General features: G+C 33.2%; 9 protein-coding genes across 13 annotated transcripts in view; 5 read left to right on the top strand and 4 right to left on the bottom strand.

Moving 5' to 3' along the window:
* Positions 1–12,663, bottom strand: part of LOC136269919 (uncharacterized) — a 13,139-nt gene extending 476 nt beyond the window's left edge. The window contains exons 1-9 of one of the 3 annotated variants that reach the window (XM_066065812.1): positions 7,153–7,685; positions 6,469–6,648; positions 6,078–6,178; positions 5,531–5,621; positions 3,978–4,082; positions 3,616–3,786; positions 3,106–3,516; positions 2,899–2,992; positions 1–2,806 (exon numbers count right to left, since the gene is read on the bottom strand). The exon at positions 1–2,806 is cut by the window's left edge and continues 474 nt beyond it. In XM_066065812.1, coding sequence (XP_065921884.1) covers positions 2,383–2,806; positions 2,899–2,992; positions 3,106–3,516; positions 3,616–3,786; positions 3,978–4,082; positions 5,531–5,621; positions 6,078–6,178; positions 6,469–6,648; positions 7,153–7,198 — 1,623 coding nt within the window. In that variant the 5' untranslated portion in view covers positions 7,199–7,685 and the 3' untranslated portion in view covers positions 1–2,382. Of the gene's footprint in view, positions 2,807–2,898; positions 2,993–3,105; positions 3,517–3,615; positions 3,790–3,977; positions 4,083–5,530; positions 5,622–6,077; positions 6,179–6,468; positions 6,649–7,152 lie in introns of all 3 variants that reach the window. The other 2 variants (XM_066065811.1, XM_066065813.1) reach the window with 2 other exon arrangements.
* A 231-nt stretch (positions 12,664–12,894) lies between these two features.
* Positions 12,895–17,323, bottom strand: LOC136270120 (uncharacterized). Of its 2 annotated transcripts, none has more exons than XM_066066676.1 (7): positions 17,039–17,323; positions 16,362–16,541; positions 15,970–16,070; positions 15,423–15,513; positions 13,870–13,974; positions 13,508–13,678; positions 12,895–13,408 (listed from the first exon to the last, which is right to left on the bottom strand). In XM_066066676.1, the coding sequence occupies exons 1-7, from the start codon at positions 17,082–17,084 to the stop codon at positions 12,990–12,992; spliced, it is 1,113 nt and encodes a 370-aa protein (XP_065922748.1). In that variant the 5' UTR covers positions 17,085–17,323; the 3' UTR covers positions 12,895–12,989. The 2 variants fall into 2 exon arrangements, with proteins under 2 accessions (XP_065922748.1, XP_065922747.1); XM_066066675.1 differs by having other exon boundaries at positions 13,508–13,681; positions 17,039–17,319.
* Positions 17,324–23,710: 6,387 nt separating this feature from the next.
* LOC105318806 (uncharacterized) lies at positions 23,711–31,111 on the top strand. The gene is made up of 9 exons (XM_066067288.1): positions 23,711–24,004; positions 24,163–24,284; positions 24,576–24,714; positions 26,516–26,653; positions 27,414–27,602; positions 27,715–27,860; positions 28,000–28,111; positions 28,945–29,026; positions 29,939–31,111. The coding sequence occupies exons 1-9, from the start codon at positions 23,869–23,871 to the stop codon at positions 30,111–30,113; spliced, it is 1,239 nt and encodes a 412-aa protein (XP_065923360.1). The 5' UTR covers positions 23,711–23,868; the 3' UTR covers positions 30,114–31,111.
* Positions 31,112–34,029: 2,918 nt separating this feature from the next.
* LOC109617436 (uncharacterized) lies at positions 34,030–40,530 on the top strand. Its single transcript, XM_066067027.1, has 10 exons — positions 34,030–34,097; positions 34,171–34,356; positions 34,553–34,674; positions 35,221–35,359; positions 35,499–35,636; positions 37,361–37,549; positions 37,664–37,761; positions 37,928–38,051; positions 38,556–38,637; positions 39,394–40,530. Exons 1-10 carry the CDS (start codon positions 34,034–34,036, stop codon positions 39,566–39,568), a joined length of 1,317 nt encoding a protein of 438 aa, XP_065923099.1. The 5' UTR covers positions 34,030–34,033; the 3' UTR covers positions 39,569–40,530.
* Positions 40,531–42,999: 2,469 nt separating this feature from the next.
* LOC136269949 (uncharacterized) lies at positions 43,000–44,972 on the top strand. Its single transcript, XM_066065879.1, has 6 exons — positions 43,000–43,085; positions 43,166–43,351; positions 43,573–43,694; positions 44,248–44,386; positions 44,527–44,658; positions 44,947–44,972. The coding sequence occupies exons 1-6, from the start codon at positions 43,028–43,030 to the stop codon at positions 44,970–44,972; spliced, it is 663 nt and encodes a 220-aa protein (XP_065921951.1). The 5' UTR covers positions 43,000–43,027.
* Positions 44,973–46,146: 1,174 nt separating this feature from the next.
* Positions 46,147–48,317, top strand: LOC105330176 (uncharacterized). Its single transcript, XM_066066455.1, has 5 exons — positions 46,147–46,310; positions 46,533–46,630; positions 46,765–47,071; positions 47,290–47,374; positions 47,628–48,317. Exons 1-5 carry the CDS (start codon positions 46,217–46,219, stop codon positions 48,253–48,255), a joined length of 1,212 nt encoding a protein of 403 aa, XP_065922527.1. The 5' UTR covers positions 46,147–46,216; the 3' UTR covers positions 48,256–48,317.
* Positions 48,318–48,702: 385 nt separating this feature from the next.
* Positions 48,703–49,719, bottom strand: LOC105330175 (melanocyte-stimulating hormone receptor). The gene has a single exon (XM_011431770.2). It carries the CDS (start codon positions 49,717–49,719, stop codon positions 48,703–48,705), a length of 1,017 nt encoding a protein of 338 aa, XP_011430072.2.
* A 1,602-nt stretch (positions 49,720–51,321) lies between these two features.
* Positions 51,322–60,057, bottom strand: LOC105330171 (uracil nucleotide/cysteinyl leukotriene receptor). 2 transcript variants are annotated; one of them, XM_011431767.4, is made up of 2 exons: positions 59,883–60,056; positions 51,322–55,947 (listed from the first exon to the last, which is right to left on the bottom strand). In XM_011431767.4, the coding sequence occupies exon 2, from the start codon at positions 52,473–52,475 to the stop codon at positions 51,456–51,458; it is 1,020 nt and encodes a 339-aa protein (XP_011430069.4). In that variant the 5' UTR covers positions 52,476–55,947; positions 59,883–60,056; the 3' UTR covers positions 51,322–51,455. The 2 variants fall into 2 exon arrangements, with proteins under 2 accessions (XP_011430069.4, XP_065922525.1); XM_066066453.1 differs by having other exon boundaries at positions 54,067–55,947; positions 59,883–60,057.
* Positions 60,058–63,616: 3,559 nt separating this feature from the next.
* LOC117684517 (dynein heavy chain-like) lies at positions 63,617–65,186 on the top strand. The gene is made up of 2 exons (XM_066065877.1): positions 63,617–63,649; positions 64,617–65,186. The coding sequence occupies exons 1-2, from the start codon at positions 63,617–63,619 to the stop codon at positions 65,184–65,186; spliced, it is 603 nt and encodes a 200-aa protein (XP_065921949.1).
* Positions 65,187–66,427: the final 1,241 nt, after the last annotated feature.

The raw sequence follows: 66,427 nt of genomic DNA, 5'->3' as shown, positions 1-66,427 counted from the left end.
AAATAATGTTTCAGAAATGATACTATAACGCTCCATAAAAATGGAATTTTGTTGTAGCGTTAATTCCACCTTCAATATGCAAATTTTCATTTTCCAAATGCATAATTTTGACACTAAACAGTCATGTAAATATATAAAATAATATATACTACAGTCCATATTACATCCTTTCCAGGATCGTGAAACTGTCTAACATTTAAGTTAGAAATTTTTCTTAAATATAAGATTTAGACTTAGTTAAGATTGCTTAATTAAGTGGATCCCAAAACGATCTAAAGAAAAAACTGAGATTTGTCTTAGCTATCATAGTAACCCATGCGATTTTTCGAGTAGTTCTTGCAGTTATAGTTAAATAGGTATCAACACCATAAATCACTTTAAGAAATATGTATTGACTAAGTATCGTTGTTTTTTAAACATTGTGCATTCTGGTTCTTCTCTGTTTACATCAAGGGAACCCGCACTATACCTTTGCGCATGTCCACCTAAATACAAGGAACCCCAATATCAAAAACGTAAGTATTTCGTAAGTATGAAATGATTCAATATAAATCTACCATTTTAATCATAAATGGAGAAATCAAGCTCTATTGTATGATCTAGGGGGCGTGGTCATAAATTTTCATTTAGGTTTTCACACCAAACAATAGTTGGTTTCTGATATGAGTAGAATCCAGCATCTTGAATCTAAAAAGTGTTGTTTGAAAATGCGTTATAGTTCTGTAACTAACGTAAAATTACAGCAGGTAAGAAAACTCCCGTGCTCTTGTGTTAAACGATTAAATGACACCAGGCAATACCCGCTGTGAACAGTACGCTCATAAATGTTAAACGTATTTTGTATCAATTTTTGTCGCTGGATATGGGATGCGGTAAATTCACCTCACTTCTTATTTAAGCGCCCTCAATAGGTAAAATTCTTTTTACCAAATATCTCAAGATCAATTAACTAAACTATGACTAATAATATTTCGAATTCATAATAGCATACAATGCCAAGTTTTTCTTAACTAAGAAAGAATACGAATAAAGATGCTTTTTTTTATAATTTATTCCATGACCAGTTCTTGTGCTATCAGAAAATATCTCAACTATTTAACAGCAAGATTTAACAAATATCGAATTTAATTTGATGGAGATGATTTTTATAACTCAAGTTTGTTCCCAAACTAAAGTCATAGACCCGTTTTATGTCACTGAAACTAAAAACGTCATAAGAGCAATGTAAAACACATAGAATACATTTCTGAAGAAAAAAAACCCGCCTATTGAAGGAAACGTTTCGTAAAACAACTGTTTGGATTATTACGCCATTTAGGAAATTGTACAATAAGGATCAAACCAAGGAATAGATAAAATGCATTGTTCTTGATTTGTTTTTATATTTATTAAAAATTGCATGTTACCAAAGGTATTATTAAGGAGGTGTGGGACACATACCGATATAAATAAGGAATAAGGAATCATTCTTTGAAATCATGAGGTGATAATTTCGGCCGGGGCGTGTTCAAATCCAATAAAGACCGAAGGGCTTTATGATAGATTTGATCACGCCCTGACCGAAATTATCACCTCATAATATTCAAAGAATGATTCCTTATTACTTATATTTATATAATTTATGCCATCATACGATTAAATTTTAAGATATAAATAGGCAAACACCGCTGGGGCCTCAATTTGGCGTCTTTTGTATTATGGGTTATATAGTACAAAATCGATACGTAGTGTTATCACAGGCGAAGACGCTGGAAAATGTAAATATATGTGGATAAAAGTACGGATTGTAATCAAAATACTTTCACCGGTTAAGAATGTTTTCATTTCTGTTTATTTTTTTTTAATATATGATATATGATACAATATAAGTCAAAATAAAGAATTGCAAAGTGTTTTTTTGTCAGAAAAAACATAAACAATGGCATTTGGGTGTAAATAGAATGACTGTAATAACCTAGTATTTGCTTAGAGAATTTTCTTCAAGTCAGCCAAAACGGAAGTAAACAAGGAAACATTTTTTTCCTTTCAAAACGAAAACTATTTTTAATCTTATTGCTGAAAAATATAGAATTAAAACTGTAAAATATTTCAGTTTAGTCGGTCACTTAGTTGTATTTTCTAAAATATAATTTTCAAAGCTATAAAGTCCAGTAATTTTTTGTCCTATACTTAAACAAAAACAACTCTCTCTCTCTCTCTCTTCTCTCTCTCTCTCTCTCTCTCTCTCTCTCTCTCGTCAAAAATACTAGATTGCAAACATTTTGATTATCATTTAAATAAAAAAAAAGTAAATTGTCATGACGGTTATGGTGTCTTCTAACTCCTATAGTTGTTTTCAACACTTTCAATAAATTGATTATCACCGTTACATACGGGATGGCACTATCTGGACGTATTTACGTTTGCACTGACCAGTGTCACGCGATCGTAATTTGTATTCACCGTCGCAGAACTAGCATGTGGACCGCTAGTTACGCCATACTTGTAAATGTCTTCTCCTCCCAAGTTACACTGATTGTACATATTCTCTTTTTGGGGACAGGAATCAGCCGCTTTCTCCCAGAGGTGGTTATAGACGTCTTCGTTGGTCTGTCTTCCTGTATGTTTAGTTAATTCATCAATGGACCCATTAATATTGCCAGGTTCTTTAAAAGTATTTTCCTCAGTGTGGTTTTGATCCCCTATATCTAGCTTTGAGTTATCTGCTAATTCATAAATCACTGTCGTCAATGCCAAGTTTTCAGCTGGAGGGTTGTTAGAAATGCCTGACTTATTCTCCAATATCTGCTTCTTTTGATTGCGACATCTATTAATAAATATTTAATATAATTCAAAATTTTGAATTATTTGGTGTTAATCAACTTTCATGAAGGTTGAACTACATTAAGAAGATCATACCTCTGACACAGACAGTAAACGACAAGCAAACTTAAAATTAGCACCAAAATGGAAAGACAATAAACTGCGACCATTTCGTAAGGTTCTTTTAGTTCTGGAATGTATACATTAATTTTTATTTTTTTTTTTTTTGTTTAATGTACAAAAATCATTTCTTAAGTATGAATACAAAACCTGTGTTCTATAGTTATGTAACCTTTAACACACCTGTTGTGGTGTCGGACGCTACTTTTGTTGATTGTTCTAAGGTTTTGTTCTCACCATCTTTTGTTAACTCCATTGTAGTTTGTTTAGGCATTTCTTTTGTAGTTTTGACCTGCCCATCTTTTGTTGCATCACGTTCTGTTTGTGTAGGTTTTTCTTTCGTAGTTTTTTCCAGTTTAATTTTTGTATATTTTGTTGTTTGGTCATGCATAAGATTTGTTGTCCGGAACAGCGTGTCATTGGTTGGTTGATGTGGCCACTCTTTTGTTGTCCCGCTCTCCCTATCTATTGTTATCGCTACACTTACAGACTCCACATGGCTCTCACAAGCCGCTATTCTCATCGTATTGCAATCCTCATATTTACAGTCTTCCTTGCAGCTTTGGCAAAGTGTTTGGTTGACATCTGATTCACCTAAATAATGCACATTACAAGTGATATCAGTTTGACTAATCTTGCTTTATTAAAACAATTCTTGAATAGAGTTGGTTTTTATGCATACATTTTTCTTACCATTGTTTTCTAGAAACTCCTCGGTATATTCCAACGTGCCAAAACCAAACCAATATCTCATTTTGTCAGTGGTATTGTCTTTAGAACAAATTTGGTTTGGCTCAAGTTTAAGGCTCGCTCTCGTTTCCATACATTTTTCTGCCGCACTCTTCCATGTAAAATTTCCAGAAACTGCTGTTTAACCAACAGAAAAAAATTTAAGATTAAGGAAAAGTTAAAGAACAAAGAAATGCAGAACATGTCTGGTTACTGATATCCTATAGTATTATCTTATTGTGTCAAGCTTATCAATTTACATTTTCGACTTTATTGTTACGATAAAATTGCACTTGTTACAAAAAGTAAAGGACCGTTCTGTATACCTTTATCTCCACAGAAAACATTTGCATCTTCGTCACATTTCACAAGATGGACAGTTTTATTATGACAATCAATTAGTACGCAGCTTCCTTGGTTTTTGAAGGTTTCTGCGTATAGAGTTTCAAAAACAAACTCACAATATATCATAATAAAAACAAACGTTTTTTAAAAGAATTATACTTCCAAAAAACCTTTAGCTATTAGTTGGATCCTCAAGACAAAAAAGCTATTACTCTTGCTACTCTACTACACACGTTGTGTCAATAGAGAATAATACGCACCTTTACCTTACAACATTCTGTATCAGAGAATCCGATGTCAGCCATAGGACCGAGGGCCCAATGGCTGATATTAGATGATGGCCGATTGATTATTTATATGTTTAGTAATTAAATACTGATAATTTATTTCAGAAAAAAACCTGTTACTTTGTTTGCTAGTTTTGAAAAACAAAACATGGTTGAATTAAATTATCATAATTTATCAACTGTGATATGTTTTCATGTAGCATGAAATACTGAAGTTGAACGATTTTACAATTATTAGTTTTATTACCATTGAGAATTTGAACACAATTATGGTGTTATTATGAATACAGTATTAATTTATAAAAACGTTTACTATACTGGGACTTAAATAATTAATGCAGCGGAAAAAATCAGACGAGTTTTGAAAGGGGTGTTGTACGGATCCGTATCAGCCCTACACAATCCGAATCAGCTCTGGATACTGGTTCAGAAACCGTAGTATAAGCTATATCGCATATTATTTACATAGTATGTAATGAATTATTTTAAAAAAGGTTTGTTTTTAACTTTTTAAGTGCGGATAGATTGTATTTAGATTGTAAATTACAAAGGCTATAAATACTGTATTTCTATTACTGTACCTAACTTTGAATACATGTTATACTTTTAGTGAATATCAGTTACACTACCATACAATACAAATTATTTTTAAAAAGATGTTTTTGTTTATAATTAAAAGTTGATATTCAACAGTTTCAATAAATGTAAGTTATTCCGAATTGTTGTTAAAACAAAACAAATTTTATATTAACGAGCAAAATGACAAATCGGAAACCCTATGAAATTTAATAAATCAGCATTATATACAGTAGAATTGATGAATTAAGTCATATTGAGCTTAGAAACAGTAAATTGGTATGGTAGTAGAATTGCTGAGCTACACTATACATAAACGTCTACATTATTTACTCCCATGCCTCTTCATAGCTCTACAACATGCAATTTCATTTAGGTTTCAATCATGCCATTTATTTTCACAATGTACTGAAAGCAACAATATCACATTTTCCTTCATATTTTTTTCTATTATGCCAAATGCGAGAAGATACTATTTGAGGGACTGCACTACACTCCCTAACATTGTCAAAATGGGGGCCATGTACATGTAGTATTACTCTGTATTACATGTAATGCTACACAGATTTATTCTTTAAAGACAGTGAACATTAATGGTTTATCAAGACACAATTTCAAATGCACCTTCAGGATTTTAATCCGTACCTTAATTCTATTATTTTATTACATACCGATCATCCCAAACACAAATGAACTGGTGCTGAGGTTACATTGTTGTTGAAGTTTTGGTTGAGGGTCAGAGAGACAGAAACGGCTACTATTCTATAAAATAAACAAAACAACGGAGATAAATCTATAAAATAAACAAAACAATGTGGAAAATTCTACAAAAAAGTAGATAATTCTTTAAAACAAAAAAAGCATTTGGATAGTTCTATAAAATAAACAAAACAATTAAGGTAGTTCTATAAAAAAAACACACTTTGGGTATTACTTTAAAATAAACAAAAAAAATGGGATAATTCTATTAAATAAACAAAGCAATTGCAAGATATCTATCAAGTAAACAAAACAATTGGGATCATTCTTTATAGATAAACAAAAGAATCTGGATTCTTCTATATAAATAAACAGAACAATATGGATTCTTCTATAAAATAACAAAATAATTTGGTATATATTTTATCAAAGAACGTTGTGTTTTTATAATTCGATAGTATTTCTTTTAAATTTGTAACAAAGAACCCACTGCATCACCGGTGTTTATCCTAAACTTACTTGCATTATAAACAAAAGATGCCTTTTATTTAAACATTCCTGTATAGACTGGTCCATCTTGATGTGCTCAGATTTATTGACATAATGGTCGTTCATACATCCTGAAATAAAAACTTATATCAATGGAAAATGAAAAAATGACAATAACAAACCGTCAACCAGATCTGATAGTTTGATTTCGAATGTTTTGAGATTGCTGACCAAAAAGCTAAATAATGTATTCATAAAAGGGTTTTGATAAAAAATAATGAACAGAGTTCTCTTTTGCACCATTAGTCGGGTGATAAACTGTAAAATTGCATGAGACTTACTTCATCAATTACGGCATTAGTCTCCAAAGCCGTGAAAAAAGCCATTTGCTAACATGTTTAGAAAATATTAAGATACGAACCATATAGATAAAGAAAGTTAGTTTCTTTTTTGTACATTCTTGTCCAAAATTTCTCAATCTGTTGATCCGCAAGACCAAGCTTTGACTTTTTTAAAACCCGCCCTTGTTTGCTGCAAAATTGTACAGCTTCGCTCCAGTGCATTGTGCGGTCAGAGTACAGATGTGTCGCCTCTATAAAAACTATTTTGAAATTTTTTTTACATCAGAATACTAGTGCATAGACATTTTTAGTAATGTGTTTAGTAGAAAGATATATGGGGCTCAGACTAGAAATATTGTACGGTCATATTATGCAGGTTTTACCCACCGTAATCTATACTAAAAAAGTTACTGTATACTGCGAAATATTCGTTTTATTTTCGCCCCTTTCGCCCTTGTTGTCAAAGGGCGAATTTAAGACTGGGCATATTCTATATTGCAAATAATATATATATCTTAACACAATTGCATCTGGGCGAATTCAAGACGGGGCGAAACTGTTAAAGGGCGAAAATAACACGGGGCGAAAATAACTCTGTTTACAGTAATAATACATTTAAAAAGTAACAGAATATTATCAAAACGCAATCAGCTGATAAAACAACCTATCAATAAGACGATGACATTAGCGAAATTAATTTTGTTTCAACACATTTGAATGAGAATTAAGTTATTATAAAAGAGCTAATATGATAAATGGTTTACCTGATAATACAAAGATTAAGAACGACTGTCCTAAAACCATATCCATCCTCTCCTGTTAGATTTCAGTGATGAAAATTCCTAAAAACAATTATATAAAGGAAAAAAACAACGTTCACTTTCTTAAAAAATGGTTGTAGAATTTTGTATCTATATACATTGCATGTCAACAAAATCCCTGCTGGATACAACAAGGGACTATGTTGTGATTTAAATCCTAACACGGAAGCAGATAAAAACTTGAGAGTGATGCAATGAACACAAATTGGTTCTTTCCTCATCATATGACCTAAAAGTGTTAGAAATGGATATGTTATTGTTTATGTAATAATTTCCTTCAGAATAGCAGTGAAATTCAAAATTTTATCTGAACTAAAGGCTAAGTTTAACTTAAACATGAGGCCCTATTCCACTCTCTATATAAAGATACTAACTTAAGCATTGGTACAGCTATTGAATAAAAAGGGGGAAAATGGTGTTCTTATATCTGTAAATGTTTCGTAAGCCACATGTTGCCGACCAATATGTTAAAAATCCTCTTCTTGACTTCCTTGACAATAGCAGTGAAATTCAAAATTTTATCTGAACTAAAGGCTACGTTTAACTTAAACATGAGGCCCTATTCCACTCTCTATATAAAGATACTAACTTAAGCATTGGTACAGCTATTGGATAAAAAGGGGGAAAATGGTGTTCTTATATCTGTAATTGTTTCGTAAGCCACATGTTGCCGACCAATATGTTAAAAATCCTCTTCTTGACTTCCTTGACAATTACTTTAACACAGGATGTAAAGGCTTTACAAATCTGAGTAGAAGAACCATGCATATGATAAATCTTCATTATTGTAACTTCAAAATGTATCTTGTGAAGGAATCTCTTTACTATTGTATATTTTATTCAATGACATGTGTGGAATTGGATGTTAAATTTAAATCAGGCAAACTGCGTGTCCCACACACTTACACAGACAGATCACGACAACAGATGACGCCTACAGACACAGTTTTACCTGACTATACAAAGATCAGGAACGGTTGTCCTAAAGCCTTATCCTTTGCTTTTAGGTTTTATATATAAAACTTCATAAAATCAATTATTCTGTAAAAAAAAATGTTTACATTTTCAATAGACGATTATACAATTTTATATCCGTGGGAAGTTAGTTGAATGTAAATATAGCATATATACTTTAACGGGATGCAAAGAAAAATTATATCGGTTTGTTCTCTGACCATATACGTTAAAGTGTTTGAATTGAATTAATATCCATTATTTAAGAATTGATTATGTTTGAACTTCTTTCAGAATGAAAATGAAATCATAGATATAATCTTAACTTAAAGCTTTGTGTTCCTTCAACATAAATGATCTTTTTCCATGATAAATTTCATCATCGATTGCAATAAATGTCGAAAGAGATTCTATTAAAAATAGTTGGCAGTGATAGTAGGTGTTAATTAGTAAACGAACATTTAGTTCTATTTCCTAAATATGAAATATGTGCAAAGCAAAAACAACATTGAATAGGTTTTTTTGTTAATGGAAAATTGATTGTAAAATCCTATTGTGTTTCCACCTCAACAATAGACTCCAATCGATTTTAGAAGTAAATTGCATGAAGAATTTTTAATGGTACTAATTATTTTCACAGAATTTGCGTATGAGGTTATTCAGTCCTTGACAATTTTTTTTCAATGGGTGGCACTTTAGCTCCCCGGTCGTCCAACTGATTTTATTAGACCGGGAGCTACAGGCCTGCAGCTAGTGTTCACGAACTTTTTATGCAATCTTTGTTCTTTGGGCCAATGGTTTTGGAGAAGATGTCCAAAATATGAAAATATGACAGAAAGACAGACGGGCGGACGAGTACGACAGGTTTAGGTTAGCTAAAATACAGACTTCCTATTTAATTAATTATTCAACAACACTTTAAAACTGTCTGCCTATTAATCAGAGAATTGAAAGGGAAAAATGGCGGTGTTTATTGTTGATTTCTAAAATTGTTTTTATGAACTGCATTTTATTCTATATACGATAAAATCAAATCAGTCGGGCTGTATGTTTGTTTGATATTCAAGTGCATAGACGTCTGACATTATGCATCCTTGTTCTTTTGTAAAGATTCGGATGAACACTTAAATTAGTTGTTTTCTGTAGATTGATTTTACTCTGATAGCACTGGTGTTGATTATCAGCTGACATCTTGAGCAACATCGAAAGTAATCTATTCGTAAGATTTATGGTCAATAAAACGACATTTTTAGCAAATACAATCTTCCACCGGGTCGCATGCTGACTGACAGTTTTCATACTTATTGTTATATCATAATTAATCACCCAATTTTCTACAGTTTTTTCCCGGTTTCCTAATTAAGACAAGGAACGCACGGCGGGTGTAAACGGTCAGCACGGGATGCTCATTCCTCCATTGCACGTGATCCTACCTTCATTTTTTGGAATTCTGTTTGCTCTGCTCCTGACTTATATTTTCCTTTGAAATTATGATTTTCAAAAACATTGTTTGTTGTCATTACATGTCGTAAAACACTTTTTGAGAAAGAAAGTGAGAGAGAGAGAAATAATATTTCTATGTAAAAAAAATCTTACAAAATACATAGTGTTACTTCCCCTTAAAATCGTTCTTTTGTTATGGAGAAAATTGCACATGACCGGTCTTTAAAATGTAATTTGTGTTTAATTTGATAAAATGTATAAACAATTTCGTCTGGTTTATAAATTGGGTTTTTCATTTGTTTATTTTTGTATGCTAAATGTAAACGTTGTATCCATTTTGAAATCGTTTTTTTAATCGCAAATAGCTCATAAAGACTATATTTAGTGATCAAAATAAACAACAATTATTGCGCATCAAAATGCATCTTTGTTGTATCATTGTAGATATCGTTTTTATACTGCTTTGTTCAGTAGTTATCTCTCTAGTGTGAGATTAAAAAAGCGACAACTTATCTATCATAACTAATGATTAAAATTTCAATCAAAATTAAAAATTCGAGTTGTATTGGAGACTATACATACAGAACAAAATGAGAAGTTATGTTGTTTAAAAAACGCAAAAATATTGGTAAAGTTAGGTTAATAACACGACAAAACAATGCTGTTTATTTCCCTGTTTGAATCATTAGGTATAAAAAGTTTCATGGGATAAATTTAATGACAATTAGACCTACTTAGATATACAATTGTAGAATGGAGAATTCTCACAAATACAATCGTACCATTCCACGTGAAGGAGACTGAATGTTTGACAGAATGTGGTGAAATAGCGAAATCATGCTTTTCAAACATGTGCACTGATGAGAACTTCATTTTATATTTGAGCGAAAAGAACACTTTCTTGACAGTTCGAAGCAAGCTCAAAAATGATAACCCCGCTAATAAAATATAATAACTTAAGCCATAACAGTGGTTTTCGTGTACTCAGAACAGAACACCTCTCTGTGTTTTTTTCTGAATACGTTAGCCCACATGAACATGCAGACCACTCTTTTGCCTCGACAACAAAAAAAGCTTCAGACATCACGTGACGATGAATACTTCAAAGATACTGGAAAGTAAAAAGTTAATTTTAATTTATCTCAATACTCAATGTATATCATAAACTGGTCATTTCTTTACCGTTAACATTGACAATATGACACAATCTCATAACTCCACCACCATCTTACTAGGATTTTATTATATACAATTGAAGCTAGGCGATTAATCTTTTTAGATTACCTGAGCTGAACGTTTAACAGAGCTTTTCTGATTAAAATTTGTCCGTTGTCTGTCGGCATTGGCGTTGGCGTTGTCGTTGTAAACTTTTGACATTTTCATCTTCTTCTCAAGAACCACTGGGCAAATTTTAACCAAACTTGTCACAAAGCATCACTAGGTGAAGAGAATTCAAGTTTGTCCAAATGAAGGTCCACACCCTTTTTTAATGGGAGATACTTAAGAATTATTGAAAATTTGTTGATATTTTTCAAAAACTTCTCAAAACTTCTCTTCTTCTAAAAAAACTATTCAGCCACAAAAGCAAGATACGTAAACAAATACAAAAAAGGTCATGGATGACGTCACAGTGTTGAACTAAAAACTCAACTTTAGTAATTTTACAACGATTGATAAGCAAGTTCTACAACCTTTATTAACATCTCTCGTTGGCAGGGATGTTAGCGCGAGGGAGTCATTGGTGTGGGAAGGAGCTGGAGTACCCGGAGAGAAACCACGTGTTTAAGCGGGCGACCGCCATACTCCATCACATACAACAACTGTCGTTCACAGGGATCAAACTCGGGTCGCAGCGGCGATAAGCGAGTGCATTGTCCACTACCCTTCTTTGACACCATGCTCTCGCGCTATATTTCCCGCGATAAATTTAGAAGCGGATCAAACAGAATGGATGTTCTAGCTATTTCATTGACATATGATTTGTTTTTATTTATATTAAAATATATACTAACAAGAGATATACTTTACTGTCATATCGATCCATTTTGAAGCTAATTGTGCATGTATGTAAAGTAGGCAGGTAAGTATATGAGTAGGGAGGAAATAAACAATAGGACAATTTGAACTCAATAAAAAGGAATAAAGAGAAAAAATAAACTGTTAAAAAATTTATGAAGACATTGCATAAAGTCAAAGCATTATATTTGAAAGTGGGAAATTACACATCTACAAACAGGGACCCCTCTCTCTGTCTCTGTCTCTCTTTCTCTCTCTCTCTCTCTCTGCGATATACGTATCATAACCATTAAAATTAGTACCTTTGGTATACTTATTGTAGAGAAATACTCTCTCAAAAATTCCCTTTCATAAATAGAAAAAATAAACTGTTAAAAAATTTATGAAGATATTGCATAAAGTCAAACCATTATATTTGAAAGTGGGAAATTACACATCTACAAACAGGGACCTCTCTCTCTCTCTCTCTCTCTCTCTCTCTCTCTCTCTCTCTCTCTCTCTCTCTCTCTCTCGGGAGGGTTGGGGGTTGGGGGTTGCGATATACGTATCATCACTATTAAAATTAGTACCTTTGGTATACTTATTGTAGAGAAATACTCTCTCAAAAATTCTTTGACGTTCGTTGATACCTAAGTAACACTAAGTTGACAATGATGCAAGGTATGTGTAATTCTGCGCTCGCCATAACGGTAGCACCGTCAGGCATATAATAATTTTTCAATACAAATAGTAAATAAGAATGACTGACAATTCTTACCTTTTAGCCTTAAATCGAATCTGCAAATATTCAACATCTTCTGCTTCCGTGACGTAAAAAAGGACGTATGATTGCAGACGACAAAAAATTTAAACCAATCAAGATTTAAATCCGAAATTGATTACAAATAAATTTTCTGTAAGTTAGTTGGCAGAAGTCTATTAAATAAATTTATTCATCAATGTATTTATTAATAAATGGATCATTACAGGTTAAAGTCATTGAAATGAATAATAAATGAAACATTTCTTATACGTGTATATGTTTAACATATGTTGTTTGAAACATGTATTAAACATATATATACCGGTAGAGTTTTGATTCGGCTTTCTGTTATTTTTTATTATTTAATACTTGTGTGGATTAACTTTACTCATTTTGGATTTATATATATATATATATATATATATATATATATATATATATATATATATATATATATATATATATATATATATATATATATATATATATATATATATATATATATATATATGTTAAACATATGTAAAATGCATATCTTACACACGTGCATGATATATGTGTTGAACATGTTAATTTTAAAACATGTGAAGTACACATGCATTACATGTGTAAAACATGTGTAAAGTCATACACAAATCTTATATGTACCCATGTGGACATTTTCCCTGTGTATAGTTTTGTTCTCACCATCTTTTGTTAAATCCATTGTTGCTTGTTTAAGCATTTCTTTTGTAGTTTTGACCTGCCCATCTTTTGTTGCATCACGTTCTGTTTGTGTAGGTTTTTCTTTCGTAGTTTTCTCCAGTTTAATTTTTGTATATTTTGTTGTTTGGTCATGCATAAGATTTGTTGTCCGGAACAGCGTGTCATTGGTTGGTTGATGTGGCCACTCTTTTGTTGTCCCGCTCTCCCTATCTATTGTTATCGCTACACTTACAGACTCCACATGGCTCTCACAAGCCGCTATTCTCATCGTATTGCAATCCTCATATTTACAGTCTTCCTTGCAGCTTTGGCAAAGTGTTTGGTTGACATCTGATTCACCTAAATAATGCACATTACAAGTGATATCAGTTTGACTAATCTTGCTTTATTAAAACAATTCTTGAATAGAGTTGGTTTTTATGCATACATTTTTCTTACCATTGTTTTCTAGAAACTCCTCGGTATATTCCAACGTGCCAAAACCAAACCAATATCTCATTTTGTCAGTGGTATTGTCTTTAGAACAAATTTGGTTTGGCTCAAGTTTAAGGCTCGCTCTCGTTTCCATACATTTTTCTGCCGCACTCTTCCATGTAAAATTTCCAGAAACTGCTGTTTAACCAACAGAAAAAAATTTAAGATTAAGGAAAAGTTAAAGAACAAAGAAATGCAGAACATGTCTGGTTACTGATATCCTATAGTATTATCTTATTGTGTCAAGCTTATCAATTTACATTTTCGACTTTATTGTTACGATAAAATTGCACTTGTTACAAAAAGTAAAGGACCGTTCTGTATACCTTTATCTCCACAGAAAACATTTGCATCTTCGTCACATTTCACAAGATGGACAGTTTTATTATGACAATCAATTAGTACGCAGCTTCCTTGGTTTTTGAAGGTTTCTGCGTATAGAGTTTCAAAAACAAACTCACAATATATCATAATAAAAACAAACGTTTTTTAAAAGAATTATACTTCCAAAAAACCTTTAGCTATTAGTTGGATCCTCAAGACAAAAAAGCTATTACTCTTGCTACTCTACTACACACGTTGTGTCAATAGAGAATAATACGCACCTTTACCTTACAACATTCTGTATCAGAGAATCCGATGTCAGCCATAGGACCGAGGGCCCAATGGCTGATATTAGATGATGGCCGATTGATTATTTATATGTTTAGTAATTAAATACTGATAATTTATTTCAGAAAAAAACCCGTTACTTTGTTTGCTAGTTTTGAAAAACAAAACATGGTTGAATTAAATTATCATAATTTATCAACTGTGATATGTTTTCATGTAGCATGAAATACTGAAGTTGAACGATTTTACAATTATTAGTTTTATTACCATTGAGAATTTGAACACAATTATGGTGTTATTATGAATACAGTATTAATTTATAAAAACGTTTACTATACTGGGACTTAAATAATTAATGCAGCGGAAAAAATCAGACGAGTTTTGAAAGGGGTGTTGTACGGATCCGTATCAGCCCTACACAATCCGAATCAGCTCTGGATACTGGTTCAGAAACCGTAGTATAAGCTATATCGCATATTATTTACATAGTATGTAATGAATTATTTTAAAAAAGGTTTGTTTTTAACTTTTTAAGTGCGGATAGATTGTATTTAGATTGTAAATTACAAAGGCTATAAATACTGTATTTCTATTACTGTACCTAACTTTGAATACATGTTATACTTTTAGTGAATATCAGTTACACTACCATACAATACAAATTATTTTTAAAAAGATGTTTTTGTTTATAATTAAAAGTTGATATTCAACAGTTTCAATAAATGTAAGTTATTCCGAATTGTTGTTAAAACAAAACAAATTTTATATTAACGAGCAAAATGACAAATCGGAAACCCTATGAAATTTAATAAATCAGCATTATATACAGTAGAATTGATGAATTAAGTCATATTGAGCTTAGAAACAGTAAATTGGTATGGTAGTAGAATTGCTGAGCTACACTATACATAAACGTCTACATTATTTACTCCCATGCCTCTTCATAGCTCTACAACATGCAATTTCATTTAGGTTTCAATCATGCCATTTATTTTCACAATGTACTGAAAGCAACAATATCACATTTTCCTTCATATTTTTTTCTATTATGCCAAATGCGAGAAGATACTATTTGAGGGACTGCACTACACTCCCTAACATTGTCAAAATGGGGGCCATGTACATGTAGTATTACTCTGTATTACATGTAATGCTACACAGATTTATTCTTTAAAGACAGTGAACATTAATGGTTTATCAAGACACAATTTCAAATGCACCTTCAGGATTTTAATCCGTACCTTAATTCTATTATTTTATTACATACCGATCATCCCAAACACAAATGAACTGGTGCTGAGGTTACATTGTTGTTGAAGTTTTGGTTGAGGGTCAGAGAGACAGAAACGGCTACTATTCTATAAAATAAACAAAACAACGGAGATAAATCTATAAAATAAACAAAACAATGTGGAAAATTCTATAAAAAAGTAGATAATTCTTTAAAACAAAAAAAGCATTTGGATAGTTCTATAAAATAAACAAAACAATTAAGGTAGTTCTATAAAAAAAACACACTTTGGGTATTACTTTAAAATAAACAAAAAAAATGGGATAATTCTATTAAATAAACAAAGCAATTGCAAGATATCTATCAAGTAAACAAAACAATTGGGATCATTCTTTATAGATAAACAAAAGAATCTGGATTCTTCTATATAAATAAACAAAACAATATGGATTCTTCTATAAAATAACAAAATAATTTGGTATATATTTTATCAAAGAACGTTGTGTTTTTATAATTCGATAGTATTTCTTTTAAATTTGTAACAAAGAACCCACTGCATCACCGGTGTTTATCCTAAACTTACTTGCATTATCAACAAAAGATGCCTTTTATTTAAACATTCCTGTATAGACTGGTCCATCTTGATGTGCTCAGATTTATTGACATAATGGTCGTTCATACATCCTGAAATAAAAACTTATATCAATGGAAAATGAAAAAATGACAATAACAAACCGTCAACCAGATCTGATAGTTTGATTTCGAATGTTTTGAGATTGCTGACCAAAAAGCTAAATAATGTATTCATAAAAGGGTTTTGATAAAAAAATAATGAACAGAGTTCTTTTTTGCACCATTAGTCGGGTGATAAACTGTAAAATTGCATGAGACTTACTTCATCAATTACGGCATTAGTCTCCAAAGCCGTGAAAAAAGCCACTTGCTAACATGTTTAGAAAATATTAAGATACGAACCATATAGATAAAGAAAGTTAGTTTCTTTTTTGTACATTCTTGTCCAAAATTGCTCAATCTGTTTATCCGCAAAACCAAGCTTTGACTTTCTCAAAACCAGTCCTTGTTTGCTGCAAAATTGTACGGCTTCGCTCCAGTGCATTGTGCGGTCAGAGTACAGATGTATCGCCTCTATAAAAACTATTTTGAAAATTTTTTTACATCAGAATACTAGTGCATAGACATTTTTAGTAATGTGTTCAGTAGAAAGATATACGGGGCTCAGACTAGAAATATTGTACGGTCATATTATGCAGGTTTTACCCACCGTAATCTATACTAAAAAGTTACTGTATACTGCGAAATATTCGTTTTATTTTCGCCCCTTTCGCCCTTGTTGTCAAAGGGCGAATTTAAGACTGGACATATTCTATATTGCACATAATATATATCTTAACACAATTGCATCTGGGCGAATCAAGACGGGGCGAAACTGTTAAAGGGCGAAAATAACACGGGGCGAAAATAACTCTGTTTACAGTAATAATACATTTAAAAAGTAACAGAATATTATCAAAACGCAATCAGTTGATAAAACAACCTATCAATCAGACTATGATATTAAAGATATTAATTTTCTTTCATCACAGAATGAGAATTGAGTTATTATAAAAGAGCTAATATGATAAATGGTTTACCTGATAATACAAAGATTAAGAACGACTGTCCTAAAACCATATCCATCCTTTCCTGTTAGATTTCATTGATGAAAATTCCTAAAAACAATTATATAAAGAAAAAAAAACAACGTTCACTTTCTCGAAAAATGGTTGTAGAATTTTGTATCTATCTACATTGCATGTCAACAAAATCCCTGCTGGATACAACAAGGGACTATGTTGTGATTTAAATCCCAACACGGAAGCAGATAAAAACTTGAGAGTGATGCAATGAACACAAATTGGTTCTTTCCTCATCATATGACCTAAAAGTGTTAGAAATGGATATGTTATTGTTTATGTTATATTTTCCTTCAGAATAGCAGTGAAATTCAAAATTTTATCTGAACTAAAGGCTACGTTTAACTTAAACATGAGGCCCTATTCCACTCTCTATATAAAGATACTAACTTAAGCATTGGTACAGCTATTGGATAAAAAGGGGGAAAATGGTGTTCTTATACCTGTAATTGTTTCGTAAGCCACATGTTGCCGACCAATATGTTAAAAATCCTCTTCTTGACCTCCTTGACAATTACTTTAACACAGGATGTAAAGGCTTTACAAATCTGAGTAGAAAAACCATGCATTTGATAAATCTTCTAAAGATTTTCAAAGATACTCGAGTTAATAATAATAAGGACATATTTCATCGTGATGATACTCTGTTTGTTTCAAGTTTTAATATGTTATTGTAACTTCAAAATGTATCTTGTGAAGGAATCTCTTTACTATTGTATATTTTATTCAATGACATGTGTGGAATTGGATGTTAAATTTAAATCAGGCAAACTGCGTGTCCCACACACTTACACAGACAGATCACGACAACAGATGACGCCTACAGACACAGTTTTACCTGACTATACAAAGATCAGGAACGGTTGTCCTAAAGCCTTATCCTTTGCTTTTAGGTTTTATATATAAAACTTCATAAAGTCAATTATTCTGTAAAAAAAATGTTTACATTTTCAATAGACGATTATACAATTTTATATCCGTGGGAAGTTAGTTGAATGTAAATATAGCATGTCAACAGTTTTCTGTTTGGAACTGTAAGAGACTGTTGTAATCTACAGTTCAACACGGATGATAAATTCTTTAACGCCATGCAAAGAAAAATTATATCGGTTTTGTTCTCTGACCATATACGTTAAAGTGTTTGAATTGAATTAATATCCATTATTCAAGAATTGATTATGTTTAAACTTCTTTCAGAATGAAAATGAAATCATAGATATAATCTTAACTTAAATGATCTTTTTCCATGATAAATTTCATCATCGATTGCACTAAATGTCGAAAGAGATTCTATTAAAAATAGTTGGCAGTGATAGTAGGTGTTAATTAGTAAACGAACATTTAGTTCTATTTCCTAAATATGAAATATGTGCAAAGCAAAAACACATTGAATAGGTTTTTTGGTTAATGGAAAATTGATTGTAAAATCCTATTGTGTTTCCACCTCAACAATAGACTCCAATCGATTTTAGAAGTAAATTGCATGAAGAATTTTTAATGGTACTAATTATTTTCACAGAATTTGCGTATGAGGTTATTCAGTCCTTGACAATTTTTTTTCAATGGGTGGCACTTTAGCTCCCCGGTCGTCCAACTGATTTTATTAGAGCGGGAGCTACAGGCCTGCAGCTAGTGTTCACGAACTTTTTATGCAATCTTTGTTCTTTGGGCCAGTGGTTTTGGAGATGTCCAAAATATGACAGAAAGACAGACGGGCGGACGAGTACGACAGGTTTAGGTTAGCTAAAATACAGACTTCCTATTTAATTAATTATTCAACAACACTTTAAAACTGTCTGCCTATTAATCAGAGAATTGAAAGGGAAAAATGGCGGTGTTTATTGTTGATTTCTAAAATTGTTTTTTATGAACTGCATTTTATTCTTTATACTATAAAATCAAATCAGTCAGGCTGTATGTTTGTTTGATATTCAAGTGCATAGACATTAAGCATCCTTGATCTTTTGCAAAGATTCGGATGAACACTCAAATTAGTTGTTTTCTGTAGATTGATTTTACTCTGATAACACTGGTGTTGCCCTGTCTGTTTTCTTCCTCTTTATCTCTGGTGTTAGATGTAATGGGTTTATTTTAAGAACATTTAAGATGTTTGATTTTCAATTTTTCCAAAATACACGGAAATGTTAAGTGTTGTTTTGTTTCACGGAAAAGAGGAGACTGATTTTAGATCAGAATGACTTTTAAGCACATGTGAAACTTCAATGTAATCAAATACGTTGCATTTTAACGGCGTGATATTGGTGTCCAACTGATAAGAAATCATTAGTGTTAAAAATGTTGAAAGAAATCATCCCAATTGTTTGTTTTAGAATAACTACCAGCATCCAAATTTGTCCAACCTCAATCTGCATGTTCTTTTATGTGAATCCAAGCATAATATCATGATTATCTTCAATAGTAAGTTGGTACAATGTAATAAATAATAGTATATTGTATATATAGAACATAGTTTGTCACTTTAAGCAATACACTTTCTTAGTTTAAGTAAACAATTGGCAACAATGCATAGTAGGAAATGCAAACTTCAAATTTTCCAAAAATATCACATCCATACATTAATTTCATAATATGTTTTAAGGTGCTACATTTTGGAGCGCAACAAGAATTACACATATCTTGTATCATTGTCACCTATGTGATAATTTGACTATTATTAACTGACATCATGAGCAACATCGAAAGTCATCTTTTCGTAAGTTCTATGGTCAGTACAACGACATTGTCAGAAAATACAATCTTCCACGGGGTCGCATGCGTAGTGATGACTTTCATACTTATATGTCATAATTAATCACCCAATTGTCTACATCTTTTTTTTTCGTTTTCATCGAGTCAGCACACCATGATCATTCTTCCATGGCACCTGATCCTACCTTCATTTTTTATAGTTCCATGCTTGATCTGCTTCTGATTTATATTTTTCTTAAGAATTATGATTTTCAACACTGTTTATTGTCACCACATTTCACCAAAAGAATTTTTGAGAGAGAGAGAGAGAGAGAGAGAGAGAGAGAGAGAGAGAGAGAGAGAGAGAGAGAGAGAGAGAGAGAGAGAGAACATTTCTAGGTGAAAAAATCTTACAAAATACATTGTCTTACTTCCCCCTTAAGATCGTTCTTTACCTTTGGAGAGAATTGATAAGTTTTTAAAATGTAATTTGTGTTTAATTTCATCAAATATATAAACGATATATATTATTTTTCTCTTGTACCTTGTTTTTTTTTTCTGGTTTATAAATTGGGCTTTTTTATTTGTTCATTTTTGTATGCTAAATGCAAATGTTGTATTCATTTTAAAATCGATTTCTTTTAAAATCACAAATGGCTCATAAAGACTATATTTAGTGATCAAAATAAACAAGAATTATTATGTATTGGAATGCATCTAAATCATGCTTTTCAAAAATGTGCACCGATTAGAACTATTTTATATTTGGGCGAAAAGAACAAGTTCTTGGGAGTTTGAACCAAGCTCACAAATGATAACCCCGCTAAAGAAATATAACTCAAGCCATAACTTTTGGAAAGTACTTGTTTTCCTATTCTGATCCTTTATACCATAGTCTTACTTAAGTATTAATTTTATTATATTTCCTTTTTTTACTCATATCTTTTTCCTGTTTGACAATGTACAAGTATGTATACCTCTGGCGATTTGTATTTTTGTATATTCTATTTATATGTTCCTCTTGTACCATATTTTTTGGTTTTAGCGAAACTGAACTTTAATTTGAGCATTTGATGCAACATTGACATTTCGAAAATGACTAAATCTTAGATCAAAACAAATTTTCAGTTCATAAGCAATTTTTGTGAATATTCCATTACAAGATATGACCTAGTTATAGACAGAACGTATGCATTTTTGACAGTGACCTTAACTTCCAAACATGAGCTTATGTCATGTCAATGACTACTCCAGTGCTCGTCTATCGCTCGGTCATGACGATCATCAACTAAAATATTAAAATATTCTAAGTGAATTACTGTATAAGCAATGTTTTGAAATTAAACTCAAAGTTGTATAAACAAGAGGCCAATTGGCCTTAACGGTCACCTGAGTAGCATATATCCCATACACAAACTTGGCATGGAGTCTCATATATGCATCTATTAGAATTAATTAGGTTTCATACTGGAGTAGAAAAATTATAAATTTGTAATGACGACCACATTTAATTAAAAAAGAACTGTGAAACCTATAATTTTGGTGAAAAACTAAAAGATCTGGTCTACAAAATCATGAATTCAGTTTTCCTTTCAGGTGTGTGGGAGTAAAGAAGATAATTTTTTAACGTTATATGCGTTAACATCTATACATCCATTTTGGCCCTGCCCTAGAGTCAAAACCCATACCCCAGGGGACATGAAAATTAAAATTTCAGTAGAGGACTTCCTATTAACATAATTATTAGTCGGGGTTTTTTTTATACAGATGTGTGAGAATAGAGAAGAAGATTTTTAAACATTATATGCATTAACACTTTATTGCCATATTGCCCCCCCCCCCTCATGTCCTGAACCCCTGACCCAGGGGCCATGAATTTCACAATTTAGGTAAAGGAGATTGTCGATATCATAACCATGTATTCAGTTTTTTGCCCACATGTGTGGGAGTAGAGAAGAAGATTTTTAAAGATTTAATACATTTTACTATATGGCCTTATTGGCCCCACTCTAGAGCCTGAACACCTACCAAAGGGGTCATGAATTTCACAATTTTAGTAAAGGGCCTCATGGACATCATAACCATGCATTTAGTTTTTAACAAATATATATGGGAGTAGAGAAGAAGATTTTCTAAGATTTAATACATTTTTACTATTTGGCCATATTGGCCCCAACCTTGAGCCTGAACCCCTGACCCAGGGGTCATGAATATCACAATTTACGTAGAGGGCTTCATGGACATCATAATCATGCATTTAGTTTTTAACAAATTTATATGAGAGTAGAGAAGAAGATTTTCTAAGATTTAATACATTTTTACTATATGGCCATATTGGCCCCACCCTAGAGCCTGAACCCCTGACCGAGGGGTCATGAATTTCACAATTTAGGTTGAGGGCTTCATGGACATCATTAGCATGCATTTAGTTTTTAACAAATATATATGATAGTAGAAAAGACGATTTTCTAAGATTTAATACATTTTTAGTATTCGGCCATATTGGCCCCACCCTAGAATCTGAACCCCTGACCCAGGGGTCATGAATTTCAAAATTTAGGTTGGGGGCTTCATGGACAACATAATTATGCATTAAGATTTAACAAGTGTATATGTTAGTAGAGAAGAAGATTTTCTAAGATTTAATACATTTTTACTATATGGCCATATTGGCCCCACCCTAGAGCCTGAACCCCTGACCCAGGGTCATAAATTTCACAATTTTGGAAGAGGGCCTCATGGACATCATAACCATGCAACCAGTTTTTTCTCACATGCGTAGAGTAGAGAAGAAGATTTTTGAAAATTTGGCTTTTTTTGCATATTTGGCCCCGCCCGTGGCACCCCAGGGGTGGTAGAGCCATAAATTTTACAATTGAGACTCTTCTTACCATAGAGATGCTTCACACCAAAAAATGGTAACGATTGGTAGTTTTCCAGAAGAAGTTAAAAATGTAAAATTGTTAACGCACGACGCACGACGACGGACGAAGACCAATTGCAATATGTCACCTGAGTGACTCAGGTGACCTAAAAAAATCCTTATGACAAACGTGATTGATTATTCATTTGTATTTATTGAGTACTGAGGTTATTCATTGAAGGAAGAAAGTAATACTTCTTATTCATATTGAGAAAACAGCATGAGGGAACAGTCAGTAAAGCAAGTTTGTTACAAATTAAATCATTAAAGAATCTTTTTATGGGTTGACAAAATTGTTGTTTCTAATAGAACTGAATGAATAGTAACACTTTCAAAAATCGTGTAGATCATTCTTTCGCACCTGGCAGATATTAGATAAAATATTGCGATATTACGTGACGATGAATACTTCAAACATACCGGACAGTAAAAAGTTAATTTGAAATTATCTTCAATACTCATTGTATATCATAGACTGGTCATTTCTTTACCGTAAACATTGACAATATGAGACAACATTATATAACTTCACAGCCATCATACTAGGATTTTAATATATACAGTTGAAGCTATGCTATTTATCTTTTTCTAATTTGATTTTCAAAACAACTTATTGGTTGTACAGAATTACTGAAACTGATTATGTAATAATAGTAACATGAAACATCTAAAAAGAGATTAAAAGGAAATCTTTTTTGATTTGCCAACAACCATCAGATTTCTAAAATCAATCTTCTTTACAGAATGTACGATTTTATTACGTTGAAAGACTTATAATATAAGGACATAAATTTGCCATGAACAACATTATAAGCTGTACATGTGGTCTTATCTTCCCAGAAAAAAGTTTGCATTGGTCATGGAATATGTAAACTGCTTTTCGCACTTGATGTATTCATGTCGATATTGTTTAAATTGGTCTGATTTACGATTTTGGTGAAACACAAATCCCTTTCTTCTGATAACAGGCGGAAGTTTAAAGGTAAATGTGTTTGTCAATATGGACCAGTATTTCAGAATGTTTATGTTTCTGTTCTTGTGTATATTTATTAATTACATCCAAAGTAAGTATTTATATACCGGGGTTTTTACTTAACTATCTTCAATCACAGTATTTTAAAATCTTATTTTCAAAGGTAACGAGTTGTATCTAAATGAATTTGTATCGAACAAAACCATGAATTGGACCGAGGCTGTTCAGTACTGTAGGACGAGGAACTCTATCCTCGTGTCATCTCCCACACAGACAGACCATGAATGGAACCACTGGACAAGAAAGCAATGGAGAATATCTCCTTGGATTCATGTCATAGGTATGGATTTCATTTGAGTAATACGTACAAAACAGGAAATATACACAAATAAGTACATTGACTAGAGTTTTAATGAATTTGTTTCGACATGAGATAACCTGTAAAAGATACAACCAATAATTTACAATTGTCTTATATTCTCATCCGTTATGATAAAGGATGCTTTAAAGAGACTCAGATAGACCCGTCACAGACAGTGAATAACACCTTGACCTCTCTGTCAGTGGTCACGTGTCAACAAGAGTGTTCAACTGCACATTATACTTTCTTTGGACTTAAGGTATATGTCATTTCTTACTAATATTATATACAAGCACTCCTAAGAATAGATACCTTTCTTTCGCAGGCGTTAAACAAAGTATTTTATGTGCATGGATATTAATTTAGCGTCTTAAACAGTCTGTGTAAGTGTTTTACCTTATACATTACCTCGAAAACTGTTAAAACAACAATCATCTTCTTTACGTGTCTAAACATTCACTGTTTGTTTTAATGTCGTTTTTAATGTTCTTACGGTTAAAACTATGTTGAATGCTACCTCAAAAAATTACTTTAATTTTCACTCCTTAAGAACACCAGCTGTGTCTGCCTTAGTGACCCCTTTTCCGTCACAGAAGCCATTGATCCACGTTTATGCAATACATCCTGCAGTACATCCGAGATCCTTAACGACTGTGGCGGCCCCGGGACATACAGTGTTTATGAAGCAGGTTGAATACTTATACACTTGTTTAAATCTGTTATCTGGGCTCGTAACATAAAAGGTACTGAAGTCTAAGACAATGCTTAAGTACGACTTATGTACATTCTTAGACTTAAGTCCGTAACTAGATGAGTGCTTAGCTAGAACAAATTACCCAAAACTTAGGCGGCTGGTAGAGGTGACTTAAGTATGTCTTAAGTTTACAAAAAGAAACTGAATATATAAACTCGCGAAACTTGAGAAATTGAAGAAGCTATGGACGTTTGAAGACAGAAAAACCCTCAGTGAATTTAAAGATGACGATTGCCTCTTTTCAATTATCGACTTAATGAAGAAATTATAACCAGAATATGTGAATTGCCTTATTGGTGGGGTAAAATGTAGAACAAAAGATGAAAAGAAATCCACTATATAACTAGAGCAGAGCTCGTTGCAAAGTGGGTCTTACGTTAATGTCGAGAGTAAAGCTAGATTTTCCTGTAAGAAGGAGAGTTCTTAAACCATTAAAAAGGGTAACTTAAACAAAAAAAAATTAAAAATCGAATTATTCTTGGTACGACTTAGCAAAATCCGAATGATTCTGAGTACGAATTAACAAAAACCTTTACAATTTCAAGAACGACTTAACAAAAAAATCCGAACGTGTCAAGTAAGACTTAACAAAAATCGAACTATTTTTGATACGAGATTGAACTTGACGCTATTTTTTAAACCTAGAACGCGGAGTCAAATTTCCGGAAAAATCGATTTTTAATTCCCACTATCTATGCAATGCATCGTCCGATTTTAAAACAGATTTCAGATTTGAATTTACCATGGCAAATTCTATAAAACTGTAATATTGTCTTTTTTGTTAAAAAAATGAAAATTTCCAAAAATTGGAACTTCCTCCGGTTTTAAGCTAAATTGATGAATAAAATTTTAAACCCCCCAGTACACCATAGAATTGATACATCTATCATCTGTAAAAATTTCAAAGCGATATCTTTAAAGTTTATGGAAATTTTTTAAAAATTAAAAATGGCTGTCAAATTTGAACGGAAGTGACGTAAATGCTGAAACTTTAACATCGTTGTGGCAAGGTAACTTTACAAAAGCTCGGAAAATTCCAGGGAAATCAGATGAAAACTTTTTGAAATATAAAGCCGAGAAGGAGTCAGAAAAAAATAAAAAAAATAAAATTAAAATAAAAAGAAACCGAAAAAAAAACAAGAGGGTCTTCCGCTTCCTAATTATATCAAGTTATAACAGCATCGAGATATTACGCCACAGGCAGTCTTCGAGAACGACCACAATAGTGAATATTCGTCAAAACAAAGAAGCAACAACAATAGACTGAATATATTGACCGAGATCCATCGCTCTGAGCTTTTAAACATTTTTAAGTACATGTGTATATATACTCATGCCACCTTGAATGTTGTGTCTGTACATTTACATCTGCCCCATCTAATACCAAAGATGTCATGCACGTGCATCTATGAAAATATGATTTTATTACCAATACATTCAAATTCGACAAAAGAAATGAAAAATATGTTTTTACTTTTTAACATAAACATGACTTAGCTAAGACATTGCTAAAGTTGCTTTATGTTACGGTATAAGGACTTATGTAGGTCCTAAAATTGCGCCTAAGTCCTACTTATGACCCTTCTTGAGTCAAAATCTTAGCATGCTTTATGTTACGAGCCCCAGACCTTCAGTTAAATTTTTTGACAGTTTATCGATGTCTTCGTTAGATCATATATATTAAAACAGATCACTATAAAATTATGCATTCATTTGTTGCGCTCATTTATTCAAAGGGGATTTGATATCTTTTGACGAATATGACCTAAATGCAACATGCATGGCTCTGAAATGTTCAAAAACAACATGGACATTTGTATATCTACAATCCTCCACATTGACTGTCAACTGCCAATGTAGACGCCCAGGCACAGGTACAAGTTGTAATTCAATGAGTTGATCATATGAGCGATGTGGCCTCTGGGCCTCTTGTTTTGCCGTGATAGGATTTTCTGGCGATGGCACAGTTATTCCAAATGTTTTGTTCCTTCTTAATAACAACAGTAAAAATCACATTGACTATATTGTTTTCAAATTTTGTTTAAAAGTCAAAAATGCATTCATTATTTTGGCAAAAGGAAACTTGTATCTTGTATTGTTTCCTCGGATGGGGTATAATAAACGAATATTTCCCTCTTTTAGATTAATTTTCCATCCAGTTTTTCTGTCAATGACAAGAACTCTGTTTACCTAAAAAATATTTATAGCGCATTTTTTAACATTTGATCTTGTACCAATAAAAGTATTATCAAATCAAGTACCAATATTGAAACGAATAAGAAATATCTAAAAAGTCATTCAGGCTGTTTTGTTGAAATGGTAACAACATACTTATTGGTAGCATTGTGTCATCGTAAGTCTTTATTTATATATTAATTAAATTGTCAGAGATAAACGTTAATGAATTCTTTTTCACTGAGGCAACTGCAAACTGCGTCAATGATTTAAGCTCTTCATTTACAAACTGAATATTTATATATGATTTCGGATGAGCGTTGAAATCATTTTCACTATTTAAATGAAAAATGGGATTTACTTGACAAACTAAATGAAATTACGGTCCCATGTTAAATGTAAATGTATATAAAAATTAGTAAATTGCAATGCTAAAGAATTACTTGATATAAATTATAGAACTTATTGACACTGTTTACTCAAACTGGAATTGGAAAGACTGTTACAAGAATTGTAAAATAGAGGGACAATATTTACATGGGGATTACGATATGTTGGATCCAGTTAGTGCCTGCCAAGGAATTCAGGCAGGAAATGTTTATACTTGGGTTGGAATAGCCAGACAAAATTTTATTTCATTTTCTTCAGGTGCGTATATATAAAATCAAATGTTAACATGTATGGTTTTGTCACTTAGATATATTTTTGATGTATACATAAATTTAAACAAATTTGATGCATATTTTTACCTCTGTTTCAGATTTATCATACTCTCTACAACGACAATGTGAAACCTGTCGTCAGAGCAACTGCTCATTAACTTCCTGTTCTGAATGTGATACCTGTCGTCAGAGCAACTGCTCATTAACTTCCTGTTCTGATCGTTACCATGCAGTTTGTAAACAGGTTAATTCAACACACTAAATGTATTTTCATCCAAATTCTTCTTTAACAAATTATTGAGAATAAATTCTTATTTGCAAAGAACTAGTTATTATGTGCAAAAAATGAAAACTGCACTTTTTTACGTTAATTTTTATTTCAGAGCTTGTTAAAAACAACAAAACCAAAATCAAGCAGCTCATTGGCGCCAACTAGTCACACGTCAAACGTAGCATCCTCGGTTTCCTCCAATCAATTTCATAATGATAACCAAAGTAACTATTTCGTCAATTCTACTAAATATTTTCTATCTAATAAAACCGTTTTCTGCATTGCTTGTAATGTAAAATAGTAATATGGTTTGATAATCATATCTTGTTATATTATCAACAGACAAAGGGAGCTTTATTAAAAACTATATAGTGTATCTTACAGCTAGGACACTTTTTATCTACTATTTATCAATCAGTTATCGAAATGCTGTTTTGATAGGGAAAAACAGTCTTAGAAAATATTAATAGTCTTAATTTTCTTTACCTAGCTGCTTTTATAATTTATATACGTCTCGGAAAAAACCTCTCATTTTTACACGATTTGAATGTGGTTTTGGTTTACTAAGAATCGTAAATTTCGAGAGATAGTTGAAAAGTCTATTCACCTCAACCAGCATTTAAGAAATCTGGGGGTTCTGATTAAAAAGTCCTTTTCTGAGAGTGTTTTTTTTTTGGGTGTCTTTGATTCTTATGCAGTCTTACATGGATACCTTTGAAATACTTTTCATTGTAACGAATTCTTAATCATTATCATTATGCTTTTGTAGGTTTTTACAAATTCATTAGGTATAAAACTGTAATACATGTAATCTGCAACTTCTCATTTATTTAAATATATTTGTAGTTAACTTTCATATCTTTTTTTACAAATTCATTTTTTGTACACAAAAATCTCTGCTAAATTGTATTATTCGTTTCTGTCGCCACAATATCAAAGTATTGCTGCTAACTTGTATTATTTTTGTCGACACAGTATCAAAGTAGTGTTGTGATACACAAAATAGTGTTGCCTTTCTGGAGAACTAAATAGTGTGGCAATATCTTTATTTCTGTAGAACTCGAAGAAATCTTGCTGACTCTTGGTGGTACTATTATCGCTTTAACAACTACAATTGTTCTTCTGGTATTTTTTGCAAGGTAAGATGAGTATGGTTGAAAATTGTAACCGATGTCCTTTTTTATGTATATACAAACACAGATAAAATTTATTACGTTTAATTTAGCTGTAGCTTTAATTTAAATAGTTGTTGATATGGATGTCATGCTACATTTGTAATACCATAAATGTAGCATAGACTAAGGTTATATTTTGATAAACATTATTTTTTAAACTTGAATATCAAATTCTTATGTTTGACTTTTATTCATAAAATCCACTGTAGAAATTTCGTTTAAATCAAATAAATTATATGTCTTCAAAAATTTATAGTGTAAACCGACGAATTATTTTGGAGACACTCGTCTTCGTGAATACTTCTCGCCGCGAACCACTCTTCAAAGGTCTCTTGTATACTATTTTTAGATTAATCCACATCTTAATTCCGTAAATTAATTGCTGTAGCCAGTGAATCTCTGGTAAACCGTGACATACAATAAAAACGAATTAAACAGTCATAACAATTTTCTCAAATTTTTCTTTCAAGCGAAAATGCTATATGTGTGTTTCGAGACAATTTAGGAACTACATAGCTTAACATTATATGGTCTCTTTCTTTTGACAATAGTTTCTTCTACCTAAGCAATTGTTTGTAGGAAAGTGGCGATTTGATATAAATCATAAGTGTTTGTTTGAGTTGTTCCTGGTAAAGGGGTGAAGAAGACTTTTTACTAGAAGTCAAGTTGAGGCAAATTGGTTCTTCGCTGAACCGAGCGAGTATATTTTTTGTTTGAAAAATTTAATAGGAAATCAAGGTCATTTTACGTGAACTTATATGACAGTGAGGGGATTTGTTCTAAACCGTTTGTATATCATACCAATGATGTTTTCAACATATGCCAATTATATTTTGTGAAAAAATGTGACTTTAGTTCTTTGTTATTATTTTACAGAAGACGAAAGCGGGAAAACACAAACGGTTCATCTACTTCTTGTTCTCAGGCAGTTCAATCTGTTACTCGAGAGAAGCTAAACAATGGATACGATTGCATAATGCTTAATACGGTAACAAAAAAGTTTGAAAATTACTCACGTGATGAACAACATTATGACTCTTTAGGAGAGTAAATCCAGAAAGTCGGGTAATCCTGCAAGTCGGTAGGATGACCATGGAGATGGACATCTTTCTCCCCTAACAGACAGAACTCATTAATCCATTCATTTTGTCTGAAATTTTTTGACTTAACGCTAGAATCTACGATATATGGAGTCAGCTCCAGAGGGCACCCCTGAGATTGATGACTTTGCTACAAACGTTTTCTTACAGGGGAAGGGTAAAATCGTTCCACTAAAATATGGCATGAGCTACGTTGTGCAGGATGTTAGTTACTTTTCAAAAATTACTCTTGAATGTCAGAGTATGCAGTATAAATTTTCATGAAAGAAAGTATTGCAGCCATATAATTTTGTAATCACACAGCAATAGTTAAACTCTTTTTAATACGCAAGTTTGCAGAAAATGCTGTAAAAATGTCTTTTATGTTTCAAATGCATACTAAAACATTACTTTTGACCAAATGTATATTTATCAAATAATTAAAATAATGAAAGCTGTTTAAAATAATACGTTAACTTTTAAAAGATATTATATTGAACGTCTGACTAGAAGTTTTGCAGGGATAAATACAAATAGAATACGGATACCTTACATGTACACTGAGTACCCTATCAAAAATATTTGTAGAAAGCTACACCATTATGATAATTGCTCTCTGGAATTGTCTTTTGTGTATTTTCGTTTACATTCCCCTCACAAAGTGAGATTAGCAGAAAAATGAAAAAGTCACCCATTTTTATCAATTCTTATTGATGAATTTCACATAGCGCTAGATCAATACAGGACAATTAGATCGATTGAACGATTGAAGCGGGTGAAACAAATACCTCACTTAAATCTTAAGATCTCTAAACAGTAAATGACTGCTTTAAATTATAAACTGGTTTTGTTTCGCATAATGTATATCTACATATATATCAGCAAAACAAAAAATAGAACCTCTGATGATTCCGCTTAATCTCAAGAAAAGAGACGGTAGAAGTACGATCGAATTGTTGTATTGTGTTTAATGTTTACAGCTTCTTTCCTAAATCTACTAAGGTTTGGTTGGTAGCACACATAAAAAGAGAAAAACAATGTTTAAGGTAACTCCATATTCGTAAAATTCTCTGATAAAAGTTGAAAAAACCGAACTGATCTCACTTAATAAACTTATAAGTCATAAATTGTTAGAAAAAATATACATGTCATCATAGTTTTTGAGATGCCAGATAAACACAAAGTAAAGCATATTTAGCATCAGAAAACGGGTTTTTTTTTGTTTTTGTTTTTGTTTTGGTTAAAAGTAAAATCTTTTAGGCAGAAATTTGTTTTTCTTGTTTGATTTTAATGTCAACTTTATCAGAAAACTAAAACTACAAAAATATTTTGAAATTAATCTTTGAGAGAACAAAAACTATAGCATTTAGACATACAACTGAGAGAAAAGTCAGAAAAAGAGTTACTTTGTATAGATAAGATGTATAAAAAAAAATGCAAATTTAGGATAAAATTAAGTTGCGAAAATATCGTGAACCTACCAATAATTCTAATAACATCCATGTGATTATATTCACATAAAATAAATAAAACTATCTTGCGCAAATTTTAAAGAATTCAAAGTTTTACAAAAAAGTATGACATCACAGAACACTGGATCTACTTTAAAAGAGAAGATTAATGTCGGGAGACAAATCATTGGAATGCATGTAAACAATGCCGAAATCAGACTTATTTTATACTAATACACAAGATTTAGATGACTGTTAGTTTGGATATAATCAGGAAAATTCGCGCATGGATATTTTGTTTTATTAGCTAGTGTAATAAGATAAGCAGATAGACATTTGGGTGGCTTCACCGGCCCTTTCTCTGTCAGTGTGTACAAAAAAGGCAAAAGTGTAACACTACCCCGAATATTGTGGAAGTTGAATTTAGCAAATGAACTATACTACGTGAAAATTGCTGCTAGAATCCTGTGCTTCGTTGTTGTAATTAAAAAATACGTAGTAATTTCAATGAAATTGAAGAAGTCGAGTGGGTTTCCGATTAATAATGACGATAATTTTTATATTATGCGATAAACAATAAGTATTCTAGCAGTAATACTTATAAATATGAACAAATTGCCGATCGAAATTTTGTATCATACATATTAATGAACTTTGGGGTAGTGTTACACTTTTTGATTTTTTGTTAAGGTTAAAAAGTGATCTATTTTCAACTGTCACGTGATACCATGGCACGGCAGCTTCAAAGATCGTCTCGCTTCCGAAGTAGAAAAAATAATACCATTGCGAACACAGTCATCTGATATTAATATTCAGCACTGTTTTCATAAAAAAAATAAACAAATTTTAAACTGATCATAAAATCGAAAGTCATTAAACTCGGAGTTGCCTTAACCTACCCACGTATTTTCCTCTATCAATATATTATATTGAATATTTTTATGAGCAAGGTTGTACCATATTCAAGTGATATTTCAGGTCCTTGGGCCTCCTGTTATACTTAAACCTATAAAAATAGTAAATTTTCCGTCGCTACAAAACGTCAATAGCTGTCGGGGAAGGAGCGTTCTCGGGTGCTGAATTATTATCGGCTTCATTACCCTTTGAGTAGCTGTTTCCTTTTTCTGGGAATATTTTAATGAAGCCGTTGTTCTGCATTGAGTGGATGAACTATGGCGGCCCTTTTGGCACATCTCTAAAATCCAGTTGTGATTTTATACCAGACGGCGCTCCTTGCAGTTTCACAAGTTCGTTATCATTAATGTAGATGTATCATATAACTAAATATTGTTAAAGTTTCATATTTATAATTATAAAATGTGTGTTCCTTGAAACCCATATTCTGTAAATTGAGTCTATTGAAAGAAATTTAAAATCAGCGTGAACCAGGCGGTTGGTCATTTGCATCACCAAAAAAACCCTTCTTTTTAAGATAACCTCGGTAGACTCGTGCAGCATGTGGTCATTCTACTGAAACAACTTTGTTCTGGCTGTTGCCGAACATACGTGTACCTGACTGTACTATAAAACCACGTGCTCACCTGAAGGTTCTTTAAAACCACGTGCGTCGGATATGGATTAGAAAACGGACATTATTATATAAATGTATTTTGTTTTATTATGTAAAGTTTATTTTTGTCAATTTTTTATTTTATTTGTGTTCTTAAATTTGGTATATAAATATTTTGTTAAAAATTATTGTTGGGTTCTCTTAATTTATGTAGGTTCATCTGGGTATATATTCAATGAAAAGGTTAAGAAAGCAATTAAGAAAAAAGATTGGACAGTCACAGTAATACGAAAATCAAAAAAAAATATAAACTAGGATATGGTTCAACATTGTAGCATTGTGTCATTAATGTGTAAGGTTTTAATTCCCGGGATACCATCTAGTACCACACTCGATATAAATCATAAACTGGTTACTTCTTGACCATAAGCATTGATAAAATGATGCAACTGCATAATTTCACAGTCTACTAACTATGATCAAACGTTATTACAATTGTAACTATATAGTTAACGTCTTCAAACTTTGATTTTCAACGCAACTTATTCAATTGCCAAATTGAAAATAGTTTCATATAAAACATTTCAAAGGGATAAAAAGTAAAACTATTTCATTATCCACCAGATATCGGTTTTCTAAATTTAAATCCATTGTTTTTACAAAGTTACAATTTCTTTTTCGTCGAAAAACCTTTGAAACTTGATGACATTAATTTGCTATGAACAATAAATAATGCTTATCATGTCGTTTTAATTTTCCCCTTATACATAAAACTAAGTTTGCATTGGTTATAGAATATGTGTACTCCTTTAAAGCTTTATGTATTCATGTCGATATTGTTTAATTTTGCGTTATTTACGATTTTGGTGAAACGCAAAATCCCTATCTCCTGATAACAGGCGGAAGTTTTAAAGGTAGTGTGTTCGTTAAAATGGACCTGTGCTTCAGAATGTTTTTGTTTCTGTTTTTGTGGATGCATATTCATCATATTCAAAGTAATTATTTGATAACATCGGTTATTCTTAACTGAATAATTATCAGAATTCTCAGTTTGTTAATTTTTTTAAGGTAACGACTTACATCTACAGAAGTTTGTATCTAATACAACCATGAACTGGGCCGATGCTGTACAGTACTGCATGGAGAAGAAGGCAACACTCGTGTCTTCTCCCATACACACCACACAGACAGACCTAGTTAAGGGGTACTGGACAAGAAAGCAAAGGAGATTGTCTCCTTGGATTCATGTCATTGGTACTGTTCTTATCTAATTAATACAGTCAGATGGTACAGAACAACAAATTTGCACATAAAGCATGTTCTGATACTTCATGCAGAAAAATTATAGCTGTTTAAAGAGTTTAATTTACATGATTTGAAGCTTATTTACTTATTCAATGGAATGTGTAAAGATTTATACTTTTCTGTTTTTCAACCCTTTATGATTAAGGGTGCTTTAATGAGGCTCACATAGACCCGTCACAGACAGTGAAAAAGACCTTGACCTCTCCGTCAGTGGTCACGTGTCAGCAAACATGTTCCATGGCATATTACCTTTTCTTTGGACTTCAGGTATTTCATGACATTTCTGCAAATAATGAATACATTCCTTTACTATATAATGCGTTAAGCAGTGTATTTTATATGAACTGTTTGTGCTAGAGTTTAACCTAATATGTTACGTCAGAAACTGTTAAAACATTATGTGAATTAAAAAACCTGACGAGGAAGGGAAAAGGGAATGCTCAGCAGACCTTGATGTGAATAATTTTCTTATGATAAAAGAATGTATTGATGATACAAGTACATTTTACATTATTTTCTTGAACAAGATTATGGTTCGCACTTCTGTTTTGTCTCAATTCATCTCTTTTGATCTTTTTTCGCCAAATCTGTCGAAATTTATGCTGAAAGCCTTACTGAAATGTTTACAATCGATGCGCATACGCTGTTGAACGAAAGGCTGATTTTTGCAAAGTTCATACTTTTAAATTTACAAAAAAATCATTTAATTTATTGGGAAAATTATCAAGGCAGTTTAGTAAAATCAGCTGTATAAATTTACCAAAACATTTACCAATAAAGTGTAAAAATTTACTTGTATTTTAACTTTTTAAGAACACCAGCTGTGTCTGTCTAAGTGACCACTTTTCCGTCACAGAAGCCATTGATCCACGCTTATGCAATACATCCTGCAGTACATCCGAGGTCCTTAACGACTGTGGCGGCCCCGGGACATACAGTGTTTATAAAGCAGGTTAAATACTTTCACTTTTATATCAATCTGCGTTCAGGCCTTCAGTCACATTTTTCCACAGTTTGCTAATGTCTTCATTAGATCATATTAATTGAAACAGGTTCAAAAAATGATACATTGTTACGCTCTTTTTTTAAAGGAGATTTAGTATTTCTTGACGAGCATGACCTAAATGCAAGATACATGGCTCTGAAATGTTCAGACACAACAAGGAAATTCGTTTATCTGCAATACTCTTCTTTGACTGTCAACTGCCAATGTAGACGCCCAGGCACAGGTACAAGTTGTAATTTAAAGTGTTGATCATATAAGCGATGTGGCCCCTAGGTCTCTTGTTTTGCCATAACGGAACTTTTTCGGCAGTGTCATTATTCCAAATTTCTCGTTCCTTAATTTTAATAACAGTTAAAACACAATTGCTTTATTTTTCTTTCAATTTTGTTTCAAAAGCAAGAACACATTCAAGTTCTTGGCAGATAGGAAACCTTTCATTCTCTTCGAATGGTGTAATATAAATGTACTTTTTCCTTTTCACACCAATTTTCATCTGATATTTCTGTCGATGACTAGAACTGTTTTTCTTTTAAAATATGGTGCATTTCTTTTCAATTGATGTTGTACAGATAAAAGTATCACCACTCTTAGTACCAATATTGATACAAATACGAAATGAATAAAAGTTATATAAACTGTTTTGTAAAAATAGTAACAACATACTTATTGGTAGCGTGTTTAGCTTACCTGAGCTGAAAGCTTAAGTGATTTTTCTGATCAATTTTGTCTGTCCGTCAGTCTGTCTATCCGTAAACTTTCCACATTTTCAACATCTGCTGAAGACCAACTGGGTATATTTCAATCAAAATTGACACAAAGCAACATTAGGCAAATAAGATTCAAAGCTGTGAAATTAAAGAACCACACTCTTTTACAAAGGTAGATAATTATGAATTATTGACAATTTTTGACAAATTCTTTAAAAATCTTCCTATTAGAAAAAAATAAGCTAGGAAAGCAGCTAAAACTTGAGTTAAAGCATTTTCAAGTAGTGTAGATTCACAGTTGCGAAAATCATGACCTATGAAGGTAGCGTGCATCCACAGTGAGGGTCGACGTTTCATATTTTGAAATATCGAGCAATCTTAAAAAGTCTGCTTTTCAGAAATGAATCATCAAGGAAAGCTAAAAATTTGTGTGGAAGCATCCTCAGGTAGATTCACTGTTGTAAATATCATGACACCTTGGGGAAGGCGGCACATTGGGTCGAAGTTTTACATAGGAATATGTACAGTAAATCCTGAAATTCTTTATCTAAGGAACTAATCAGCCAGGTGTTTCTTTATCATTGTTAAGACTTTCTTTAGTCCCTGGACAATTCTTCGGCCTCACAAAGGGTTCAGAGTTTGATTTAAGGTTTATTTCCATTATATAAACAATTGTTATGGATCTTTTTGATAACTGCAATACTCAACATGTGATATGACTGTAAATGACTGTAAATCATCCTGTTAGAAAAGTACCAATGATTATAAACATTATAATATCCAGGGTAGGAAATGGTATTCATGTGATATTACTATAAGGTAATTCTGTTAGAATATGGACTAATGATAATAACCATTAAAATATTCAGAAGAATTGATTTTATTTATTCAGGATATGCATGTATTATTGTAAATTATCCAGATAGCTTGTATTATGACTGTATTCAGCTGATTTTATCATACCTATTATTTCTCCGGTGAGCGATGTCGCCCATGGACCTCTTGTTTCATCATTTTTTGAAATTCATATAAAGTGAATAGAATGAGATAACTGCAAATGAATTCTTTGTCACTGAAACACTGCAACCTTTGTCACTAGCAGCCTCAAAAAACGTTTCAAAAACATTTAAGCTCTAAAGCTAGCAAACTAAACTAAAGAAATTACTGTTCCACGTTAAATGTTAATGTATCGAATCATCAGTAAATGCAACGCTGAAATATTATTTGATGTACATTGTAGAGCTTAATGACACTAATTACTCAAACTTGAATTGGAAAGACTGTTACAAGAATTGTAAAAAAGAGGGACAATATTTACATGGGGATTACGACGTGGTGGATCCAGTTAGTGCCTGTTATGGAACTCAGACAGGAAATCTTGACACTTGGGTTGGAATAGCCAGACAAAATTTCACTTCATTTTCATTAGGTACGTATAAATAAAATCAGTTAACATGTCAGCTAACATGTATGGTTTTGCCACTTAAATGTATTTTTGATGTATTTAGAAAACAATTTGATACATACTTACCTCTTGTTTCAGATTTATCGTACTCTTTGCAATTGCAATGTGAAACATGTCATCAGAGCTTCTGTTCATTTACATCTTGTTCTGACCATAACCACGCACTCTGTGAACAGGTTGATTTAATACATTAGATGTCTTAGTATCCAAATTCTTCTTTAGAATATTATTGAGCATAAATTCCTATTTGTGAAGAATTGGTTATTTTTTTCAAGAAATGAAAATTTCACTTTTTTATAAAGCAAAATATTGCTAGTGTTTTAACATTTATTTTAATTTCAGAGCTTGTTAGAACCAACAAAACTCACGACAAGAATCTCATTAGCTCATACCACTCAAATATCAAACAAAGAACCATCAGTTTCCTTCAATCCATATAATAATTACAAAAACGGTGATAAGCAAAGTAATTCTTTTGTCATTTCAACTTAATATTTATAACTAAATCGTTTTCTGCATTGTTTGTCATGTAGAAGAGAGTTTTAAAAAAGTAAAATGTTTTGATAAACATATTGCTATCTTATCAAAAGACAAGGAGGAGTATATTATCAAATATGGAATGCATCTTCCAGCCTGTATACATTTGGTGTTTAATTCTGTCGGTTATCAAAATGTGTTTGTCAAAGAAAAATCTAGTCCTTCTGTCTTAATTTTCGTATCTGTGGAAATCTATGTGTTCTACTTCTTGTGCCCTTTACTAAATGTGTATTTTAGTGTCTTTAATTCTTAGTATTTCTAAGATGGGTACCTTTGAAATATTTTTCATGATAAAGAATTCTCAATTACATATATGTTTTTCTAGGCTGAAATAATCAGTTAGGTATGAGTATCAAAGTTTTGTTGCAATAAACAAAATTGTTTTTTTCTTCCTGCAAAAACAAAAATAATTGCAATATCTTTTTCTCCGTAGAACTCGAAGAAGTCTTGCTCACTCTTGGTGGTATTATTGTCGCTATAACAACTACAATTGGTCTGCTGGTATTTTATGCAAAGTAAGATGAAAGTATTTTAGTATGAATGAAAATTGTATCCGATGTTCTTCTTTATATATATGCTTACGCAGATAAAATAAATTAAGTTTGATTTCGCTGTAACTATAATTTAAATAGCATTTATTACGGATTCCATGCTATATTTGTAATAACATAAATGTAGAATAAACTTAGTTTAAACTATATTTATTATATTTAGCTAAACCTGATTTCTACACTTTAATATGTGTTTTTGATTTTTCTGCATAAAATCCACAGTAGAAATTCTGCCTAAATCAAATGAATTATATGACTTTAAATTTTAGCTTAAATAAACAACTAGCGTATTTTGGAGACCCTTGTCTTCGCGAATACTTCTCACCGCAAACCAGTCTTCAAATTGAATAATAATCCACATTTTAATCCCGTAAATTAATCGCTGCAACCAGTAAATTCCTGTAAAACAGTGAAATAAAATAGAAACGAATAAAACTTAGATATTATTATTCTCAAATTTTTCCTTCGGCGAAAATGCTACATGTATGTTTCGAGACCATTTAGGAATTACAAAGCTCAACATTAAATGCTCTTATTTTTGGCATTAGTTTCTTCGACATAAGCGATTGGTTGCCGAAATATGTTTCTCCTAAAATCTTAAACCAATGTCAGCCAATTTGTTTGTCATATCCTAGCATAATTGTTTTTAACATTTCCCAATTATATTTTGTGATAATTATTCTGCTTTCATGAACTTAGTTCCTTGTTTTCATTTTACAGAAGACGAAAGAGAAACAACGCAAAAGATTCATCTACTTCTTGTTCTCAGGCAGTTAAATATGTTACTCACGGAGAAGTAAACAATAAATACGATTGCATTATGCTTCAAACGGTAACAACAAAGTATGAAAATTACTCACATGATGAACATCATTATGACTCTTTAAGAGAATAAAGCCAGAGAGTCGGGTAACCCTGCAAGTCGGTAGGATCAAATGGCCATTGAGACAGACTAGACTTGAGACTAGAATCGACGATACATGGAGTAAGGTCCAGAGGGCACCAATGAGATTGATGGCTTTGCTACATATTTTTTTTACCAAGGAAGGGTAAAATCGTTCCAGCGAGAGCTTTCATGAGCTATATAGTGCAAGCTGCTCTCTTATTTCATCTTATAAAACTGAACAAAATAATCCATGTAGTTAGTACAAAAACTCTAATTACTTTTCAAAAATCACTCTTGAATTTCAGAGTACGCAGTATACATTTTCATGAAAGGAAATATTGCAGCCATCTAATTTTGTAATCACACAGTAATAGTTAAACTCTTTTTAATACGCAAGTTTGCAGAAAATGCTGTAAAAATGTTTTACCCTTTCAAATGCATACTCAAACATTACATTTGACGAACTTTATTTTTATCAAACAAGTAAAATAATGAAAGCTGTTTAAAATATTGTGTTCACTTTTTAAATATTTTTTACTGAACGTCTGACTAGTAGTTTTGCAGGAATAAATACAAATAAAATACGGATGATTTACACTGAGTACGATATCAAATATGTTTGTAGAAGGCTACACCATTATGATGATTGCTCTCTGATATTGTCTTTTGTGTGTATTATCATTTACATCTGCTTCACAAAGTGAAATTAGCAGAAAAATGAAAACTTCACAATTTTCTTTTCAAGTCTTATTGATGATTTTCATGATGCATACAGGACAATTAGAACGATTGAACGATTGAGGCAGGTGAAACAAATACCTCATTAATATCTTTAAGGAGGATGTTCGGTTATTTTGTTCATTTGAGGATAAGAATGTAAACATTTCTTGAGCTGGCTTTTTTTCGCCCGAAACTGGTCAAAAATGTTGCTAAAAGGTAAGAAAGCAATAAATATGAAGCTCTAAATGTCATTGTGTTTGAGAAGTTTGCATACAAGAACAGAACAATGCCTTTTTATCACTCAGAACAACTGTCGGACTGCGCAGCTACAGACTTATTTTGAAGATTTAAAATTCTAAAAAAAAATATATCAAGGGGGTTCATTGGTGTCCTCTTCACAACTAAAGATTGCCGTACATCACCAATAAGATCTCTAAACAGTAAATAACTGCTTTAAACTAATTCGCGAGGGTAACATTCATAAAATGCTTTTGTTTCGCATAATATATATATATATATATATATATATATATATATTTACATATATCAACAAACCCAAAAAAAAAACCTGAAAGATTCCGCTTAATCTCAAGATAAAAGACAGTAGATGATCGATCAAACTGTCGTATTGTGTATAATGTCTAGAGTTTCTTTCCTAAATTTACTAAAGTTTGGTTTGTATCACACATAGAAAGAGAAAAACGAAATACCAAATATTTCACTCAATTAATTATCTCTTCTCAAATCTGTTCCCCCTAAATGATATTTTCCTCTATCAGTAAATTATGAATATTTTTATGAACAAGATTGTAGCATACTCAGGTTACCATTAAGGTCCTTTGACCTCCTGTTATGCTTAAACCAATATAAATAGTAAATTTTCCGTCCCTACAAAACCTCAATAGCTGTCATGAAAGGAAGGTTCTCGGGTGCGCAATTATTACCGGCTTATCTTGAGTAGCCCTTTCCTTTTTCTGGGGAATATTTTAAAGAAGCCATTGTTCTGCATTGAGTGGGTGAACTATGGCGGCCCTTTTGGCACATCTCTAAAATCCAGTTGTGATTTTATACCAGCCGGTGCTCCTTGCAGTTTCACAAGTTCATTATCATTAATGTAGATGTATTATATAACTAAATATTGTAAAAGTTTGATATTCATAATTATATGATGTGTGTTCCTTGAAACCCATATTCTGTAAATTGAGTATATTGAAAGAAATTTCCAATCAGCGTGAACCAGGCGGTGGGTCATTCGCATCACCAAAGAAAACATTCTTCGTTCTATGTAACCTCGGTAGACCCGTGCAGCATGTGATAATTCAACTGAAACAACTTTGCTCGCCTGAAGGTTCTTCAAAACCACGAGCGTCGGAAATGGATTAGAAAAAAAAACATTATTATATAACTTTATTTTGTTTTATTTTGTTAAGTTTATTTTGATAATTTCTTTCCGTTAAATTTTTATTTTATTTGTGTTCTTAAATTTGTTATTAAATATTTTGTTAAAAATTATTATTGGGTTCTCTTAATCTATGTAGGTTCATCTGGGTATATAACCAATGAAAAGGTTAAGAAAGCAATTAAGAAAGAAACCGGACAGTCACAGTATATACGAAAAAATATATATATAAATACTACTTTATGGTTCAACTTTTAGCATTGTGTCATTAATGGGTAAGGTTTTAATTCCCGGGATAGCATCTAGTATCACACTCGGTTTATATCATAAACTGGTCATTTCTTAACCATAGGCATTGACAATATGATGCAACTGCATTCCACAGTCTACTTACTAGGATTAAACGTTATTACAATTGAAACTATGATTTAACCTTTTTAAACTTTGATTTTCAAAGCAACTTATTTAATTGCCAAATTGAAACTCATCAATTTGAGATAGTTACATATAAATTATTTCAAAGGAATAAAAGTGAAACTATTGTATTATTCACCAAACATCGGTTTTCTTAATTCAAATCCATTGTTTTTACAAAATATGCAATTTCTCTTCGTCGAAAAACCCTAAAATCTTGATGACATTAATTTGATATGAACAATAAATAATGCTTCTTATGTCTTTAAAGTTTTCCTGTATACGTATACATAAAACTAAGTTTGCATTGGTTATAGACTATGTGTACTCCTTTAAAGGGGCATTGTCACGATTTTGGTCAAATTCAGTTTTTATGTTTTTATTATTTACAGTGCTTTATAAATGCATTTCTAATGATCAAATAAAATTTGAGAGTCATTCGTAGAGATATAAGCAAGACACAGGGCTTACAATTCTTTGTCATGTAAAAAAGGCTCGTGCCCTGTTTTTGTTTACATATGTTCAATATACCAGTAAATATTTTTCTAGCTTATTTGTCTATCTTTTTATCAATTTTAAGCATAGATAAACAGTTGCTTGCGTTTTAGTTTTAAAACTGAAATTTTTACTTCACCGTTCAAAATGTAAACAAACGCTCTGTTTACATAGCGAAGAATTTTAAGCTCTGTAACTCGTTTAAACTTAACAAATGATACTCAAATTTCGGTTGCCTATTTAAAATGCCTTTCTGAAACATTGTAAATATTAAAATCGAAAAAATGATTGTTGACCAAAATCGTAACCATGCCCCTTTAAAGCTATATGTATTCATGTCGTTATTGTTTAATTTGGCGTTATTTACGATTTTGGTGAAACGCAAAATCCCTATCTCCTGATAACAGGCGGAAGTTTTAAAGGTAAACGTGTTCATTAAAATGGACCTATGTTTTAGAATGTTTCTGTTTTTGTGGATGCATATTCATCATATTCAAAGTAAGTATTTGAAGACATCGGTTGTTCTTAACTGAAAAATAATAATAATATTTCTCAGTTTAATAATTTCCTTTTTTAAGGTAACGACTTGCATCAAGAGATGTTTGTATCTAATACGACCATGAACTGGACCGCGGCTGCACAGTACTGCATGAAAAGAAACTCCACTCTTGTGTCTTCTCCCATACAAACCACACAGACAGACCAAGGCAAGGGGTACTGGACAAGAAAGCAACGGAGATTGTCTCCTTGGATTCATGTCATCGGTACGGTTCTTATCTAAATAATACCTTGAGCTGGTATACAGTCAGATGGTACAGAACAACAAATTTACACCTTAAGCATGTTCTGATACTTCATTACTACATGCAGAAAAAGTCTAGCTGTTTAAAGAGTTTAATTTACATGATTTGAAAAGCTTACTTATTAATTCAATGGAATGTGTAAAGATTTATATTTTTCTGTTTTTTAACCCTTTATGATTAAGGGTGCTTTAAAGAGACTCAGATAGACCTGTCACAGACAGTGAAAAAGACCTTGACCTCTCCGTCAGTGGTCACGTGTCAGCAAACATGTTCCATGGCATATTACTTTTTCTTTGGACTTCAGGTATTTCATGACATTTCTGCATATAATGAATACATTCCTTTACTATATAATGCGTTAAGCAGTGTATTTTATATGAGCTGTTTGTGCTAGAGTTTAACCTTATATATTACGTCAGAAACTGTTAAAACATTATGTGAATTAAAAAACCTGACGAGGAAGGGAAAAGGGAATGCTCAGCAGACCTTGATGTGAATAATTTTCTTTTGATAAAAGAATGTATTGATGATACAAGTACATTTTACATTATTTTCTTGAACAAAATTATAGTTCGCACTTCTGTTTTGTCTCAATTCATCTCTTTTGATCTTTTTTCGCCAAATCTGTCGAAATTTATGCTGAAAGCCATACTGAAATGTTTACAATCGATGCGCATACGCTGTTGAACAAAAAGGCTGATTTTTTCAAAGTTCATACTTTTAAATTTACAAAAAAAAAATCATTTAATTTATGGGAAAATTATCAAGGCAGTTTAGCAAACATCAGCTGTAAAAATTTACCAAAACATTTACTAATAAAAAGTAAAAAAAATTTACTATTATTTTTACTCTTTAAGAACACCAGCTGTGTCTGTCTAAGTGACCAATTTTCCGTCACAGAAGCCATTGATCCACGTTTATGCAATACATCCTGCAGTACATCCGAGGTCCTTAACGACTGTGGCGGCCCCGGGACATACAGTGTTTATAAAGCAGGTTAAATACTTTCACTTTTATTTCAATCTGCGTTCAGGCCTTCAGTCACATTTTTCCACAGTTTGCTAATGTCTTCATTAGATCATATTGATTGAAACAAGTTGCAAAAAATGATACATTGTTACGCTTTTTTTTAAAAGGAGATTTAGTATTTCTTGACGAGCATGACCTAAATGCAACATACATGGCTCTGAAATGTTCACCAAGGGAATTTGTATATCGGCAATCCTCCACTTTGACTGTCAACTGCCAATGTAGACGCCCAGGCACAGGTACAACTTGTCATTTAATTTGTTGTTCACTTGAGCGATGTGGCTCCCGAGCCTTTTGTTTTGTCATAACGGGACTTTTTCGGCGGTGTCAAAATTATTCCAAATTACTCGTTCCTAACTTTTAATAACAGCCTAAACACATTTGTTTTATTTCTTTTTCAAATTTTGTTTCAAAAGCAAGAACACGTTCAGAATTAGTACAATATGGGTGGAAATTTGTATTTATGATGCTTTCAATGTATGTTTTAAGACAACTAATGACTCATCTATTCAATTGTTACAATACAGACTACTTCATAGAATTCTTCCTGTAAATTACTATTTGAAAAAAATCAATGAAATAGCTTCTGATTGCTGTTCCTTTTGTGAACGTGAAGTTGAGACAATCCAACATGTTTTAGTAAGTTGTGAAAAAATATCAACAATTTGGAGCAACCAAAGCATGTTATTAATATCTTATTTGGTGAACTCCAATTGTCGAAAGACAATAAAGTCGTATACTTTATAATGTTGTATACAAAACAATATTTGTTTTGCTGTTTTAAAAAAGATATACTGCCTAGTCTATCAGGGCTGTTATTTTATTTATATCACAAATACAAATTTGAAAAATATATTTCATGTCAGAAATTTCAAATGCAAAAGTTTACCAACAACTGGCTTGTATGGAAACATATATTTGATACAATTCAGTGATTTTTCGGTTTTTGTTTTATCTTTTTTTATTATTTATATTAATTGTTTTTCATTATTAAACAATCAATCACTGCCAAATCTGGGTGAATGTGAGCATGAATGTGTGAGTGGATGAATCAAAACTGGCTTTGAATTATATTATCAAAATGTTGTATGCATATGAAAAAAGTAATTCATAAAAAAAACATTTAAATTCTTGGTAGAAAGGAAACTTTTACATTTTCGGATTGTGTATAATAAATGTACATTTCCCTTTTCACATCAATTTTCCATCTGGTTTTTCTGTCGATGACTAGTACTCTGTTTATCTAAAATATTTATGGTGATTTTCTTTTTAATTGATGTTGTACAGATAAAAAAGTATTACCAAACTAAGTACCAATATTGAAACAAATACAAAATGAATTAAAGTTAATCAAACTGTTTTGTCAAAATGTTAACCACATACTTATTGGAGGTGTTGTTTCATCATATTCTATGACTCATGTTAAATGGTTTGAGATCACCGTAAATGAATGCTTTATCACTGAAACAACTGTAACTTTTGTCACTAGCAGCCTCAAATAACGACAAAATTCAAGCCCTAAAGCTTGCAAACTGAAGATTTATATATGGTTTTTGATAAGCTTTGAATCCATTTTGACAATTTAAATGGAAAATGGGTTTCACTTGAATAAATTGGCTAAAATTATGGTTCCACGTTCAATGTTAATGTATTGACAAAATGGTGAAATGCAATGCTAAAAATTGTTTGATATAAATTGTAGAACTTAATGACACTAATTACTCAAACTGGAGTTGGATTACCTGTTACAAGAATTGTAAAAATGAGGGGCTATATTTACATGGTGATTACGACGTGATGGATCCAGTCAGTTCCTGTAATGGAATTCCTACTGGAAGTCTTGACACTTGGGTTGGAATAGTCAGACAAAATTTTACTTCATCTTCGTTAGGTACGTATTTATAAATAAAATCTATTGCTAACTCAATCTAATTAAAATTAGACTTGTAAATCCGCTCCTCTACGATACGCTATACAAGTGTAGTGATCGTACGTGAGCGGATCTAAGACCTAATTTTAATTTTATTGTAGCTAACATGTATGGTTCTGTCACTTAATGTATTTTTGTTGTATGCAGAAAACAAATTTGATGTAAATTTACCTCTTGTTTCAGATTTATCATACTCTCTACAACTGCAATGTGAAACCTGTCATCAGAGCTCCTGTTCATTAACTTCCTGTTCTGACCATAACAATGCAGTTTGTGAACAGGTATCTTAAAATAATTAATGTGTTAGCACCAAACGCGTCTTTGGTATATCATTAAGTATGATAATTGTTAACAAAAACGATTATTTTGTACAAGAGAAAAATTCAATTAAAATGAAACTTTTTTTTAAATTCAGAACGTGTCGGAAACAACAACAAAATCCACGATCAGTAGCTCATTGGCGCCACTCAATCAAACGTCGACAAGTACCATATTGGCGCCAACCAGTCAAACATCAACAAGTAGCTCATTGGCGCCAACCAGTCAAACATCGACAAGTAGCTCATTGGCACCAACTACTCAAGCATCGACAAGAAGCTCATTGGCGCCGACCACTCAAGCGTCGACAAGTAGCTCATTGGCGCCAACAAGTCAAACATCAAATCAAGCATCGTCGGTCTCATCCAATTCGTTTTTAAAAAATAATAACAAGGATAACCAAAGTAACTATCTCGTCAATTCTACTACACATATCTAATAACTAAATCGTTTTTCTGCACTGTTTGTACTAAATCATAAGAAGAGGCTTGCTAGAGTTTAAATATAAGTTTTTCAATGTTTGATAACTTATGTTTTACGTGTATTATCATATTATCATAAACAAAGGGTTATATTATAAATCATTCAGTACATCTCAAAACATGGACACCATCTTTTTTAGTAGAACTTAGAGAAATCTTATTGGCTGTGTGTGGAACCATTGCCGCTCTATTAGCCGTTATTGGGCTGTTCCTACTTTATACAAGGTAGGAGGATGCTTGTCAGGTGTAATATAAAGTCAAGGTACTTCGTTTTATTTTTAACAAGGATAAAAAAGTTGACAAGAAGTAATTTCATCTGTGGAAGTTATGCTTAGGTGGGTTAGATAACAATTCATTGATGCACTCATAAAATACTTTAAACGTTTCCCCCGGTAAGCCCTTATATACTAGTAAATTTTATGTTGGACAAAATTTGTTGATGAACTTTAATTCATTATGTTGTTCGAATTTTTCACAGAAGACGAAAAAGAAACTCATTAAAAAGAGGTCAAAATTACTTCCGTAGACAGTCAGATGGGGTGTCTTCTAATGAAGAGCAAATAAACAAAACCAATGGATACAGTAATTTTGAGCTTAGTCCGGTGAAAAGAGGACACAAGAACTTAAGTCAGGACAACGTCAGTTATGACTGTCTTAATGAGGCAAATGAGAAGAAACACGAAGTTCACCTTAACATATACGCCAATTCTGTCCCGTCTTATTCAGAGCAGAATTCTCGTGAAGATTTGTCGTACGATCATTTATGGCAGACGCCTACTGGCGGTCAAGCAGACGATACCTACGACCACGCTGATGACGCAAACAGCCATAAGGCGTCCGATACCACAGAGGATACCTATACCCACGCTGGCAGCGTCACAAATCATGGATTCGCCACCACTGCAGACGATTACTATAGTCACACAGATTGCGCCACAAACAATCGAAGCTCTGCCACGGCAGACGATACTTATGATCACGCAGGTGGCGCCACTAACCATGGATTTGCCACCACAGCAGACGATACCTACAGTCATACAGTTCTAGATGGCGTCAGTTACCTAGCAACAACAGATGATACATACAGTATTCCTGTGCTAGATTGAATGAATTTTCATAAAATTTAAACTAACGTGAATATTTATTGTAATGAAATAACCTAGTCATGTATTTACAAAATATAATTGCTTTTTTTTTTTGCTCTTTGTTTAAACGAGACATGATATTTTCAAAATAACCTAACTCAAAACAAACATTTAACATGTTTTCAAAAAATGATTTAACGTCAAGGCATTGTAAACAATTAAATTGAACAAAAAATGATTTGAAATTGATTCACAAATTGTTACCTTGACACTTTACAAAAAACAATATAAAAACAGGCTTAACCTTCATATTGTTTGTATGCATCTTTTAATGTAGTATCTTTTAAAACTGGAGTCTTGCTTTTGCTTTTAGTACAGCAGAATTAACAAATATATAGATTCAAATAATAAACATGATACTGTAACATCCTTTTGAACACACTGTCTGATGGAAGCCTTCATGAACCATTAAGTCAAAGATTCTTCCCGGTGAAATGTTCGGAGCCTCATCGTGTTGGAGAACGACGACACACAGTCTGTACTGCTGTCAAACGGAGCGCTTCCTCTTCTACGACAACGGTTATACCGAGATATCTCCGAAAACAGGAAGTAAAATATAGGATGAAATGCGTGGTTCACAAAAAACAACATCTGCGCGACATTGGAGAGGTAGAATGGTTCGACTCCGTCAATAAAGACGTAGACACAGAACGCCACCACCACAATCAGGCAGACGACAGTCGTCACGCAGATCCCCACCATCATCGTGTGCATCATCCGCTCCTGTCGGTGATGCATGGTGATGTACGTGTGCATTTTCCGGATTTTCATGACGTGCAATGTTAAGAAAGGAATCAACGTAATGGCTAGAAAATAAAACACACAGCCGACCTCGATAATCAGTGACGTTCTTTCCGTCATGCCTTCCCCGATGTAACCGACACTCATGGCTGCCTTGATTCCGTAGACGGCCCCAATGAAAGCACTGCTGGTCCAGCAGAGAACGGAGTAGCGGACTACTTTGTTTGACGTCACAATAGAGTAACTTTTCAGAGGGCACGCTATGATGTAATATCGTAAGGCTTTCAGCATCACAAGATGGAAATATGACGAATTCAAGGAAGTAAATGCAAATATGGCGACAAAGGCGTCAAAGACGTTAGCATTTAAGTCTATACAATGAAAGATGAGGGCATAGAGGTACTTAGCCCGGAACTTGACAAACCTGAACACCACAGCGACGGCGTCCGACACCGCGAGGCACAGGATGGCCGTGTAGGTGGGGGTGTGTAGAAGTCGGTGGGTCCGGATCTGAATCACTGTCAGTATGTTTCCCGCCAAACTGACTAACGCTAACAGTATCCCCACAGCTGTCGCCGAATCAAACGCCGTTCGCCAGTCATGTGAAAATGGAATCTTTCTGCACGTGACGTTTTCACGTGTCACTATGCTACCGTTAAATGTCGCAGTTAAATTTTCCAGCATTGTGAAATCACCTGAATGTACCACTTCCTTCCTGGGGAGGCATTAATCTGCGGAAGCCAACAGGTATCGTAACATACTCTTGAATCGCAGTAGTCTAATTCCACCGGAACACAAAGGTACATTCTGTATGTACTTTTCGGTATCAATTATTGGGAGTTGCTCCCTAAAGTAGCCGGGCTGACAGCTTACAAGTTATGTTGTGTCGGGGGCCTGCCTCCGTGTGCCCCTGCGTGAAAAGATAACCTGTTTGGTCGTGTGAGTGATGACTAGTGATTGCATGAATTCCGTGGAGAATCAATGGAAAGTTATACCAGAACTTTACTGATGTTAAAAACACGCTATGAAACGACTCGCGAATTAACCCATAATCTTTTGTCCATCCTGAAGGCTGTATGAAAAGTCGATGTTATTTCAATTCAATAGATGTCTGAGTATCTGGCTTATAGCTGAGCTATGACCTTTCAAATAAAGAGTTTATCTCTGCCTAGAAAATGCGCATTATGAGTTATCAAAATCACTTATTCTATAATGAGGACATATATGTTGGTGTTTTGATGCGAACATGGCCACTACTGTATAGTGTTGATTATCTAGAAAATAATTATAAGATGTAGAATTTTGTTTCTTCATTTTTGAAATAATAGTTTGTCCTATGCATGTTTTTTAATAAATAAGCGAAATGAAAAATGAATGGCTTTGCCCCCTCTGCCCACGCGCATGGATATACGGTCATTGCGGACAAGGTTTGGGCTCTCCTGAATCTGTATGTTCTTATTTTGATCTATCTATATATCTTTATGCCAGCTATAAGGAATCCCTGTGGTGGATAAAAGAGAATTCCATAGCTGCATTTCATGTTAATTTCTTGTTATAGAAGTAACAGATACTCTGACAAGAAATCATATCACACGTTTACTGATTCTTTGGTGAAGCAAACTACGGAATATCAATCTAACATGCAAGTGATCTCAATTCCTTGTTTAATTGATGGGGTTTTTTTTATATTAGATTGATGAAGATAAAATAATTAAAATGTTTTTTTAAAGTGACACGCAGTATAAAAGGGAAAGCCTACTAGAAGTTCTTGAAATTGAATTTGCATTTTATGCAGGTTGTCATGACAATTTGTTTAAAACATATTTATTTAATTTTTTTTTTTTTACATTTTTAGACGAATTTACGTAAATGTTATTGATTTTTCGTGTTATTTTCCATTTCTTTTTTTGCTAATTATTTAACATGTAATAAATCACTAGATATCGGATGATTTCAGAATGTTTGGACAAAGCTGTGCTCTATCTGATGCTGTAAGCTTGTCCTGAGATATATCAGGCATTAATTAATGCACCGTGGAACACTAGCATGGTACAACATATGTCCTGAACGGTGAATTAGTGTGAACATGCTCACATAGATCGATCATAGATATCAGAGCTGATAGATTGGATTGGATTTTGTTTGTGGGATAAAGGAAAACTAAACGGCAGCATTATAGGAGCTAGAAAATACCGTGCACTTTCGTGTTTTCAAAAACTTTTTTTTTTTATATTTAATATTTTGTACATTTTTTTTTAAAAATAAATCGGTGAATTATCTATAACTTTATTTGGGGAAAAACTGTATTGATTTTTGAAACAATTTTTACACAATGGAACAATTCTGTTAAATAGATAAGTAGAAAAAAGTCAGCGTATAAAACAATTTGTACAAAACTTACATTTACTTACTCTTCACACTTAAATGATTGACTTTAATCGTCTTGAGTTTTCACTGATAAGTAAACATTTTTTGATGACGTCATTCTGGGATAGCGGCTTGGTCATCTTCTTACTCACTTCTGACAGCATGAAGTACAGAATAGGGTGGAGGGCGTGATTCAGCGCCAGACAAATCTGTGAGAGCTGACCCTGAATGAACAGCTCTTCGGGGGCCGGGGCCTGGGTGGCATCCCCGAGCGCTTTGTTGACCTGCAAGCCCGCTATGGGGACTATGCAGGCCACGGTGGTGGTAGAAATCACTGCCATCATTGTGTGCATGCGCACTTCTTGTCGCTTGTTGACCACGAGCGCCTTCCGAAGCTTACGGATTTTTAAAATGTGAATTGTTAGTAGAGGAACTATGGTAATGGAGAACAGGTACACTACAAACGCAATCTCTATGACGTCAGATTCGTGATTTTTGACGTGGCTGATGGTTAATACTTTGAGACCATAGCCGATGCTAGCGATCACGGACAGGCCCCAACAGACAATGGAGTATTGTACCACCCTTCTACAGTCTAAACCCACATATGTCTTAAAAGGACGAGAAATCAGCTTATACCGAACCACAGACACCATGATCAGGTGGAAATAGGATGAATTCAGCGTAAAAAACGAGAGAATGGAGAGAGTGTCATCCATGATGAATTGTCCTTTATTTACACAACCATTGATAATTATGTAGATGGCATGCGATCGGAACTTGAGAAACCTGAAAATGGCCGCTATCAGGTCACAGAGGGCTAAACACGCAATGCCCGTATATGTGGGGGTGTGGAGCGAAGAGTTTCTCGCAATGAAGATAATTGCCACAGAGTTTCCGACACAGCTAAACGCTACTAGCGCTATCCCTATGCATGTGAACAGTTCATGAGTATGACTCCATTCTATTAGATCAGAATCACAGAATGTCATTTCTGATCCATTTCCTCGAGTAGAATTTTCACCGAATCCAAGATGTAGAAATTTGTTCGGCATTGTCAAATTGAAGTTCATTTTCCCAAGCTTCTTGCATGCGAATTGGAAAACTTGGACGCCCGAGTTTGAATGTAATTGTCATTTCATATTTTCTCCCAACTAAACTGCCCTATGAAGTGTAGACATGCGAGTGTGTTGACAGCAAATTGCCGTATTATTCTGGGAGGATATCGTGCTTTGATTGAGCAGTAGAAATCATTTACGTTGTTACAGTAATTATGCGACATCTGCCGCACACTTGAGCTTCAGTCCACCAATTAATACGACAAATAAAATTTACGTCGAATTTAACAGTAAGATGAACAACAAAATAAGTCCACTTTGTTTGTACACTGTTGTGGTTGTTGTTTTCTCTGGTTTTGTACGCTATAAAACACCTGTTGTAAGGCGCCCCCTGGTGATTAGACATCAAACACTGTCCGCCACAGGTGTATGTTCAAATCCTTCTCAGAGGGAAATTACTGGTTAGAGCGTATTAATTATCAACGCTGAATTCTTTTCTTATGCATGCATAAATTGTACATGTATTTATACTCTCCTCTTAACTGATACAATCATTTTAGCAAAAATTATATAATTATCATGTATCAATTAAAAATTATTCACAGCTATGTATTAATTTTGTACAATCCTGATTGAAGTAAAAAATAAGATTCCCTAAAATTGGACACTGTATTTTACGAATTCGTGATTTGGCGTTTGTGCCATTTTATTCGCCCATGTTCTTTGAGAAGAAAAATACATTGCATGATGAATGTTAAATACATATGTTTACCCGAAAGCTTTGACTTTCTTTTTTTATAAACAGCATTGATGATATAAACAACCGAGGCGTATGGTATTCAGATATAGCCCTTTCTCGCACATTCCATTCACCTCTTTGACCCATTAAATGAGCATTAAATAAGCAGCTGCTGCACTAACTATCAACGTGTAATTCTAAACGACACCATCTCGACGCATGCGTAGAGGCATCGATGTGTGACTAATTCAGTAATGCAATATAAACGAGTCTTACTAAAACCCCGCCAGTATACTAGTATTATTTTAACCAAACCATCTTAGATGAATCGAAGTATACAAAAATAATTTCTCGAACTTCGCTCCTAAGTACAGCGTCGTACATTCAAACAAAATAATTACTGAAAAGTAATACTAGTAACCTCACATAAATAAAACATAAATAAATATTACTCGATAAATTAATAAATAGATATTACTTGTTCATATACAAAACGAGTCTTAAGGAATTTAAACCAAAATACCCCCTCACCATTTCAACTTTCAATAATCATTTTTTTATTGCAACGTCATTGCAATGAACGAAATTTAATGACAGGTACTTATCGATTGAAGAATCTTATTTTTGAAACGCCATTTCGTATCCATGGTAACTCTCTTAAAATTTTCATTCCCGAGGGGTTTTTGGTGGAATGAATTTTTATGGTTGATTTATGAAAAGTTACATTTTTTTCTTAAACAAACACGTCCTCGCTTGCTGTACTAGTTATGATTGCTGAAATTTGGTCTTACAGTTATTCTTAAACTGCAGTCAATCAAATTTTATCCTCTATCCACGAAAACGAAATAATATAATAACACCTTTAAAAAGATTGCATGTTTTTCTTTAGTAACAATGAATTATGGAAAATGGAATGCTAGGCGTGGCTAGGGAATTTGATATTAACGGCCTCCATCAACAGTATGTTGTAATAGATGTAATAGATATTTGCATTCTACCGAGATGGCAATATCTACTGTGTCATTTCTAGTACAAGGTTTTCATTATCACTCTGTCTAAGAAAGGGTGTTGATTTTCAGAGAAACGGATATCACAAATCTACTTAAGTTTTTTATTTACCCTGTATTTCTTCAGCAGCACTCCGCTCAAGATGAAAACAACATTGTTTATAACCAAATATTCACAATGAATAGTAGAGCTATGTCCTCAAATTCAGTGGACGCATGGAGCAGGTCTGTTGAACATGTTTAGAACTGTCCATCTCTTTGCCCGTCTGAGCTAACTTTGTCAACATCTTTCGACATATATGATATGTAGACTTCAAATTCGACAACCGAAGGATCCGAAACAAGGGTCAAATGTCACTGACATTACTACGTCATGATGTCACTGAAATAGGTAGACCAAGCGTCAAACTGGTCCGTTGAGCTTCTCAATGTCAGGACCAAAGCGTTTACCAAACATACCTTGTTTTGAGAAATGTGGCGATCTTATTTTGTATCATTGTTAAACACATGATCAGCGGGAATAGCTGAACTTTATCCAGAGAGTCCTTGAAAATGTCCCCGAACATCAACACACATGGTTGATCTTTATTCAGCAGTTATCTGAATATCATCAAAGTTGTTGCAATCTCGTCGGTATGTTACCCGACCATATTCATAAGTGGTTGAACTCTATCCAGGGAGCCTCGCCAGTGTACTTGTCCATCACATTTATAATGGCTATTACATTACTTTTATCCAGGAAACATTTTACTTGACGACCAGGCTTGTTTTGTACTGACTGGAACCACACATAGGAATCGCCGACTCACGATGGACATCACTGTGTGTGGTATGGTGATGACGAAGGTTCTGCCTCTTCTTTTGGACCACGTGGATCCAAAAATATAACACAGGGTGCATCATATGTCCCAGGAAAAAGGTCAGTTGAGCGACTGTCATAAACGTTTCTACTTGGTCTTCAGTTAAAGGGTCCACCTCTGGGAATAGCAGGGTGGCAAGGATTATTGTGGGTAACAGACTGACGACCGTGATTACCGAGATAGAGACTGTCATTAGATTCATCTTTTTCACCTGTTCAGTCAAGGTAGAAGGTATGGATTTCTTTTTAGCGATGTGCAAGACTAACAGAGGCGGAAGGGTTATAAGAAACAAATAGAAAACGCTGACAAGGTCTATGTATCCAAATCGTTTGATGAACCATTCGTTTTCTAGGTAGAATTGGACACAGCAATACACGTAGGCGGAACTGATGACGAACGTTACAATCCAGGCTAACCCGGAATACCTCAGTACTTTACCACTGGTTAAGTAGCGGTGCGCGAACATTGGGTGAACAACGATGATGTATCTAATGACCGAGAAAAGTACAAGATGGCAAAATGAACTGTGGATTGAGATAAAGGAAGGGATACTTGCTATCGCTCCAAACTTGTCATAGAGGGTGTGCTTGCCCGAAAGGCAGGTCCGAGTGTCGTAATACAGTACACATATCCTACAGGTTAGTGCTCGGGCCAACCGGAAGATGACGGCCAGTGAGTCGGAGACGGCCAGACAGGAAATGGCGGCGTAGGTGGGGATCCGGAACTTGTCTCTGACCCGGATAGACAGCACGGCCAGGACGTTCCCCAGCAGGGCTACCCCGGCGATCAGCGGACACAGGATCAGGCGGGCCAGCTCGTCAGTACAGTGAAGATCATCCGTGGAGTTGCTCGAACCGTTAAACATCATCCACAAAGTGGAACTGCAAAAGATTATACCTTTATACATAAATGCCATGGTCTCTTAGTTGGTACGAGCTATTTTAGTATACTTGGCTAACAAAATATATATATATTTTATATTCAGATTAGATTAAACAAAATAAACTAATTGGTTTTGCTAAAACTAACTCTTTGATATTCAAACAAAATATCCAGAGATCCTTTGATGAGAGCAGGCTTGGGGCGAATTACATTATAAAGTTATATAATATTTATATTACTATTACTTTATAAATTTGATAATACTTTCTTGAAGTAATGCATTTCATTGTAAAGTAATGCATTGCCATTACCATTACTTTGTAAAAGTCAATAAGTTTTAAAAAAGTAATTTAAAAGCTGAATAAAGGTTTTCGCAAATATTTCATAATTATATAAAACACGCTGAAACATATTTACAGGTTCATGTTCACTGTCACATTCAAATTTAATGACTTATACAAGATTGCGCTTGCACTTTATAATCATCAAAGTTTCAAAGGTATTAAGAGAGACAGACAGACAGAGAGTAAAATTATTTTCAAATGGGTTATAATACTAGAAGGACGTTTTAAGTTTCCAGAGATCATGGTTGGAAAATGCATTCTTTTTGCTTTTAAGGGTATATGTCTGTTCTCTATTCTAATGGAACACAGCCAAGAGAAGGGTGGGGATTGGGGTGTTTAGCACCTCTTAAAACAATAGATTGTTTTGATACTTAGATTATCCTTTGGGCATTGTGTGTTGTTGACACATTCTTCACAGTAAAGAATTCATTAAATGCACAACTAATTGGAGTAAATTTTTCAAATGATATACAATTCCTAATAACAACACTCTTAAAATGTTATATACTATGTTTATATAGCTAGTTATATTTACGATTAAAGAATGGATTTTTTATTTTATTTTTTTCATACAACTAAAAAATTTATATCTCAAGAATTATTTTTCTTCTTTAAAACAATTTTAAAACAAATAGAATTTCAGGTTATAAATTCATCACAATTTTATGAAAATGAACTTGCATAAAAAAGCTTAGTAAAGCAAAGTAATGCCATATAATTCATTACCATTACTTTTTATGCTAAATTTGTGGCATTACACATTACTAGCATTACTTTGAAAACATGTAATGCATTGCAATGCATTACCATTACATTTAGCATTACCCCAAGCCTGGATGAGAGCAAAGTCACACTATATAACCCAACAAACGCCAAGCTGTATCGATTGCGTTGTAAAATTTCAACAACATTATTTTAAGTATTAAATGTCATGTCACAAAGACTTTTATAATTACACTAGCGTCGTTGCATGGAAGCACCAAGATGGACAAAAAATATAGCAATTACTTTTGGACAACATGTCACAAAAGTTTATAAGACCCGGATGTCTTATTATTGTTATTGTTATGTTATTGTCCGACAGTTTTAGCCAGCACTGATGATCTCTGATTGGACAGGTCATGATTCACAGCCCTCTGAGTGTACCCTGTCTCCCCCTGACGGCAAGTACCTGTCAAACTTTCGATTAAATCTGTGATGAGATCATCGCCCTGGTTAGAGATGCTTCCTTCCCATTACAGCACAAACCATTGACGCTTTCAGACAAACAAATAATAAACAGGATCAACAGTAGGTCTGTTAAGATGTGACAAGCATTTATTTATGGTTACAATCGGTTACAATCTAAATATTTTTTTTACTAATTAAACACTTTTAGCTCACCTGAAATAAGGTTCAGGTGAGCTTTTTCTGATCACCTGTCTGTTTGTCCGTCCATCTGTCTGTCTCTCTATAAACTTTTCACATTTCTGACTTCTCTGAAACCACTGGACCAAATTTAACCAAACTTGGTACAAAGCTTTTTTATGAAAAATAGATTCTAAATTGTAAAGTAAAGGACACGACTCTTTTTAAAGGAGAAATAACTGCAAAACGGTGAAAATTTAAAAATCTTTTTCTCTAGAACCACTGCACCAGAAATGCTAATGTCTACAACAAAGTTTACATATATAGTGATATTCTAAATTGTTAAAATCGTGACCACCAGACTTAAACTGGGGTCCCACGAGGGGTTCAAAGTTTAATATAAGAATATTAAGGGAAAATATTTTTAAAATCTTCCTCTCAAGAACTACAGATTTGCAATTTGCGATATTACCAGGCGAGCATCCTCCTCATATAATGTAGTTTCTAAATTCTATAAGTCCTGACTTCCGGACTATAAAACTGGGGCCCCAAAAGTGGTTCAAAGTTTAATATAGAAACATAAAATGAAAATGTTTACAATTCTTCTTCTCACGAACTATAAAGCTACAATTTGTAAGATTACTAGGCAAGCATCATCATTTAATGTAGATTCTGATTTGTTAAAATCGCACCCCTTTTCTAAAAATGGGGCCCCAAGAGGGTAAAATATCAACATAGAAATATATTGGATAAAAAGTTTTAAAAATCTTCGTCTCAAAAACTAAAATGCTTCAATTTTTAAGATTACTATAAAAGCATCCTCATATAATGCAGATTCTAAATTTTTATAATCGTGCCCCCCCCCACCCCCACCCCGACTCAAAATGGTGTCCTAAGACGGGTTCAAAGTTTAACATAGAAATATAAAGGGAAATGTTTAAAAATCTTCTTTTCAAAATTTACAATGCAACAATTTGTGATATTACTATGCAAGTATCCTCATATGTAGATGTTAAATTGATAAAAAAGTAACCTCCGGACTAAATCTGGGGCCTCAAGAGGGGTTTAAAATTTAATATAGAAACATGAAGGAAACTGTTTAAAAATCTTCTTCTCAAGAACTGCAAGCTACATTTTGTGAGATAACAAGGCAAGCATCCTCATAAAATGTAGATTTTAAATTGTTATATATTGGTGACCCCTACACTACTAATATTGGGGCCCCAAGAGAGTTTCAAAGTTTAATATAGGAATATATAGGGATAATGTTTAAAAATCTTCCTCTCAAGAACTACAATGCTACAATTTTTGAGATTACTATGCGATCATAGTCAAATAATTTAGATTCTAAATTGTTGAATTTGTTAACCCCGGACTAATATTTAGAAGCCGCAAGATGAGGTTCAAAGTTTTACACAGAAATATATAGCGAAAATGTTTTAAAATCTTTTTTTTTTCAAGAGTTACAATGCTACAATTTGTATGCAAGCATTCTTAGACAAGGTAGATTCTAAATTGTTTAAATTGTTATCCAAGACTTATACTGGGGTCCCAAACGGGGTCAATGTTTAACTTTGAATTATATTGGGAACGATGAGCGATGTGGCCCATGGGCCTCTGGTTGAATTTGCATTTCAAAACAAATTTGACTAGATTTTGTAATTTTATAATGCAGAACAGTTATCTAAGATGTATCGTTTACGGATTGATAGAAAAATATAAAGCACGCTTTATCACTATTTCAGTTATCACGGCAATTGTACATACACCTGTTTAGATATATCGCCGACGATATTGCCCAACTACATACAAATCTATCATGACATCCCCATTAACTATGCATTGCTACGAGGCATTGTACCAGAGTGACGCAACAGTTTATCTTGGCCTCTATAAGTCGCCTTATTAAAGCTTATTTACAGCACCATGAATACACGTCGAGCGTTCGAAATATATTCTTGGTCATCTTTGTTGAAATAATTTTGATACGAGATAACGATGTTTAAATATAGAAGATGAAGAATAATTCCTTTTTATTTGAAGTGGTATCGTAAATTAAGTACCGGTGTACAACTTCAGTGATTTTATACTTTTCTCACTAAACATGTAAGCACTAGCTCAGTTTTAGCGATTATTTGAGAAACTGCCAAACAACTAAATTTATCACTCGGCAGAACAAATGCTTTACAATCTTTCGTGTTCAATCCCTAATTGCAATTAACTGTCCCAACAAACTGTCCTACCTCTCTCTCGTTATTAACTGTCCCTCGCCACACCTCTCCTCGTCTCAGCTGGGCTTCAGATTCCGTTAGATGGAGCTGTAGCAACAGCTTGCCGTTCCGGTAATTCTGCCTCCCACCCTGTCACGTTAAATATGTGTTCTGCGTCTCACGGAAATAACGGCTAAGCCAAGATTATAGAGAGACACGACAAACGCTGTCTGACGAAGCAATTATATACAAAAACATAGCTCAAAAGTAATCTAGGCAACGCGTCTGAAATTAGTACGTAAGGGAATTGAATAATCTATTAAGTATTGTTGATTTTATTCATTTTATCCGCGCCATGTTAAGACAGTTGGAACATATCATTGTACGGTAGCCTATCTGTCTGACCCTCTGCTTTGTTAGTCGAACACAAAAATACGTTTTCGATCGGTTAGAACACTTCTGGAAAATGATTGTTTATGTACTAAAGCTGAAGAATAAATCCTTGGACCTATTTAGGATTAGTGATGGTCAATTGTAATATAGAATAGTTTTATTCACCAGACCTCTTTTGATTACATGGTTTTTTAACCTAAAATTGGTGATAGTTTCACATTTTAGATGTGCACTTGATGCAAATGAGACCTTAAAGCTAGGTAATTGAAAATTCATTCCTAAATTTTCTGACACTTCAAATATATCCCATAACTGGTAGATCAGCATCATGATAGAAAAAGGAGGCAGTGTTTCAGTTCCTTCTAGTACAGAAATTAGAGTGACACATATATCAAAATAGGAAAGAAAAATTGTGTGCAAATTATTAATAGGCAACATATACTAGGTTTTATTATAAATCACTAATTCATTATTTTATAATTATTATTCATTTTTGGAGCTAATGATTAATTTAGCTTTATAAAACAGCATACAATATCATATAAAAACAAGCAATCTGAGAGTATTGCATAAGCAATACACGTCCCCTGCAGGTATCACAACACTATTTTTTCGAAGGTTCACGTCAAAACATGGCTGAGTGAAAATAATTCCCGAATTCCCCTTCGTTTTTAGGAGTTTTCCGCCAACGACAGGGACTGTACTTTTTTATGAGATAGAAAACAACATGTAAAATGCCTGATTTTCCCACCCTTGTAAAAATACGAGGACACTTGAATTTTTGATGCCAGTTGTTTAGGCAGGGGTGTGAAAGGGCTCGGACATGATTTTCAAGCACATGTGTAACTTTGATGTAAACAAACTCTCGTGCCTATGTGGATGGCTGTGTGTTTTTTGCTACTAAATTGGTTAGGAACAATTGTTTTAAAAGTTGTAAAGAGGAATTTACCCAGAAGTTTGTTTTAAACTTGCTACCCGTATCTAAAGTTGCGTAATTTTGGTAAGAATATATAGTAAAAATTAATAGTGTTGTGCAACCTGAATACCGGTTTGTGGAAGCACTGGTATGCAGAATATCGAACCCGAACATTAAAAAATTGAAAATAAAAAATGAATTTTCTCGAAAATATGTCAACCAGATGCTACAAAAGTGTAAACTTGATCTGTAGTTTGACATTATTTTTGAAGCTGTTCAGCAAATTTCATATTATTCCTCAAACGCATAAAGAAAAAAAGTGTGGAAAACTGAAGTGGGACAGACGGACGGACGGACGCAGAGGAAAGCTATAGTCCCCTCCGGTGAAAACTGGTAGGGACTAATAAAATATAAGACTTTAGTTATGAGGAATCATTATTTGAATATTATAGAGGGGGCATGATTAAATCCAGTAAAGCCCGAAGGACTTTATGAAGAGCCTGTAAAAGATTTGATGATGCCCCGATCACAATAATCAACTAACTTGATGAATGTGTTGAACTATATGCTACACGTTCAATTCTGGTAGTGTTATATAACAAAGACACTGGAAAATGTAAATTTTCTCATACAACCTCCGTTTATTTGTACTTTGTAAACGATTTTTTGTAATTTTGATAAGTATACAAGGCCCTTAATCTAAATTTAAATGTGTTTATATTAACTTACTAAAGCTCAATCTTACAATATCTTATCAGGAACTTTGTATCAAGCTAGTTTTCGTACACATTATATATTTTCTTTTTGGATTAAAGAATTGATTTTGGACGAAATCAAGAGATTGTAAAACAAGTGTTGATTTCAAATCTTGTAGTGCACCAAAACTGGAGGATGGGGTTTACAGTTAAAAACGATTGGTTACATTTCTTTTTTATCCATTTTCTAATTATAAATTCTTTTCCATTCAGATTTATTTTTCATTTTTCTCGTTAGGGTCAAGATTAGTGCTGGTAGTAGGGGTGGGGGGGGGGGGGGGGGGGGGTGGTCTGTGTATCCAAGACTTGACACTGCTACCCTTCATACTAGAATTATGATAATTGGAGACAGATATTCACTTCTCAGTTTATTAAAAGAAAAAGTAGCATTATAAGTTTTCCATAATAAGATTAAGATAATACTGCCACGGAAAACATTATGAAAGAGTTATCGAACGTTAAACATTAATTGGCTCAGATGTACATTCTATTGATAGATAAACGTAACAAAAACTATATATTTAAGTGTCATCTTGTTTATCAGCACTCCGTGTACAAATCAATTACTCATATGATATCACCAGGGTTTTTTCTAAGAATAATCAACAATTTAGGGGAAATCAAAACTCGTATACTATTATACCAAAAAGGGTAATACACAAAAAAGTATGCTTTTAATTTGATATAGTAAGTGTAGTGCATACGTTGATAACAGATATAAAGTAACCAAATTACTCTCAATGATAATAAAAAGTGTGGCACACAAACATGTAGAATTTTATAAATGTTTACCACAAACGGTACGTAATTATATGAAAATGTAGTGCATTCTTTGATTTCATATCATAAGTGTATTATATGTGGAATTGTGCATATCGAATTGTGATGTATTACATGAGGTAATAACAAATTATTATACATGTAAGTTATGTACATGTATAAGGTGATAATATTTCATATGTATTTCAATTATAAATTGTTTTTACAAACGTATTAAAGTGCATTAAAATGTACAATGGTTATGGAATTGAATTCATGTATTACGTTAAGTAATGATGCATAACAAATGTACAATGATTGTTAAAGTAAATGCACAGGTGTAATATTCGAGAAACATTACAGTTACTATCAGATCTCTCCAATCTAGGATCGCCTCACTCAGTGTCAGATGTTAGTTCGGCTGGGTGAACAGAGAGTGTACAACAAACATACTTCCTCACTTACTTACTGACTGCCCGTGACACATTTGGCGTATAGGGCAGTAGCGAGGATTCTCCACGCTTGTTCGTCACTGGCTATCTTTTGCAGTGTGTCCCAGCTTCTCCTTTGTTTGCTTCCACTGTCCGCCGCCAAGTGACTTTGGGTCTTCCTCTCTTCCGTTTTCCCTCCGATGTCCAGAAGTAAGCTGTCACTATGATGCTGTCCGAGTCCCTTCTAAGTACATGGCCAATTTCAACGTCTTCTGAAGATGATTGTGGCACTGGCGTCGGAAGCAAATTGAAAGTGGGGGGGGGGGGGGGGGGGCTAGACTAATCCTCAGAAATATTGAGAAAAAAGTAATTCCCAAAATCATGGAAATCCTAATCCGGGGGGGGGGGGGGGGGGGGTATTCCTATACTTCCAAAAGAAAAAAAAACTTACTTACCCAATTTTTTTTCTCCAAAATCATGAAATTCCTAATCCGTGGGAGGGGGGGGGCTAGTATGCTTCTGAATCCAACTTCGCAATCTTTCAAGGTAAATTATTTAGGTACATTAATCTTTCCTGCGAAAAAAAGTGAGGGGGCTGAACCCTCTATCATGCTAGATATACCTTGGCAAAAAAAAGTGGGGGGGGGGGGCTAAGCCCCCCCCCCCCCCCCCCCCCCGGTTCCGACGCCTATGTGTGGCCAAGTCCTCTTGCTGACACAACAAACATAGTACATTCTTATATAACGGCAGGATCAGTAGATGTCAAAAGCACTAACCACACACCTAATTTCACAGAGTCTAAATTAGTGGTACAAATGACGTGGATTTTAACATTCATTAATATCTCATCAGATGCCATGTAGTCTTATTATTTTTCTGTCAGTAATTTGTCTTGGATGCATGCATCATTAATGAAAATATGTTTATTCTGTGTGCGCTGAAAGTTTCCAAGAATAATAACTGTTACCGGTATATAAACAGTGAATTGTAATTATTGTCAATATGGACACAGCTGGTGGTTATAAGATACAGGAGTTAAATATTATATTTACTATACAGAACTCTGACTACACTATACAGAACTCTGACTACACTATACAGAACTCTGACTACACTATACAGAACTCTGACTATACTCTGACTATACTATACAGAACTCTCACTATACTATACAGAACTCTGACTACACTATACAGAACTCTGACTACACTATACAGAACTCTCACTATACTCTGACTATACTATACAGAACTCTGACTATACTATACAGAACTCTCACTATACCATACAGAACTCTCACTATACTATACAGAACTCTGACTACACTATACGGAACTCTGACTACACTATACAGAACTCTGACTACACTATACAAAACTCTGACTACACTATACAGAACTCTGACTATACTCTGACTATACTCTGACTATACTATACAGAACTCTGACTACACTATACAAAACTCTGACTATACTATACAGAACTCTGACTACAATCTGACTATACTATACAGAACTCTGACTACACTATACAGAACTCTGACTACACTATACAGAACTCTGACTACACTATACAGAACTCTGACTATACTATACAGAACTCTCACTATACTATACAGAACTCTGACTACACTATACAGAACTCTGACTATACTATACAGAACTCTGACTATACTATACAGAACTCTGACTATAATATACAGAACTCTGACTACACTATACAGAACTCTGACTATACTATACAGAACTCTCACTATACTATACAGAACTCTGACTATAATATACAGAACTCTGACTACACTATACAGAACTCTGACTATACTATACAGAACTCTCACTATACTATACAGAACTCTGACTACACTATCCAGAACTCTGACTACACTATACAGAACTCTGACTACACTATACAGAACTCTGACTATAATATACAGAACTCTGACTACACTATACAAAACTCTGACTATACTATACAGAACTCTGACTACACTCTGACTTTACTATACAGAACTCTGACTACACTATACAGAACTCTGACTACACTATACAGAACTCTGACTACACTATACAGAACCGCTGATTAATATATAAAAGAGTCTGTGTTCTCTAAACAAAAACATGACAACGCTATTCTAAACAAGAGTCTGACACTATATCATAAGTTTGAATGTCTCACTCAAAACTATTAAAAGAATTTATTACATGCATTTCATTAAAAAGTCTTACTTCATTAATTAATTATTTATTAATTTATTATAGGTCTGACCACTCTATTAAAAATTCTTACTTCTCTTTACAAAATTAAAGCTACTCTACAAAAGAGTTCATTACCCAAAACTCTGACTACTACATTCAAAAGTTTGACTAGTTTATTCAAAAGTCTGACTGATCTATTAAAAAGTTAAACTACTTTATTCAAAAGGCTGACTACTTATTTCAAAAGTCTGATTATAATGTATGCCAAAATATACTTCTCTATGCAAAAGTCTACAAAAGACGACTTTATTCAAAACTCTGATTACTATTTTCAAAAGTTTGACTACTTTATTCAAAAGTCTGACTGATCTATTCAAAAGTGAAACTACTTAATTCAAAAGTCCGACTACTACATTTAAAAGTCCGACTACTACATTCAAAATTCTGACTATAATGTATGCAGAAATATACTATTCTATATAAAAGACGACTTTATTCAAAAGTCCGATCACTCTATTCAAAAGTCTGACTACCTAATTCAATAGTCTGACTAATCTATTTAAAAGTTTCACTACTATATTCAAAAGTCTGACCACTCTATTCAAAAGTTTGAATACCCTGTTCAGAAGTCTGTCTATGTCTACTCTGTACAAAATGCTGACTACGCTATTGAAAAAGTCTGGATTCTTTATGTAAAGGTCTTCCTATTCTCTCATACATGTATACATGTTGTCGGACTACTTTATTTCAACAAATTTACGAAATTCAGTCTACAGTGTATTGAATTTTGACTATCACTACAAAATGCTTTGTTTCTTTTTTCAAAGTATTTTCAAAATAGTGTTTCTCTCGGAAATTGAACGATGGTTTGCCCTTGGTGCTTGTTATTTCTTAATATCAACTTGCACTTTACAATCGTCGATCGATTATTAAAAGTGTTTTCTGTGTGTTGTTTTTTACCTTTTCAAATTATTTCTACATACGCGATTGGTTTTTTTTTTTTTAATGAAGACATGTTGAATTCTGATCACGTCATCCGGGACGTAAACACCATTACACCGTCACGTACCGCTGTCGGCTGGCCTTGATCGGTGTTTACATCTGTTCTTTTCTGTACGTCATTTTGTCA

This window comes from Magallana gigas, chromosome 7, assembly GCF_963853765.1.
Source record: "Magallana gigas chromosome 7, xbMagGiga1.1, whole genome shotgun sequence".
Lineage (NCBI taxonomy): Eukaryota > Metazoa > Mollusca > Bivalvia > Ostreida > Ostreidae > Magallana > Magallana gigas.
The sequence above is the reverse complement of the archived record's forward strand: the minus strand, read 5'-3'. Positions and strand labels throughout refer to the sequence as shown.

What these genes read in the sequence shown, in the direction of transcription:
- LOC105330175 (XM_011431770.2), bottom strand. Translation starts at nt 49,719, where the DNA reads ATGCTGGAAAATTTAACTGCGACATTTAACGGTAGCATAGTGACACGT.
- LOC105330176 (XM_066066455.1), top strand. Translation starts at nt 46,217, where the DNA reads ATGGATCCAGTCAGTTCCTGTAATGGAATTCCTACTGGAAGTCTTGAC. An exon ending in TTTTACTTCATCTTCGTTAG is followed by an intron (nt 46,311 to 46,532) that starts GTACGTATTTAT and finishes CTCTTGTTTCAG; the next exon opens with ATTTATCATACTCTCTACAA. An exon ending in CTGTTCCTACTTTATACAAG is followed by an intron (nt 47,375 to 47,627) that starts GTAGGAGGATGC and finishes AATTTTTCACAG; the next exon opens with AAGACGAAAAAGAAACTCAT.
- LOC105330171 (XM_011431767.4), bottom strand. Translation starts at nt 52,475, where the DNA reads ATGAACTTCAATTTGACAATGCCGAACAAATTTCTACATCTTGGATTC.
- LOC136269949 (XM_066065879.1), top strand. Translation starts at nt 43,028, where the DNA reads ATGGACCTATGTTTTAGAATGTTTCTGTTTTTGTGGATGCATATTCAT. An exon ending in TCCTTGGATTCATGTCATCG is followed by an intron (nt 43,352 to 43,572) that starts GTACGGTTCTTA and finishes TTTATGATTAAG; the next exon opens with GGTGCTTTAAAGAGACTCAG. An exon ending in ACTTTTTCTTTGGACTTCAG is followed by an intron (nt 43,695 to 44,247) that starts GTATTTCATGAC and finishes TTACTCTTTAAG; the next exon opens with AACACCAGCTGTGTCTGTCT.
- LOC105318806 (XM_066067288.1), top strand. Translation starts at nt 23,869, where the DNA reads ATGAATTGGACCGAGGCTGTTCAGTACTGTAGGACGAGGAACTCTATC. An exon ending in ATACTTTCTTTGGACTTAAG is followed by an intron (nt 24,285 to 24,575) that starts GTATATGTCATT and finishes TCACTCCTTAAG; the next exon opens with AACACCAGCTGTGTCTGCCT. An exon ending in TTTTATTTCATTTTCTTCAG is followed by an intron (nt 27,603 to 27,714) that starts GTGCGTATATAT and finishes CCTCTGTTTCAG; the next exon opens with ATTTATCATACTCTCTACAA.
- LOC117684517 (XM_066065877.1), top strand. Translation starts at nt 63,617, where the DNA reads ATGCTTCTGAATCCAACTTCGCAATCTTTCAAG. An exon ending in CAACTTCGCAATCTTTCAAG is followed by an intron (nt 63,650 to 64,616) that starts GTAAATTATTTA and finishes TATACTATACAG; the next exon opens with AACTCTGACTACACTATACA.
- LOC136270120 (XM_066066675.1), bottom strand. Translation starts at nt 17,084, where the DNA reads ATGGATATGGTTTTAGGACAGTCGTTCTTAATCTTTGTATTATCAG. An exon ending in TAACTTTCTTTATCTATATG is followed by an intron (nt 16,071 to 16,361) that starts GTTCGTATCTTA and finishes TTTTTATTTCAG; the next exon opens with GATGTATGAACGACCATTAT. An exon ending in TGTTTTCTGTGGAGATAAAG is followed by an intron (nt 13,682 to 13,869) that starts GTATACAGAACG and finishes TTGGTTAAACAG; the next exon opens with CAGTTTCTGGAAATTTTACA.
- LOC109617436 (XM_066067027.1), top strand. Translation starts at nt 34,034, where the DNA reads ATGGACCTGTGCTTCAGAATGTTTTTGTTTCTGTTTTTGTGGATGCAT. An exon ending in TCCTTGGATTCATGTCATTG is followed by an intron (nt 34,357 to 34,552) that starts GTACTGTTCTTA and finishes TTTATGATTAAG; the next exon opens with GGTGCTTTAATGAGGCTCAC. An exon ending in ACCACGCACTCTGTGAACAG is followed by an intron (nt 37,762 to 37,927) that starts GTTGATTTAATA and finishes TTTTAATTTCAG; the next exon opens with AGCTTGTTAGAACCAACAAA.